This window comes from Pyxicephalus adspersus, chromosome Z (genome assembly GCF_032062135.1).
Source record: "Pyxicephalus adspersus chromosome Z, UCB_Pads_2.0, whole genome shotgun sequence".
NCBI lineage: Eukaryota > Metazoa > Chordata > Amphibia > Anura > Pyxicephalidae > Pyxicephalus > Pyxicephalus adspersus.
Window position 1 is genome coordinate 81,993,177 of NC_092871.1, and position 72,089 is coordinate 82,065,265.

Consider the following 72,089-nt stretch of genomic DNA (forward strand, 5'->3'; position numbering starts at 1 on the left):
TTTAATTTTCAAAGACAAAACTTCTCTTTTACTGATTAAAAACATATAAAATTGTATTATTTGTTCCAAATACAGTAACAAAAAACAATATACCTCAAAACACAATACAATCTCACATATTGCAACATTATGAATTCGTTTTAGGATGGTTCATATGCATAAAGAATCTTTTCATCATATTTAAATGGGTTACACATTTGGAGAAAAACTGCTTCCTCTGACCAATGGAAATACATACCGTATTTTTCGGACTATAAGACGCTCCGGCCTATAAGACGCACCCAATTTTAAAGGAGAAAAACCTAGAAAAAAAAGATTCTGAACAAAATACTAAAAAATCACTCTGTGTCAATGAGCCCACAGCATCGCGGGATCGGGTGAGTATGATTTTTTTTAATTACCGGTATATTTAACGTGTATTCGGTGTATAAGACGCACCCACTTTTCCCCCCCAGTTTTGGGGAAGAAAAAGTGCGTCTTATAGTCCGAAAAATACGGTAATCAGTGAGAGTTCAGAATACAAGTAGGTGTAACAAGTTGTAAGCTTCAAAAAGAAAGAAGCCATACACATTATTAACATAACTGCTGGGTGGTTATGCTAATCATGTATACAGAATCCTATACAAGCAGGCATCTATTGTTTAGGACCCCTGGGTGTGAACTTTCATTTACATACAATGCCTAGGACAATCTGAACCATCCTAAAATAACATTTTATTATTGCAAAATGTGCATTGTTTAATGTTTTAATATATATTGGTGTTTTTACTGTATTTGGAACAATGAATAAAAATATATATGTTTTTTAAACAGTACAGGTAGTCCCTGGGTTACATAGCAGATAGGGACTGTAGGTTTGTTGAATTTGTATGTCAGCGCAGGTACAATATTTTAATAAATGCAATTAGGACAGATGTTTGTCTCAACATATTTTTAGGCAGCATGGTGTCAGTTACTGTATAAAATCCTCACTTTGAGTTAATAACAAAAAAAGCAAAAAAAAAAATGTATGGAGACTAGATAGACATTCATTACCTTCTGGAGCAAGCTGTGCTTTGAAAAAGAAACAACTGCAGAGTTTGTCTTGGTCATTAAAGATTTACAAGGTTAAGAAAAGCAAAATACGTCTGCCAGTCATGCAAACCACCCATCCAACCCTTCCTCCTGCACAAGAAGGAGGAAGTAAGTCTTTTTGTATCCAGGAGTCATCCGTATGTCAGATGTCCTTAACTCAGGGACTATCTGTAAATAATTCCTGTTTAATATCATTATTAATAATAATTATTAATATTAATAAAATTGTTCCCAATACAGTAAAAAAAAGAAACTCCAATATACATAAAAACACCATACAATCTCACATACAGCAATATTAGGAATTTATTTTAGAATGGTTCATATGCATAAAGAATCCTTTCACCATATTTCAAATGGATGTTCCATTTTGTAGAAAAACTGCTTCCGCAGACCAATGGAAATACATACTCAATGACAGCTGAGAATACAAGTAGGTGTAACAAGTTGTAAGCTCTTGTCTTTAGTCCATTCAGATAAATTGTCCAGCATTATATGTAAATGAAAGCTCACACGTGCAACTGTCCTCAACATTAGCTGCTGGCCAGTTTCCCATTGTAGACATGAAAAGCTGCCCCAGACAAAAAACACCATTAATCTAACACATGTGGATCCTTCCAAAAAGAAAGGAGCCATACACCTTATTAACATAACTGGTCTGATGCTGGGTGGTTATGCTAATCATGTATACAGAGTCCTATACAGGCAGGCATTTATTGTTTAGGATCCCTGGGTGTGAGCTTTCATTTACATATAATGCCTGGGAACCATCTTAAAATAACATTTTAATATTGCAATATGTGGATTGTATAGTGTTTTAATATATATTGGTGTTTTTACTGTATTTGGAACAATGAATAAAAATATATATGTTTTTTAAACAGTACGGGTAGTCCCCGGGTTACATACCAGATAGGGACTGTACGTTTGAACTTGAATTTGTATGTCAGAACAGGTACAATATTTTAATAAATGCACGTAGGACAGATGTTTGTCTTAACATATTTTTGGGCAGCATGGTGTCAGTTACTGTATAAAATCCTCACTGTGAGTTAAGAACAAAAATAGCAAAAAAAAAATGTATGGAGACTAGACATTCAATAACTTCTGGAGCAAGCTGTGCTTTGGTTTGCAAAAAGAAACAACTGCAGAGTTTGTCTTGGTCATTAAAAAGTTACAAGGTTAAGAAAAGCAAAATACTTCTGCAAGTCATACAAACCACCCATCCAAACCTCCGTTCTGCACAGGAGGGAGCAAGAAAGCCTGTTTGTATCCAGGAGTCATCCGTATGTCAGATGTCCTTAACTCAGGGACTGTAAATAATTCCTGTTTATTATTATTATTACAATAATAATAATAAAAATTGTTCCCAATACATTAAAAAAACTGGAATATACATAAAACAAGGTACAATGGCACATATTGCAATATTAGGAATTTGTTTTAGGATGTTTAATATGCATAGAGAATCCTTTCACTATATTTAAATGGATGTTGCATTTCACAGAAAAGCTGCTTCCTCAGACCAGTGGAAATACATTTTCAATGAGAGCTGAGAATACAAGTAGGTGTAACAAGTTGTAAGCTTATGTCTTTAGTCTATTCAGACAAACTGTCCTAAGCATTATATGTAAATGAAAGCTCACACATGCTACTATCCTAAACATTGGGTGCTGGCCAGTTTCCCATTGTAGACATGAAAAGCTGTCCCAGGCAAAAAACAACAATAATCAAACACACGGAGGATCCTTCCAAAAAGATAGGAGCCATACACCTTATTAACATAACTGGTCTGATGCTGGGTGGTTATGCTAATCATGTATACAGAGTCCTATACAGAGCCATTGTTTGGGATCCCTGGATGTGAGCTTTCATTAACATATAATGCCTAGGACAATTTGTCTGAATAGACTAAAAACATAGGCTAGGTACACAGGTGAAATGGTTCTCGTATGAAAATCGGTTCAGGGCTGATATCGGACGAAAATCTTACATGTGTACAGCGCTCGTCGTCCATCGTTTGAATGACCGTCTTGGTGTATCCACGGACGACGAATGATCATAATGCAAGTGAAGGGGGAGAGAGCGCAGCAGGGTGCCGCTCCGTCATCTCCCCCTTCTCTCTTTATAGAGCAGAACCGTGCTGTATGTACAGAGCTCGTCCATGCATCGTGCAGGCGTTTGTGGTTGGAAAAGATCTTTTCCAATGATAATTATTGTGCGTGTGTACTTAGAAAATAGGCTTACCTAGACCTACTTGGATGAAAGATTGAGATGTGTATTCTCAGCTCTCATTAAGTATGCATTTCTATTGGTCTGAGGAAGCGTTCTTTCTGCGCAACACTTAACCAAATATGGTGAAAGGATACTCTATGAATATGAAATATCCTAAAACAAAATTTTTATATTGCCATATTGTGTGATTGTGTAGTGCTTTAATGTATATTGGTGTGGTTTTTTTTACTGTATTTGGAACAATTAATACCATTTGATATATTTTTTTAATCAATATAAGATAATTTTTGGTCTTTGAATATGAAATAATTGTCCCTAAACTACTGTCTGTTTTAGGAGCACATATATATATATATATATATATATATATATATTGTGTGTGTGTATATATATATATATATATATATATATATATATATATATATATATAGTTAAAAATTGCTAGTTTATTTTAAGTTGCATCATGGGGTGTATCTAAAAATTATGACCTCCAATGAAACAATGAGCCTACTCAGGGGCCACACATGCTGCAACTGACTGTAAGTGTGACCCCACTTGGCACACCTCAGGAATTTCCTGTCATAAAAACATAAGTTCTATGCTTGATAACCTCTGATCACTCATTGCTAGGCAACCAGTGCATGTTGCTGCACAACCCCTGAGGTAAATTTGGGAATGATAATTATGCATATTACATAACTTTTTTCAGTCTAATCTTTTGTTTGCTGGTGAGGCGATCCTGGAAGGGCCCTTACTTTCCCCGTTGGCTGCAGTCTCCACCATGACAGGAAGAATCTGTGCCGTCTCTCTTGTCATTTCTTTCTGCCAATCACATAAGCCAGCCATTTCTTTCAACCAATCACAATAGCTTGCTCATCTCTCTCCTATCTCATGTCCTAAGTCTGCTTACGCGATTGGCTGAACATAATGACAGGAAAGCAGATTTGGCTTCTGTGATTGGCTGATTGAAATAATAAAAGAGAAGACTCAGATTCTTTCTGTCACAATGAAGTCTGTGGCCCAGTTCGGTGGATCCCATGGCCCAGTACCTTGTCCCCAGCCTGGTGGTTGGGGCCCCTGCTATAAATTACCTTTTCTTTTTGAATATAAATAAAATCACCTGACTGCTCACAGGGCAGACCAACAAATTCCTTTTCCTAAACCACAATTAAATGACATTTTCCTCCCCTGGAAACACTTTGGTGGGGTTTTCCTGCTTTTTAAACCTTCCCTGACAGCTCCAACAAAATCCTGGTAACACCCATATGGAACACTAAAGATTCCAAGGTCCTTTCCTCTGTACAAATGCTACAAATAGGTGGGGTATTTATACCATTACAACGCCCCGTTTGCCCAGCTCACATTACCGAGGAGGAAGAACGTCACCCTAATTTTAGACGCATTCTGGAGAATCAGCTTTGGTGGTCGTTGGCTTCAGCTAAAAAAAAAAAAAAAACTAGAGAAAGAAAAACAGGCTGTTCACATGGCAATTATCTCCTTGCAAAGGCTGTTTCACTTGGATAAGTAAATGAGTCGAAGCTCTGCTTCACTTGACCATCCAATCACGTGCAAGGAAAAATTTTGGTTTTACATTTCCTTGCACATGATTGGGAATTCTTTGCAAAATGAATTTGCATGGCATTCACTAAGCTAAGTGAAGGATCCCTTGCAAGGAGATAATTCACAGATTCCCATTGAGATATTTTCTCTGGGCCCATCCAGAAGAACCCAGGTGGAGAATTTGGGTCAGGATTTAGGTGGTGTGGTCAGCGTTGTAGGTTTAGGTGCAGGCTGGTCCGGGCTGAGTCACATGAACACTCAACTAAGTAATCTCGCATCAATCTAACCTGGGCAATCCTCTCTGTATCAGAATTTGAATACTCATGACCCTATATATGTGTGGTAACCCTCCATTCCCTATCCAAGAAAAATCCCTGAAACACCGACGTTCTCCATACATCCACTAAAGAAGCCTATCGGCGAAACGCGTTAGGATACGAGACGTTCTTTCACTATTTCTTAAATAGGGATTTCTATTTCTAGCTAGCTAGTCGCATTTCCTATAAATGGGAAAGGCCAAAAAAGTTACCATTTATTGTACACACAAATTAATTGGTATTTGCTACAAGTATTTATCTACAATATTAAAAAAACAGCTCTCCCTTGGTCTTTGTATCATATTTAAATGTTTAGGAGCCCAATACCTAACCCTCCATCCTGATTGGTGGGAATCTTCTGCATGCTTTACAAATAACAACACTTATACTGTTTTTATCTTTCAGAGACATTTTTGGTCGTCGCAGGTCTTTCTCACCTTCTTTCTCCTTTGGCAGTGGATGGATCCTGAATGCTGCAGCATTTTACAGCCAGAAGGCGACTATATTTCTGGAGTTTGCAAATGCCGGAGCCAGCTGCAAAAGCTTAGCAGGGCTTTTCCTTTTTTTCACTTTTGTTTTGAACTCTCTTATGAAAGCATTTTGAAAACAAAACGTTGTGATCAAGCAGGTCCTTTAATGCACAAGAGACAGGCCATGTCACTTCTGCAATTTAATATTCTATACTGCCTGATTGCATTTTTTCAAAATACACTGTGTTCGCATTCCATCACGAGCGCCGCCATCTTTTTTCTTCTACCTTGTTATGACCTGCGCCATCTTGGTTGGCCAGGCCAAAACAAAGTAACTCCTGCAGGTACGTGGTAGTTCATTTGGGATTTCATTCATCCCTGGCAGCCCCCGGGAAAGCCGGGATGTGCCGGGTATTCCAACTTCCTACACATGTGCAGCTAAGCAGTTTTGACAGAAGACAGAAATCAGACAGGTATGTGTTATTGCAGGATATGCAACACCACCTTCTGCAATAAAGAACCTGTCTGATCACAATGTTTGAAAGTGGAAATTTAGCTTTAGCAAGCGGTACCAATTCAAGTCTACGAAGACAGCGGCGGTGGCAAACCAACGCAGGACATTACATGCAGCATCCAGGGGAATGCACAGCATTGCTGCAACAACCTGGATACTGAACTGACCTATCCGGTCGAATGTTAACCATTTTGTGCAAATAGTTTTGAGTGTATTCCTGGAGCCGTCAGGTTGTCTAGCAAGTCCCAATGCATATTGCAAGTGAATAGTAAATTAAATATAGTAAATATTTTTTGGAAGACTTCAGCTAGTGACAGGGCCTCTTTAATGGGCCTCTGCTCCACATCTGCTGTGTCCATGTGTATCCTGCAGGGCATGGCTCTCATCATCCACCTCTGCAAGCTTGTAAAGTGTGTGTACATACATGGAGAGCTGTGTCCCTGCCCCTGGGGGAGATGAGGAGGGAGGGAAGAGCTCTGTTTGTGTTTTCCCATGGAAGCCTTCAACAAGCTGCTTCTTGTCAGGCTCTGCTGTAGTCATGGCTGTGGGGAGTGGTGACACAGAGGGAGTCCCTTAATAGACTGAGCAATGCCATGCTCGCAGCGTTACACCCACCGCATTCCTCCAGCTAATGAGAAGTGACCACTGACCTTTCATCAATGACCTGCTAATTCTGGCAGGACCTCGTTACCCACCCTGTTACCCTCCGCATTACCCCTCCCAACCCCTTCCCAAATACCTGCAGCAATTTTATCTCCATTCCAACTTTTGGCCAATACGATAAAGTTTTAATGCGTTTGTAGAGCCTAAACTAAAAATGGAATATGTTGCAGCTTGGCAATTCTTCTTCCGCATAGCAAATCTTAGTAGAAAAGCCTGTCCTGTGCCAGCGAAGAACCCTTTTTCTCTGTATGGAAGCAGCGGTCTCTCTGCACATGTCTAGTCTCTTACTTTGGATACAATTTAGTGCAAACTAAGCAAAGGACACGTCCTGGCCTCACATTTTTGCTTTAGGGCTAAGGCATACTGATGCTGGTGTGTTATGTTGCATGCAATAACCTCAGCTGGCTTTCACTGCAACCCCAATATACCCCAGGCACAAGCGCCTGCCCCTGGAATAACCTGGGGTTAAGGTAATGCCAGCTTGGGCACATACTTGCTGTATAACACACTGGCACATGTGGCTGTGGATCTGACCAATCAGAGGTCCCGACCCTGCAGTTTCCATTTAACACTTTGGCAGTTGTCAAATGTCTTGTGCACCCTCACACACTGAGGTCCCATCCTCCAATCACCATGTCACTGTGAGACTCAGTGTACGCTTTATATTGTGTACTTTGTATAACACACTACTAATACACATTGTGTGTGATATACATTCTATAAAATGCTGTAGGACACTATGGTGCAATCTATTGTGGACACTAACTCACTCTATAGTACACATGACAGAATTCCATAGTATACATTGTACGGGACACATTGTACTTTGTATAGTACACATTTTGTTGTACACATTGTATAGCACACTTTTTATATGGCACACTGTGTATATAACACATTGTACATTATATGTAAGACACTTTCTATAGTATACAATTGTATAGCACACAGTACACATTGTGTAAGGTCCCTCCTATGGCATACGGTATATAGTGCACTGTGTACATTTTGTTAAATATGCTTTTCATAGCACACATTGTACACATTCTATAGTATACATTGTATAGTACACCTTGTATAGTGTGAATTATATAGTACATATTGTACAATATACATTGCATAGTACACCTTCAATAGTACACTGCGTATGGTACACTTTTTACACTTATAACACTGTATATTAGGCATTGTATAGTACTTCCCCTAATGTAGTACAAGTACAATTGTATATATTGTTCATTGTATAGCACATTTTACATAAACTTTGTATAGTACCCTTTCTGAGGTATATATTGTATATGGTGTGCATTGTATAGCACACTTTCTATATAACACCTTTATAGAACACTTTCTGAGGTACGCTTTGTATATTACACATCGTATAGTACAATCCCTATGGCACACTTTGTATACATTACACATTGTATATGATTTGCAGTGTATAGCACACTTTCTGTAATAAACTTTGTACACAATATACATTGTATAGCACCTTGTACATACACCTTCTATAATATACACCCCATGACACACTTTATATATTATACATTGTATACGGTGTGTATTGTATATTATTCTTTCCGAGACACATTTTGTATTGTGCACATTGTATAGCACATAAGAACTTTGTATAGTTCGTAGTATATGATGTGCACACTTTGTATAGTACCTTTTCTGAAATACACATTGTATGGCAGCCTGCACATACACTTTGTATATTATACATTGTATATGGTGTGCATTGTACAATAAACTTTCCAAAGTCACACTGTATACCAGGTAAGAACTTTACATAGTAAGCTTTGTGTTGAACACTGTATAAGGTGTGTATTTGCATATCACACTTTCTAAGGCACAATTTGTGTGGTGCACATTGTATAGCACATAAGAACTTTGTATAGTATGCACTTTGTATATTATGTATTGTGTAGCACACTTTGCACTTTGCATACTATACATTGTATATAGTGTGCATTGTATATCACATTTTCTGATGCACATTTTGTATAATGAACATTGTATACCAGGTAAGAACTTTGTACACAATTTGTGTATTATGCATTGTGTAGCACCCTCTAAATATAATTTGTATAGTACACACTTTGTGTATTATGCATTGAGTAGCACCCTCTATTTATATATTATCTATTTTTATATATCCTCCTTATATTTTATGTATTGTATATGGTGTTTGCATTGTGTAGCACACTTTCTGATGCACATTTAGTATGGTGCATATTGTATAGCAGGTAAGAAGTTTGTAAAGTACACACTTTGTTTATTAAACATTGTATATGGTGTTGCATTGTGTAGCACACTTTGTATATTATACATTGTATATGGTTATACATTGTATATGGTGTTTGCATTGTGTAGCACACTTTGTATATGTCATCCTCTGTATCTTGCACCCCCATACAAGTCTTCCCCTCCCCCATGTGGGCAGAGCTGTAGGTAGTTCCCTGTGTGTGAGGTAGGTGTCTCCCATGCCATGCTTGTCTATGTGAGGTGCAGTCAGTGCCGCCAGCCGTCCTCCCCTCTCCATACTCGGCATTCAGAGCTGCTGGGAGTCCTCCCGCCCGTCCACACCCCGCCCGCCCCCAGACAGCTCCCTCCGCGCTCCATCACCGGCACCGCCTGAGCCAGCAATGTCCGAACCGGGGAGCCAGCAAAGCGCCAGCTGCACCGAGCGAGTCAAAGCCTATGTGCGGACCAGGAAGGGGACAGTACTGGCAGTGGAAATTGTAAGCCTGGCAGTGCCCAGTCCTTGTGTAATCCACACTGCTGTGTGTCACTTTGTAATGGTTTCCATTATTATGGCCATATATGTGTTCCTGATTTGTGTTGTTTTGTACCACTTTTTGTTTTTACTGATGTCTGACTTCTGTGCTACTTTGCATTACTTTATTAGTGGTTTCCATTATTCTGTCCAAGCAGAAATCTTTGTGGTCCTGATTTATTTATGTTACTTTGTAATGGTTTTCATTATTGTGGCCAGGGTGAATACTGTATTCCCGACTTCTGTGTGCCGCTCTTTAGTTTTTTGTATCACTTTATCACTGGTTTCCATTATTCTGTCCATGGGGAGCTATGTATTCCTGACTTCTGTGTCCCCGCCTCTCCTGTTACTTTGTATCACTTTATTACTGGTTTCCATTATTCTGTCCAAAGAGAATATTGTCTTTTCCTGACTTCTGTCTGCTTTTCCCCTGTTACTTTGTACCATGGTTTCTAATATTCTGTCCAAATAGAACTCTGAGCTCTATTTATAAAACAGGGAATTTTCCAAATCCATGTGTTTTGATGGCAGCAAGGATTTGTCATATTCTCTGTTTTATAAATAGGGCCCTGGGTGTTCCTGACTTCTATGGGTTATTTTGTATCATTTTGTTGGGGGTTTCCATTAATCTGTCCAAAGTCTGTCTTTTAAACATTCCCCTATGGGAATATTCCAGGTCCATGTGTTTTAAAATAAGTAATTGATGCCCACTGGGGAATGATTGAGGGTTTGTCAGATTCCCTGTTTTAGAAGTAGAGCCCTGGGGGTTCCTGACCTCAATGGGTTATTTTGTATCACTTTGTTAGTGGTTTCCATTAATCTGTCCAATGTGAACACTGTATTCCTGACTTCTGCCTACCTCCTGTCTGTTACTTTGTATCACTTTGTGGTTTCTATTATTCTGACAGTTTTAGTGTACACAGGCTTTGCATAACCATTTCAAGTAACATTTTCTTGCCTGCAACAGGTTCACTTTTTGAATGGTTTCCATTATTCTGTCAACCTCCAGGGTTTGTGGTTTGTTATAATCAGTTCAAGGAAAAATGTTTTGCTTGTTGTAGACAAAGCAACCTGTTCTCTTTATGAAAGGTTTCCATTATTCTGACAGTCTTAGGGCCTCTAGCAGTGCTCTATCTGTTCTCTTACTTTTCAACCTTTTCTTGCTTGTGATAGGCAAAGCAACAGGTTCTCTTTATGGAAGGTTTCTATTATACTGGCAATGTATCACTTTCAACATTTTAGTGGTAGGCCAAGTGACAGGTTCTCTTTATGAATGTTTTCTGCTTTTCTGGCAACATATTACTTTATTAATGGTTTCCATTTTTCTGGCAATTTTTTTGTGTTGGTTTACACAGGCTTGTGATTTAATTTTCTTGGCTGTGGTAGACAAAGCAACAGGTTCTCTTTATGGAAGGTTTCTATTATTCTGGCAATGTATCACTTTCAACATTTTAGTGGTAGGCCAAGTGACAGGTTCTCTTTCTAATATTTTTGATTGTAATAATGGTTCCATGATTCAGTTTTATGGTTTATTGCATACAGGCTTGTAATAATCTTTTCCTGGCTGTAACAGGTTCTCTTTATGAATGGTTTCCATTATTTTGACAGTCTAAAGCTAGGATGTTTGCAACTGTCTCAGGGAAAAATCTAATATTTGTATATCAACAGCAATCTTAAAAAATGGGCACAGGGCTGTAGGGCATATTTTGGCTTTTTCGGTACAGCGATCGGCATCTGATTGGTCAGACCCGAACTCCAAATTGCGATTGCGCCAATATGTTTTTGGACTGGTCGCTCAGAAAAAGCCAGTCGATGTGCTCACCATGAGCACAATACAGGTCCTCTTTAACGTCCATTGTCCGATGCGTCTGCATTCCGGTGTCCTCAAATCAACCGCGCGCTTTTCTAAACTTTTTTTTTTATACTCTGAATTCTTTTTCCATCCTCCTCCCTCTCGGCCCTTTTATGACCGGTTGTTGGCTGTTGCATCATGTAGGCTGGGTGAAGGAAGGCGAAGGGGCAGCCTGTGAATGAACGCAAATAAATCGTACTCCAGGTGATAGGAGCCACGCCGAGCTGTGTGCTCAGACTGGGCCGGGCGGGCTTGTGGGAGAGATGAAACACGAGATAACCGGTGCAATTGTTAGCTGCTGCATGAAGATCAGGGTGTGTTTGTGACGTGTATCAAGAAAAGGAAATCGCCTTGCTGCTCCTCTTATCGCCTGACAGCCGCTTTATTGCGCGATTATGGGCTCTTGCTTTCCTGGTAAAACTAAATGCAAAAAATCCCCCAAAAGGTTACCAAGTTGTGGCAGTCATGCAAATTCCTCTTTGCCAAAAAAAAAACCTGTCTCTCGGTGGCTTTTTTTATTTTTTTGCTTACACTGCACAGCACGCGCCATGCAATATAGAGCCCAGATCCATGGTGTGGTACCACCGAGAATAGGCCTAGATGCCATGTGACATCATCAGTGGTCATCCAATGGCTGAAGAAGATGGCAGTGGACCCAGAAGAGGTGGAGGCAAAGATGGCGGCCAGGTTCCTGCATCATAATTTGGCACATTTAATTATGGCAAAAGCTCACCGCCCACCAATTACTTTCCTCTTTTGCATGACAAAGGATATTGGAAGGGGAAACACCTGATTGCTCCACCTAGATGTTTGGAATTGAAAGCACCTGATTGGCCCTTTCTAAATGTTTGAAATTTGAAACGCTTAATTGGCCCTGATTGGTCCTCCTAAATGCTTGGAAGGCGCAAAGCCTGATTGGTCCTCTAAATGCTTATGGGAGCGGTTCTCCAAAGGCGTGTCTGCTTGTTGTGTAAACACATACGTTCGGCTCATACTGTTCATCCTAGTCAGATCCTTAGTTATACCATAGAGACCCAGTGAACAACCTCAAAATATTGCAGGTAAATGTTCCTGACACGAGTTCCCCATTTGTGGTTCTATTTACATTGAGAAGCACCTGATGCATTTAGACAACACATAGGAGTGGTACTGCAGCAATTGCAATGCATAGTGGTGCTTTGATTTAGAAGAAAGGGTAATTTCGTAGCATATAAGGGGATTTTGGCATCCCATTTATTTGCAATGAATGCAATGCATAGATCTAAATGGGCCCATAATGTGCATTGTGGTCAGTCCACCCTGCAAGTAACTTACAACACTTTTTCAATACAATGCAACACAGGGCATTGGTGGTTGAGTTCTGTAGTGCACTATCACACATGAGCATTCTACTGGCTAGATGCATGCATAGCCTGGCAACTCACTGAACCTCTCCATGTGTTATTTTGCATTACAATCAAGCATGTGGATTACTGCAACCTGATGCTCAAATGATCCCTACATGCACTTAAAGCTGCAGGTGTGGTCACCACCGTCTCCATAAATACCGACACCCACAAAGATCTGTGACCTATAAGGTGCAATACATGCACACTGAACTCAGCATAAAGGTGCCTGCCATCTGTCCAAACAAATGCGTCCATAATTGCGCCCTATGACATAAATTATATAATTACCGTAGATTTAAGTGCCCTTCTCCTCCCATGTCAGTGTCTCTTTGGCAGCCGCTCAACTTATTATTCAGACATAACTAATAACATAATGCAAGGAATAATAGCGTGCAGTTATTCATAATTCATTGAATCAGAATTCATCCTACTTTCATTTAGGGTGTGGAGCCTTTTAGATGCGGCGGCTTAACCCTTCGACTGCCAAGGACGTAATGATAAGAAGAGGGCGTAATACATGGTGGCTTAAAGCTGAACCTTGAAAAACTGTGATGGATATTGGGCCACTAAATCTTTTTGCACACCTGGATATTACCTTGTAAAGGTGGCAGTGACATCATTAGCTGTGGGAGGGCCCCAACAAGCCCCACCTATAGGCTGCTTATAGAAAACTACAGGAGGGGGCAGAGACAAGATCAGTCACTCTGTGCAAGAAGAGACAGCGGCAGTGACTGGTCTTTATTACAGGAAGCTTCCCAATTGATGACTGCACAGATCTGAAAGAAACACACAAAGCACACCAAGTTTAAAGTGATAATGCGCGCTTGGCTCTCCTATTGAGCCAATATTTACTTATCCCGGAGTTAAGCTTTAACCTTGCATTTACTTTAGATTTTGTCTGTGGCCCGCTTGCAAAGCCTGGAAGTGGGCGAATACAGATTGCTTCCACATGTTGATTACTTACAATGTATTTGTTGACTTTGGGGGCAGAGGGTCAATTCCCAGCACAGGCCCTGCCCTCCAGGTATTATAAATGCGCCTTTTCTTATCGGAGGGTATGATTATGTCGTGTGTGCTGGCCTAGCTCCTCCACCCATCCCTTTAGCTCCCAGCAGAACCTGACAGAGGGGGAAAGAAGAGAATTAGTATAGAATGTCACTTAAATGATGGTTCTGGGGCTACTGACATCACATCCAAGATAGAGGCACCCTGCAGTAGTCTCGGGGGGTTTGGAGGTCTACAAAAGGCAATAAAAACCTGTGAAATGCATGGCCTGGTAAAGGGTTCTCTTTAAGCATTTCAATGCATCTCCTATATGTGCATTGCAGTTCCACTTATTGGGAATGGCACCTCCGGTGAATAATGAGCCAGGTGCATTTATTGGGGGCATAGCAAGCCTATTCATGATAAACAGGGCTGCCTAAAGCAATGCATGTCAAGGCATGCCTTAAAGCACATGCACCTCAATGCATTGCAGCAGTATAAATGGGTGTTGAAGGGGGTCACATGTGTCTCTGAAAGACTTTAAATAGCAGTTGAATTGAAAAAGAGTTTATCCAATTCAATAATTCTTCAATAGATTAAAAGTTTAGTAGTTGCACACATGCGTAGGAGTTACATCATCTCTAGGCACCCAATTGCCGAAGAGGAGTGCCATGCTTTTAGAAACCAATTGCAAAGATGGCAGCTTCTTGGCAATAACAGCATCCCGGAGTCATCATGCACAGGTCCTACATCTGTGCAGGGGCCATGCAGCGATCCAGCATCCACCAAAAAGTATAGTTCCACTTTAGCATGCATGGGGGGATTACAAATTAAGCAAAATAGAGTTCTGTGTAGAAAAACAGGTTTATAGAGATTTGCAGTGTTTAGGTAACAAGTTATTGTATCATAGCTAAAGATCCAATCCAGCAGCAATTTGATGCCTCATGCTCCCTGACTTTCCTTGTATGTCTAATGTAAATAAGAGCCATGAGAGGCGTCTTTATTCCTGCAGATTTTAGCAGCAAGAAGTGCGGCACTGGAATCCACACCAAACACAGCTCTATACTCATTGCTCAGGAAGGAATGACTAATACATATATATGGCAATGCCTTCCTGACACACCCAACCCTCATCTGCACCAAGGAAAAAAAAAATAGACAGCTCTGATTTTCCACGGATTGGACACCTAGGTGCTCACCACGCACTCTGTTTTCCTGCACGATGGTCGTACATTAAAATAAACAGCACTAAAATAGGTTGTGTATTCATGACCGATGTAAAAACACAGATTTACCTGCTTTGTACAATGCTGTCTGTTTAAAAGTCACCTTAAAATGAAGAAAGAGGCCCTGTCACTAGACCTTTAGTGTTTTATGCCTGTAAAAGCATCCCATATGCAAGGGGGCCCTGGGTAATTAGGACATGGGATCCCCTAATAAACCACATTTCAGCTTCTACAACCCTGTCATTGTGTCAAATGGGGCCCTGAAGATGGTGGATGGTTCTGGGGGAAAGGTTTCCTAAATGCACAGCTTTCTGCAGTCCTGCAATTCTAACTAAATGGGGCCCTGAAGATGGTGGGGTCCCTGAAGAAATAGGAAGTAGGTTCCTTAAATGCACAGCATTCCAGCTTTCTGCAGCCCTGGGCAAATAGAAAATGGAATCCCTGAATCCACAACATTCCAGCTTTCTGCAGCCCTGCTATTCTGTCAACTTGAGATGGTGGAGGGTCCTGGTGGAACATACATTGGGGCCCTTAATTGCATATTATTTTTGCAGCCCTACCATTCTGTCAAATGGGACCTTAGAAATGGGTGGGGTCCTAGAAAAATATAAAGTAGGGGTCCCAAAATGAACAGGATTCCAGCACAGAATGATGAAGGTGTTGGCCCAGTTTGCTCCGCTCTAAAACTGGCCCTGTTGTTTAGACATCTGAAAGCCCTGAGATTGCACCAGGGTGCCACCTATAGGCGAGAGGCATGAGAATGGAAGTGCTGGGCCAGCACAGAATATGTTTTATGACATGCATATTACATTCATAGAAGAGGAGTGTGCACTACTTCTCCCACTGTTCCCAATTAAGGGCAACTGTTCCTTCCACTACCATCAACAGGTAATTGCCCCCCTACCCACTTACTACAGGTGCTAGGTAATGTTCTTAATCCTACAGACCGTAATGTTTCTTCCTACTGATGCTGGGGCATTTTCTTACCCCAAGGGGTCCTAAAGTGGTAATAAAATCTGTATAACTTGACATACAAATCTTTCTCCCAACCCTGTAGTGTGTGTGTGTATACCATTGTTCAGGACCATAATCCCATTTTCTTTTATTTCTGCAGGCTTGCTGCCTCATTGTCCTGATCTGCTATGCAGCCTCTCGTACTCCTGGATACCTCGGTGTTGCCATTACTGAACTCATCTTCAGCACCGTCTTTTTTTTCCTGTTTGCACTTAGCTATGACCAACAAATCTCCTTCATCCACTGGGGCTGGACGGTGAGTTCTCATTATCAAAGCATATCACAGATATAGGATTATCATAAAGACTTTCATATTTCCCAGTAGCTACACGGCATATTTACAACAATTGTCTTTGCAAACCCAGATATTACCTTGTAAAAGTAGCACTGATGACATCAGCTGTGGGAGAGACCCAACAAGCCCCGCCCACTACAGACTGCTTGCAGAAAACTATAAGAGGGGGTGGAAACAGGATGGATTTAAATGTATGGCAATTTGCAACCTAAACCAAATCAATTTTACCCTCTTCTCATAAGCAGTGAGTAGAATAATGATTGATCAGAAAACTACAATTTGAAACCCACTGTAAATCCCAGGGAAAGGCTGATCAATTTGAAACCTACCGGCCCTTGCTACTATATAGATGTGTGAGACTCCACCTATGCCCCCATTACTCATCCCCTATGTGACACCAATACAGTTTAGTAAAAAAAAAATAAATAAATAAAAAAAAGTATAATAAAAATTCCAAAGCACACCCTCTTTTTTCTCCACACACACATGAATATAAATTAAGGTAAATGTAGTTTGTTACACACTTTACATGAGGACACAGTGCCATCTAGTGGTGTAACCCAAGAGTAAATGTTTTTTTTTTCCTTCCTCTCAACTATGTCTAAACAGTTTTTATCTGGGATATGTGGTTTAATTTGATGTTTTTAACCTGAATAACTATATTATATTTTCAAGGACATTTTTAGGTTAAAAAAAAATATTCTTGGTTTATACTTGAGTATATACAGTATATTGTCTTTATATGTAGTAATTTGTGTATTTATTTAAATACAAATATAGATTTAGAAAACATTAGCAAAAATACCACACAACGCTATTCTACATGTTCTGCTCCCAGGAAACATAAGTGTTGGGGGCGAGCTAATTTAGTAAATTGTAGGCCAAACATTAGGAAGATACTCAGGGAAGTGGTAAACCAAATTTCTATTAAGTTTACTACAAAATTCTTAGTAAGTAAAAACCACAATGAGTTGTTTTCTAAAGAAACTGCTATGATACAAGCTCTGATCCCAATATAGGGTTCATTTATAAAACGGTGAATCTGTCATTCACCTGCTGGGGAAACATCCAGGTCTATGTGTTTTTAATGACATTGATTGAATCTCAAACACAGAATGTTTGGTGAATGTCAGATTCACTGCTTTATAAATAGACCCCCATGGTATTTCCGCCTCTGACTTTACAGTATGATTTGGAAGGAAGCTGCATTCATTGTCTTACATTTGGAAGGAATGAGTCACTTATTATTCCCCACATCACCCAGACAGATCGTGTTCAGAATAGCTTAGCACTGGGGGGGGGTGAAATGGCAAGGTGATGCTTAGAGATTGTCACCTCGTGGTTGGAACTTCCCGGGCGGGGAGTCATCTCAAAATCGTTGCACAGTGACCTAAATGAAACCCATGGCAGTGAAAGTTTAAGTAATATCAATAAGTAATGGGAACTGACGAACAATCCGCCCGCTAAATGTCGGAGTGCAGTATTGCCTGTGGTGTCCCTGCATTCCCCATTGCTGCCTTTTCACGCATTGTTCTGTCCCAATATGGAGGCCGCCATCTATATTCATATACATTCATATATTATGAAGTGTTTGTTATATGTGTATATTTGTGCCTAAATTATTTGCAAAGTCCTCTATGGTGAGCCCATGCAGGGCACAGATCTGTGAGCAGAAGCCCCTGCAAGCCTAAAACCTGCAGCCAGTGACCTGTCCCTGTTATAGTTCAGTAACCTTTACAGGTCTTGTCCCTCCCCCAGCTAGTGACTGGACAGTGAGAGGAGAAGCAGCAGACTGATGAACTCACTGTGCTCTGTCTTTCTATTGGCATTTCTCCTGGAACAAAAACACAACAGATTGGCTCTATGTGCCGTCTGTTTTATACAGAGACTTCAAGAGGCTAATACCGGTTCATATTTAGCTACTCATACTGTTTGCATTTAAAAATATGCACTTATTAAATAAAAAAAAAATAATAAAAAAAAAAAAAATATATATATATATATATATATATATATATATATATATATATATATAACACAGCTTTTTATTTAATAAGTGCATATTTTTAAATGCAAACTGTATGAGCAGCTAAATATGAACCGGTATTAGCCTCTTGCAGTCTCTGTATAAAACAGACGGCACATAGAGCCAATCTCCTGTGTATTTTATATTATAAATATATTTGTGCCCAGGGTTCAGCATTCAGTGTATGCCATTTTTTTTTAATAGAGCAAGAAAGGGTTCAACTTCTGCTAAGTTGCTTTCTGGGTTCCTCCGAGGAAACTTCCATTTGCTTCCTGTACTAGAGACACAACAGGAAGTTGGCAGAAATTAGATGTCCCCAGGAATGTTGTGCCCTTTGGAAGGTTTCCTTAAACTTTTGCTAACATTTTCTCACTATCATACACCAGGTCTCAGTATTTGCATGTACACACCGATGCAGAACAAAGCATTGTTACCCCTCGACTTTCACCAATCCCACCCGTTTATATAAAATCTGGTTGCATTGGGTCAGGACAGGTTGTGCATCCCCAGTGTTATGCTGAATGTAAATAATGATATTACAAGGACGATACATTGTATTTAAGTATCATCTCCCCCAGTGTTTTGCCATTTTCATTCCTAAACCTTGTCTACCAACGATAACCAGGCCATGCAAACCTCGGGCACGGTGCCAGGGTCATGTGGTCTCTGTACCAGTGTAGATTGTGCTCCAGCGTGTTCTCTCTGTGGGCTGCACTTCCGTTGTATCATTGAATGATTTTCCACCCTTTGTGGTGTAGCACACGTTTCTTGCACTGACAGGTGAGGTCGATGTGCACTGGAGCGTTGGAAGACTCGCATTCCGGGCCAACATGCAAATCCCATATTGAGTTACATAAATCAATACCGAAAAGGTGACATGACTCACGTTTTTGGGCCCTTCAAGGGTTCATCAAAATATGTTGGGAAAAGTCACATGACCAAGATTGATTATTAGTTTTGAAAAGCTCGATGATTGAAGCAACTGAAATCCAATAGGAGAAAAGGGGCGGGCAGTCAATCTGCAGTGGGAGGGGCTAGATAATGCTGGAGCAGCGGGGGTTCCCAAAAAGTTCTTCAAAGCTTTCAAAGTTCCCCTCAAGGCCCTGAAAAATTGACCTAAGGCATCCCTGGTAGAGTTGGTCGAATATCTCACTATTCGATCGAATAGGGCGATATTATTTGGGTGATCGAACGTCAAATTTGAACACCATTAAAGTCAATGGGGGGAAATTTTTCGGGACTGTGTAGAACTGCAAGAGCAATCAGACAAGCTCCACTCTCCTGATTGCTCTGGTAGCCCTAGCGTAACTAACGGAAGGGGGTTCTTGGAGAGAGATTCTCTATCCAAGAACACAGGCGTCCCACGGGATCCCCGGGCACTAGAGGTTAAATGGGGACAAGTCTCCCCATTCATTCATCACTAGTGCTCTGTGATTGGCTGGGGAAAGGAAAATCCTGATGACGCTTGAGCTGTCATCAGGGTTTACCTTTCCTCAGCCAATCACAGAGCTCTAGAGGTGATGAATGGGGAGACTTGTCCTCATTTAACCTCCAGTGCTTAGGGATCCCACACTGACAGGAGGATTCATCCTGCATTGTGGGATAACCTGTAAAAAAATGAAAGTTACACATATCATACAAATTCAATAAATTAACATTAAAGCCTTTTTTTACACATTTTTTTTACACATTTGCAAAGTGGAATCCCGTGTTTTTTGGGTCGGGTCTATCGAATTCGAACAGACATGTTCGGGTCGAATTGAAGGACAATCGGAATTCAAACACCAACACTAATCCCTGGCATTGGAAACAAAGTATCTTTTTTTTTTTAATTGTATCAGCATTATTGTTCCCCTAGGCTCAAACTTTTATTTGCCAGTGCAATTTTTTTTTTTGCTTGCCATGGGCAAAACAGATAGTTTCATATGATTCGGTTGGACAAATTTTCCAGCATTCGGTGATGGAAATATATAAATATTAACGCTCCTTTATTTGTCTCCTGGAAACTATTCCTATGGTAACTGGAACACCGAATACCACAGACAGCCAGCAAATTAAACACTTATCAGAAAGCGAGCATTGGATTTAAGAGAGACCTGTGCTGAGAAACAAGCTGGCATGGAAATGCTGCTTGTCTGGCTGTTCCAGAAGCTTCTAAACTTGCAAGCAAACTTTTTTTCTGACTTACTTGTTCCAGGTTAGTGACTCGGTAGGGTGGAGATTCCAAGCAGCTAGCATGTTCAGAAGGAGGTCTGACATTTTCAACTTTTTTCTAAAGCTGCCCCTTGCAGTAATTTCTTTTCGCCACTAGAGGTGCTCAGTCTTCGGGGCTGAACGACAGCCAGTGTCCCTGGCTGACATTTACCTTGTCATGGACCTGTGATTACCTCATAATGCCTCCTTGCAACCACAGAATAATAATGCAAAGATTGATGCTGTAAAGTTTTCAAGTTGCTGGCTGTTGCTCAAACCAGAAGACTGAGGACATCTAGTGGTGAAAAGAAAGTCTTGCACATGGCAGCTCTGGAAACAAGGCAAGTATTTCAGCACTTTTTTTCTAGCTTCATGCAGATGTGAGATTTTTTTGATACCTGAGAAAATCTAGCATTTGCAGTGCACCACTTTGCTCAGTGATTCACCCTGAAGGAGTGACAGAACCGTTCCTGGCTCCTATAGGTAGGGGCCTCAGACTATCCCCCCCCCCCCCCCTCCACAGTGCTGTCTGTACAAGCTCATTTGTTCCTACTGCTGTTGGAAATGATGACCAATGATCGTTTATAGTGACCATTATTGCATGGGTGTACATTGCCTATCCCCCACCAGGGGGCGAAATACCTATGAGCCTATGAGAGGGGCAGCAATAAGACTGAACTGAGACCAGCATATATGGCTAGTCATGCCATTAGGCCAGATTCAGATCTGCTTTGGGATGGAGCGATTCCCTGCGGTGGCACCCTGACTTACAGGTTCACTTTGAGTAGTAATCTCTAAAATGTAATTTGTTATAATTCAGAATCACAACTTTGTTTATTTTCTCTTTGCATATCATAGGATTTCCTACGTGCAGCTCTTGGTGCGGGTTTCTTCATCATTCTCTGCATTATCTGTCTAATCCGCGGTGGTGACGGGGCTGGTATAGCCGGATCGGTGAGTAGCAGCCATGGAGGTCTTTGTTCAGTTACTTCCTGTCGTAGGGTGACAACGCCAAGTCTGTCTTCCAGTTGTGTTGTCACAGGGGCTTCCTGTGAGTACAAGTGGACATGTTTTCACACCCTATTAGGGCATGGTCTACTTTGGCAACCATTAGGAAACCCGTCCTGATAGGGTTTAGCTGGAGTGCACATAGACAGGAAGCAGCTGCAAGTGATGCAACAAAGAAGTAATTTAGTGAACTGAAAAATTCGTACAGCTGCACTGCATATGTACCATCTGTTCATAAGATGTAACATGCCAGGAGATTTTGTTTAAATTGAACTTTCAGTTTAAATCAGCTCAATACATTGGAGGTGCATCAAAAAAAGCTTTGCACAGTCTTCAATTCAAGAAAGCAGCCACAGCTGGAATAGAAAAGCCTTTTCCCTTGCCACCATACTGCAGAGTAGGTCCCTTGCTCTCTGCATGGAAACAGTGGTCTCTTTGCAAAGGTCTTACACATCATCTGCTGTGTCAAAGCTATAAGTTTGCAATTATCAAAGCTCCCTGCTGATCGGAAAGCTCCAGTTCTGATTTAGCAAAAGGCTTTTCGGACTTCTGCAGAGAGACCACTGCTTCCCCACCCCTCTCTGCAGCAAGCTGGCACCTGGAATGTATTAGGCTGATATAAATGGTCATTTGGGCCATAGGTTACTGATAGGTAACTCCGTAGGTACCTAGTCAGGCTCCTACTACTTTAAACTAATGAATGGGTTGCTGGGAGTAAATGGTGGAACAGCAGTGCTGACTCTTTCTGACCCTTTCTCTTGTTGCTCTCAGGTGATTGGTCTGCTGACTGGTATCCTGTTTGCTTATGATGCTTTCATCACGTTTCCTAAATTGAGGAGGACACACGCCCCAGCGGCAACCGGTGAGTTGGGGGCTTCATATATACCAGCAGTGTGGAAAAATGTATTTACTTAAAGCGAGCATTTTTTTAAAATTCTCCATTGTTCCACAGTCCAGATCTTTGTTCCTATGCCTATGGCAGAACGTTCACTTTCAGGGGCGTCATGTGGTCCCTGATGGGCACTGGGCTGCTACCCACCATTTCCTAATACTACGTGAACATGCTACTTCATTGTTCCCCGAGATTGTGCTCACCTGCATACAGCAGTCCCCCTATTTCCATCAAACATTCTTTCACCCTGCATTGCCCTGTAGCAGCTTTCTGAAGCTTTGTGACCACAGAGGTTTGTTTATAAACAGATTCATGGCATCACTATGTCATGTGATCACATGGTCAGAAACAACACTGATATGTATATTTTGGGACCTGTCACCTGACACCAGGTATTGAGACCTGGGATTGTGCACAGGTGTGCATTCCTAGATCTTATCTGAAATTGTCATTAAGGTTGTCATGACATGACCTGAAAAGCTTAGGGGATTATTCAGAGTTGCAATTTTGATGCATTAATGTATGTTTTTTCTTTTTGCACATACATTTTGTTAATGCAGATCACCATGCATTGTCTTGCTTTGCAGCATTGAAGCTTTAAAAAATCAATATCACTGCCTCTCTCTAATGCTCCACAACAGCCAGACCTCTAATGAAGAAAGTTTGGTGACTCCTATCACCTCTAGCACAAGATTTGGCAGAAATGCAGATCATCCTATACTTACTATAGGCTTAGCACCACCTAGTGGCGAAAGTTAAGATTCACAGCTCTATGGAAGCGAGGGGAGCCAGGTTTGAGCTCTTATTCAATGACTCAGAGTTGCCTGGAATAAGATTTACAACCGTAGAGGAACTAACACAGACAGGCCAAGACTTTCAGACTCTTAAAAAAAAAATTACATTACTCATTACAGAAGGGGGGGGGGGAATATTTCCCAAAAACTGCGGTTGGATTTTATTACGCAAATGCTTGCATAGACGTAAAGGCCAAGTTATATATATTTTTTAAACTATAGTGCAGACATGGGGGAAAGGAACATACGCATGTGCTGGATGTAAAGCGGCTGCTAACAGCCACGGGTGCAGCAAAGGTAGATGAGCAGACACACTTCAAGCTGTGTGATCTTTAATGTTTGCTACTGTGGGAGCCTCCATTGCTAAACCGTCCAACTGCAAATTATAGTCATGTTAATTCAGGGTCTTAATGCATGCAGATGCAACTAGAAAACTGCATCAAGCAAAGGTGTGATGGCAGCTGCAGTCATTATGGACACTGGGATCCAAGTCAAGCAACATTAAAGCCCCCGTGCCTTCAGTAGCATAAAATCCTTCCCTGTTGTACTTCCGGGTATGGAAGAGCATGTGACTCCCTTTGTTTCCTCCCAAGTGACAACAGTGCTTATGCTTGGCAATGGCAACTCAGGCACTCGGCACTGTTACATAAGCATAAGAAGAGGCCCATGCAAGCTTAGAACATATGCATGTAGACTTTATCATATAAAACTCATAAGAGCTTCATATCATATCATATATATCATATAAGCCTTCCCCTCCCCTATTGAAAGTGGATTTAGAAATTATTTTGGCCTTACAGTTCTACCTTCAGGCAATGATTTACAAGGCACACGGTGAGTCCTGATCATCTTGCTGTATATTAACCTCTACCTATTTTTTTTTCTAGAATCCCCAGATAACATATAACTCCACATTCGACAAGCGGGAGTGATCCCAATGTCTCACACAAGCTACATGCCAACAACCTGTCTTTGCCTACCCTGTGCAGCCACCCCCGGAGAAGAGGAAACAGGCGGGCGTAGGGGGGCGTTGCGCCACAGTGGACGACGTCTGCGTGTACATGTGTCTTCTATAAGTAGAACAGGTGAAGGTCTTCATGTCTATAGGATGGATGGCAAGTTTTGTGTATGCTAGTTTGTCTATAATTTACCATGTGTCCACCATGGGGTGATGTTTTAAAAAAAAAGCTTTTTTAATACAGTTATAATAATATGATAATAAACATACTGAAAATTTATAAGTTGTGAAATCTGAATGCAAATTTTTTAATAGCGCCACTGACATCACACCATCCAAGCACATCGGTAATGACATCCTATGACTTCCTAATAAAGAGGAACTGAAACTCCAAAAAGAAAAATGCTAATTGGTATGTTTAGAAGAGTCATGCAGAGTCTTTTCTCTCTCTTTTACTTAGCAATGTTTTAATTCCCTACAGTGAACACCCCTGACTTATTACTCATGTCATACAGGAGTTACATCAACAGCAAAATGACTGAGAAAATGGTTGTATTGGGGGGACCTACCAATGACTGACCAGTGGCTCCCCTCACTTTCTGTTTTTTCCCAAAGTGCAGTCAGGGGGTGCCACGCTTAATTGGTATGGGCAATTTAAAGCATTTGGCCAATGTTTCTCTAAAGGTTGCTAGGGGTTCTTTGACCAATGGGTATTCTGGTCCTTAGGTCAGTTTAAGTGACACCAATGATGTTTTCGGCTGTCTATAAGGGTGGCATTCTTCCCACCAGCCAGCACACTAACGTACTGTAATCTGTGGAATTAGTAATTATAGAAGAGGTTCCCTGAAGACCTGAACGTTATTCCCCTCATGTTGGAACGGTCTAGAATGGCTAAGGTAAAGCAATGTGTCTCTACACCAATGACCCAAAGTGACCTGTGACCTCATGTATTCCTGTTTACCTTCACTGGTTTTTGACTCCTGCCTGTTTCTTACAACAACAGCCTACAGCCCATCCTCAGTTTTGGTGCCTCTGGTACCTTATGGGTGCCTGCTCTGGTGTGTCTGAGGGCAGCAACTTAGGAGTCACCTGCAATGAGTCCACCACTTCTTGTTGGGTTCTCTGTTCAACACTTCAGCTCAAGCTACAATACAAAAGACCAGAATTCTGGATAAGCCTGCTTATAGCATATTCCGACCCTGCGATGTGACACAAGGTGCAAAGTATTTATTTTCTCATACAGGAATTCCTGGAGGAAAGGCAGTGTTAGTACATTGCATGTCTGAATAAAATCCAGCCTTGGCACAAGTGACTTGAGGACCAATGTTCTGTATTGGAATTCACTGCAAATGGACCTTCATAGGACATTGGGGTCACTTAGTAAATGATATTGCACTTGATTGAGTGAATCATTATTATGATGACTAAAGATGAGTGATAAAGGAAGTATAAGAGATACAAGCAAATAAAAAACAATTGATTGTTTTTTTGTACAAATTCAATTTTTTAATAAACCATAGTAAATGTATTAATATCACACATTAGTCATAGTGCAAAATGGAACAGGTTCAGCATTACACAGATGAAATGGTAAACATAAACTATTAGGCTTTAAAGACAATAAGGACTTGGTAATTTATTCCATTTTATTCCAAGATCAATCTATGGCTGATATTTCAATATCAGGAAAATAAGGCCACACTGCAGCACAATGCTGGTCATGTACATTCCTCTGAGGTTCAAGCATACATTTCTCATTGCTCCTGGCTTGGTCCTGTCTAAAGTAATGTTGGCCGAGTATGTTAGGCCTAGTAAACCCAAGCTGATCTTTTGCTGGAGCTGTCTGAACAATTTTTCAATCAGCAATAATGGTATTGCTCCTCGCTATTATAATAACATGGCTCTGCCTGTTGGCATTGTAAACAGTAGGGAGGGTCCTGATTGTCTGCTCCTCATTCACTTACATTACCCCATCAGCAAGTGGCAGTTGAGTGAGGTCCAATCAGGCTGGTCAATGGGTGCATGGTAGTTATACTACCATGTAATGGAAACAGACAAAGACAGAAATGAATATCCACATTGATAAAATAGAAGAATAAGTTGAGATATGAAGGAACCGACTCTGCTTGTCTTAATTAGTGGCGCTCCATTGGACAGGTTGATAGGTGCACCTATTGTTACCAGGGAGATATCAATCATTTATCGGGTTGTTAATCATCATTCAATGTATGGCCAGCATATTTTTCCCCTATCCTGGGGTAGGGTCCTTCTCCTCTTGTGTTACTGTCTGTATCTCTTTCATTTTCAACCCCTATTTAATGTACAACACTGTGTAATTTGTTGGTGCTATATCTTATTTATTATTATTAATAATAATATTATTATTATTATTAATAATATTAATTTTATATCTAAACAAGAAAATGGCATTTTTGGTTCTAGTTATATTTTAAAATCAGCCATCTTCACATTCTATAATTAGCTGCTGGTGCTTCAGATTCAGTGAATTATCCTAATGGAGAAATTCCGATGGCCAGAATATTATTACAGAGATGTAAACAAGAAGCAGAAATGTTACTTGTGCTAGTCAGGATTCTCAGTAAGGTTTTAAAAAAAATGAGGCATTCCCAAATTATTATTTTTTTTTTTTGTTTCAAAAATGATAAAGTGGCTGGACAAAGAAAGGGTAGCAAAGCGGCTTTATCTGTATAATCGGAGGGGTTCTGCTGTCACATTGACAGCCAACCTTTGTGCTTAATAAATCAAGGTTTGGATTCTAACACCAAGTGGGTGGCTGTCACTGACAACATAGCTCAGCTGTTCACACAGGGAGAGCTGCTCCGCCAGTGCAATATCCAGGACTGAGCTGTCGATATGACCGCTCGATCTTGCATGATGCAGAGGACAACCATGAGACACAGAGAAGAGTAAAAGCTGCACCTCCCCAGCACGGTGTCCAAGGTGAGTGCCTCTACCCAGCCTGTCCCTGCTAACAGCTTTTGGAAGCCCCACCTTTAGAAACTCCTGTAATACCAGTAAATTGACAACAAGAGTGGACCCCTAATGAACCAGTTTAAAATCAATAACTTTTGAGTGTAAACAATGTTCTGGGGTCCATCACATCAAGAAGCATAGCACCATGAAGATCCTCATTTTATCACAGTCTTAGTACAAAGAGCTGCTGATATTTCACATTGTCATCCAGTTTAAAGCTGAACTCCAGACCTACAGATAAATATACATATATATTACCAACACTATATGGGAGCTGATGTACTTGCCAAAGGATTTGTGATTTTGTATATCCAGTCCTGAGATTTACAGAGCTCTGCCGCACAGCACAAAGAGGCTTCTGATGTAATTAAGTAACTCATTAATCTTGTCCTTCTTGTGACCAAACAGTGAAAAGAAAACTGATGATTTCTTTTTGCTTCCTCTGCTATCAATATGTTCCTTGTTAGCACTTAAGCACCACAGCACACATCATTGACTCCTGCAGCTTTTTTGTCTCCCTATCCCAGCTCAGTTGCACATGTGAGTGCAAGAAGATGATATTAGGGCAAATTCGGGTACTTAAATGGCTTGCCTTGAAAAAATCACTTTATGACGTAGTAAATAATATAAAGTTGCATTAGGTTTCCACTGATTCTTGGTTGTATTGGCAGCATCACTTTACATGCTTCTGAAATCATTGGCAGGTGCATTTGACCTCATTCTGACTTGCATTTGACCTGCTTCTTTTCCTATTGACGTATAGAAAAATTTGGAGATCAGCTTAAAGGTTTTGGATTCCAAGGAGCTTGTAGGATAATAATGATTGCAACATTGCCCTTGCATATACCAAGTGAGATAGAGGAGATCTTTGTCTTTTTGTGTCAGGACAGGCTGCAATTCTTGTCTTTCCTTTTTGGTGATCGAACGGGAGCTGGAGGTAAGGGGTGACCTGGAGGCCTCATAAAAGCAGGTAATGGGATGGGTTCCCCTAAAAAGTACCCATCCTCTTCATCTTCTGAGGAGGAGGATGAGGATGAGGAAGTGAACGATGGGTAGGTAAACCTTATAGGTTCTTTGAGTTCAGTACTAAGGGGTATACTGAAAGTGACCCGAGGACCTGTCCTAGTTTGATTTCTCAGGTCAGGCAGAGATCGTCTTTGGGACGATTCACGGGTAAACTGAGGCGGCGGCCCCCTCAGACTGGAGTGTATGGATCTCGCAGGTGGCACATGAGCATGACATGACTGTGGGGTCCTAGACTGATCAATCATGGACATGGATCTCCTTCCTCCTCCCATTCTTCTCTCACCAAAGCTGTCACCTTCTGGGTCCGTGTTTGTAGAAGTGCCAATATCTCTCGTCTCTTTACGTGGAGACACCTCTGACTGTGTTGGGCTGATGGAGCGTTCGCTGCTTGCACGTGCCAAGCTGCAGGCCCGGGAGCAGTAAATCTGGCCATGGCGTGGTAAGAAGGGCTTACCAAGAAGAGAATTTCCACACCGTCCGCAGCAAAAACAGCGATCGGACGCATGCCAGTGCTGCGCTCCGTGTGAGAGCTGACCTTCATCTACACCTAAAGGCAAGGACAGGTATAGAACTATTACTAAACAGTCACTTAATAAACAATGTAAATAACATACAACCAATTGAAATAGAATGAAAACTGTACAAATATTATTAAGATGTGAAGAAGCCTTTCCTTACCAATGCTTTCCCCGCAGCTGTCACAGTACTGTGCAAACAACTTCTCATAACACGTGCCGCAATAAGGCCTTTTCTCTTTCATAATATAGCGTTGTCCAACCAGGGCGCATTCACACTCGAAGCAGCAAAAGTGTCTTGTGTGCCAGTGGGAGCCCTCAGCCTCGGTGCACTCCACTGAGAAGATCACCTGCATGAGGAAAAAGGTTCAATATTATCATTACAATTGCTAAATGTTCATTTAAACATATTCCTCAGTAGCCACAAAGGATATAAATCAACTATGTGCGCTGAATGCCTTTGTAAGCCCAAAAAAACAAATCCGAGACATCTTTACTGTGCTGTACATTGCCTGTGCAGACAGAAGAGATGTGGGAGGAGTCAATCAGGCCATGCCCATTGCAGGCCAAATGAAGAAAACTACAGGAGAGGGCGGATACAAGACCATCACCCTGCACAAGTGGAGAGAGCAGCAGTGTCTGGTCTTTAATTCACTCTGGGATCCTGCACAAATGTAGAAGAAACATACAAAGCACTCCAAGTTTTGAAAAAGAATATGCATGACTTTGAATTTGGATAGTATTTGTTTCTCTGGAATTTCAGCTTTACAAACCCAGCAACACAACCTACCCTCATACAAAACCCAGGTTGGCAATCTGCATTACATTGGGCAGCATGGTGGCTCAGCAGTCACCAGCATGTTAAATCTTGGACAGGATAATATCTACAAGGAGTCTGGATGTTCTCCTTGTGTTTGCATAGATGTTCACTCACTTCGTCAAAACCGTATTGGTGGGTTACTTGGCTTCCACCAAAAATTTGCTATAAGTTGTATTGATGATGTATGACTATGGTAGTGAATATTAGACAGCCCAGGGCCAATTTGAGACAGGTCTATGTAATATTACCAATGCAATGACAGAAAGTCCCAAGCTCTATTCAAAGTAAAAAATAAATATTGGCTAAAGATACACAAGGAAGTACTCACTTGCTGCTGCAAAAGAGCTCACACTAACCTCATCACAAGCTAAGCAGCGCGGGCGCTGAAGTTCAGCATGATGGCGGCCGCAGTACACTTGTCCATCCTGGTAGAAGTAAATGAGGTCACACAAGAGCTCTGAGCAGCGGGCACATGTAAAACATTGAGGATGCCAGCAAGCGCCCAGGCCCGCCCTGGAAGCAAATACAGCCACATCACCACCGCTGATCTGATGGCCACACTGCAGAAGGAAAATAGAGGGTTCTGTTACCACTAATTTTATATCATTAAAAATGCAAACTGTGATAGTATCATGTATCTGCAGAGTACATCTGACTGGATATTGGAACACATTTAAAGGAATGACTATACCCAAAAGTTTTATTTTAACTTTGGATGGATGCTGGTCGAGCACCACATTTACCTAAACTCTTTGCAGTAGTTTAAGTGTCCCCTTCATCAAGGCCATAGTTAAAGGGTTATTTCAGCTACGTCCCCAAATTTTTATGATATGACTATGAACTTTGTAAAGCTCTGCATAATATGTTGGCGCTATATAAATTGCTGGCTAATAATAATGCAAATATTCCAGTTTATGAAGAGTTTATATTAGGGGGAGGAGGGCAGCATTTGACTGCAGTTGGTGGAATTCTGGAAATTTGGATTGGGAGTTTCTCATCAACATCATTCCTACAAAACACAAGCTTGACTACACTGGATTTTCTCAACACAACATCTAAAAAATTGCTATAAATGTGCAAAAAAGAAAAATTAACGAAAACCTAAATTTTTGCCACAGTGCCATCTTGTGACATGATACTAGTACTGTATCGCCTGTAGTGCTGCCTAACTCTGCTTCTGCTATCTTTCTAAGTAATAATGTGATGAAAAAATATGGGGGAACCATTGCTCTACTCATTTGTAAGATGTTTTTTTTTTTTTGGGTTGTTATGTGAACTTAACCTTGGACTTACACTTACCATGTATAAGTAAATAGTTCCACACTTACCATGTATAAGTAAATAGTTCCACACTTACCATGTATAAGTAAATAGTTCAGGAGAGTCAGAAGGACCCTTGTTCTCTGTGAGAATAAGCAATGGTCTCTATACAGAGGTCTAAAACATTTCTGCTGAATCTAGAGCTCTCTAAGCAGCAGGCAGTACAAACCTTGCTGTTTTCAGAATATGAAATTATCATATTATCTTATCAGGAAATGTGTGAATCTCTGCAGAGAACCACTGCTTATGCACAGAGAACCAGGGTCCTTATTTGAGCATGCTGACGGTGGACAGGTTTTGCTATGCTGTGGCATCCTGTGCACAATTTTAATACACTAAGGGCTATTTACAAGGGGAATTAAATATAACTGTGCAGTACATTTTGCACATTGCATTTCACAGCAATTCATAAAATGACAGCTGCAAATAATTTCTCTCAATAACATTTTATTATATGGGAGTTTATGCATTGCTGACCTTGTTGCATACTGTCCCATTGGTGCTTCTTGATACCGAACGTACAGTGCCACGGCCCAGGTTCTCTAGCTTCCGTTTTTGGCTGAATAGTGTCAGCAGTTCCTCCTCTTCTACTCCCTGCAAAGAGCAGCAGTACCGAGCCTAGGACAGGACCATCATACAATTACCAGCAGAACTGGGACAAGCATGAGACAAACAGCAGCACTGGGTCTGCCACAGAACCATTCATTCATCAACCTTTCACCAAAAAGCAACATGGAAAATGGAAACTAAAGGAAATGATGGTATGTTCCAGATAAACTGAATGGAATAAAAACAGTAATCTCCAATAGTTTAACTGGATTGATACTCATGATGGTGAATAACAATCTGATGCACAAAATACTGATCACTATTAGAATCGGAACCTTTGCTAATGTTTTTTTTTTACATCAGAACTGTTTCTCTTCCTGTACAGGTCTGGAAAGGGGAAAGCAGCTGAAGTGGATCAATGTCCCTACAAAGAATTCTAATGTTGAGTTCACCATATTTTGCTGTATTCCCACAAATTGCATGTCATTCTGTATTGTGTAAAGGCAGCACTGCAATACACATCAATTGACAATGTGTGTTTAGATGTCAATAAGAATAAATAGCATAACATGGCATTAATGTGCATATTTTCATGTTTTGCAGTAATGTGTGCTGTAACAAGTGTGCTGATGTGTGATTTCAACATGAATAATACAAAAGCACTTCAATCTGATGTCAAAAGCCTTCTGGGCTAGGGCAATTTCTAAGGCACATGAGTTGCAATAAGACAGCACACATGGGAACATACTATTGTGCGCTGCGGTGCTCCTCATTGGAAAAAAGGACTTAATGAGAGGGGCTCTGTCTCAGTGCTTCTTTTAAGTGCCCTGATACAAGCAGTGGGCTAGGTCTTAGGAAAAGTTTAGCAAATACTATTTAAAAATGACTTGATGAGTGGGTGTCAGGAGTGGGCTGTTTTTGAACCCAGGCTGCCCTAGGTAACACCCACATTTGATGTGTAGCCGCCATTATTAAAAGACTCATATTTAATAAATTAAATTGCTGGTCCAGGGACAGTCAGGATGGGGAGGACTAGAATAATTTGTTTATGTATGAAGAATACTACAATACAAAATGAGAAAAATAGTTTGTTTTGGCTCTGTTATCCTAAAAATAAATACAAAAATTGTGCAATACAATTGATCTGTTGAAATTGTACAGTCATATATTAAACCACTTATAGGAGCCTTCCTCCAACTGTATTAAATTCATACAGTGAGGAGGGTTTTTTTTTCTTCAATGGTGACATGAAGACAATGGTGTCTGTTAATGCTGTTGAGTACATACAGTATGGTATTGTTTTTTGTCTCTTAATTACCAACGTGTTTTGCCCTGCTGGGCTTCATTAGAGGACTGGGAAACCTTGGAAACTACAGTAATAATAATTTGAAATATAAAAATGAAATATAAGATATAACTGGAACTTACTGGAACATAGATTTGCTGTTTAGGACATTCGTTGAACCTTATTGTGACTCTTGTGAGATCTATAATGTATTGTAATAAAATGTTTAAAAATTTGTAATTGTTTAACAATTTATTACAATACATTACAGATAGAGATTCATAATAGTATATACAGAATCGATATGACAATAGAAATTAGAGTAATGTCAATTGGACATTCTTTTAATTTGCTTTACAGTGTATAAGATGTTATGTGAAGTATATGGTATATATAACTACAATATTTTATAATGTGTTTTGATTATTTAATACATTATTATTATTGTCATTATTGTCATTTCCAAGGTTTCCCAGTTCCCTGAAGAAGCCCAGCATGGCGAAATGTGTTGGTAATTAAGGGACAAAAAACAACAACATACTGTATGTACTCAACAGCATTAGACACTATTGTCTAGCTTTAAAGAAAAAAGACCCCTCCTCACCGTATGAATTTTTTATACAGTTGGTGGAGGGGTCCCACAAGTGGTTTAATATAAGACTGTACAATTTCAAAAGATCAATTGTATTGCACAATTTGTTTGATTTATTTTTAATATAATAGAGCCAAAAAAACATCTTTTCCTCTTCTTGTTGTATTCTTCAAACATAAACAAATTAATATATGTATTATGTATGTTAATCACCAACTACACAACTACCGGTAATTTTCAAAAAAAGATGGCGGAGGACTAGATTATACTGATTGTTCTCCAGCCAGGAAATTATGCACTATCTGACTTGTTGCAGCTTCTAATGCACATTGTAAGCAATTTCTGTACAGAAGAGGACCCTGGGAGGAAGGCTGGAAGACAGATATAAAAGGACAGTTAGGTTGGTACTATCAAGACCCAAAGAACAAAGCAGGTCTGGAGGAACAGGAATCCTAGACCATGCCTCATGCCTTGACTTGGCTTTTCTTCTCACCTCACTGTCATGTGGGGGCAGTTGGTGGAGGAGTTGCCTCAGTCTGTATTTCTCTCCTGCACTCTGAACATAGGGAATCTTGTCTTCTGGTAGACATCTGAAATACTGGTGTACCTGGTACAGGAAACACAATTAAACTATCGACCGAGAAAACCATCCCCGGTTGAAATGATCACAGTGGTTGAAGAAAGCGGTACCTGCTCTGGTGTCAGCCCAGGTGGTACCCATTCATATTTTTCTGCAGCTGTATCCGAGCTGCTTTCACCTGAGGATAACCGATGTGCACCAACCAGCCGGCACAGGGAACGCTCCAAGTCCTGCAGAGGTGCTGCACTGCCGTGTTCCTGCCAGGGGCACTGACAGTGCTGGCAAATCTTCCTGAAAGAGATAAAAAAAAACAACGTATGACCATCAACAGCGAAGAAAGAATTTAAGGGGTATTGATAAAAATTTTCACCCATTTTCAAATTGAATACAAAAAAATGGGTGAAAGTTGAGTGAACCTTAGCTTGGCAATCTCTAAAACTAGACATACGCTCCTAATAATTGTTATAGACAATCCCGGGGGTGTAGATTGGTATTTTCAGCTCTTTTTAAGATTCTGAAGACTTATGATAAGAGACAGCCAGTTTTTCTGATTATGAAGTATGACAGTCCCCATACCTATTGAGTGCAGGTCACTTTATTAATGGTGGTACTCCATGGAAGCAAACACACATTTGTTGGCCTTGAAGGGGAGGGGGGGAGTGAAAAAAAAAAACAATGCATTGGTAAAGTCCCCTTAAGGTAGGGTTTTTGCATCAATAAGCAATGTGTCTTCATGGTAATATATGCTGAGCTCTGTAAAAGTCAGCAAGCTGCCAGTTATTTTAGGATCTCTGTGGAATGTCAAACTCAAAATAACACAGCAAGATGTGAGATTAACCTATCTGCGTCACTAGGAATGAAACAGAAAGTTCCCCCTTTATAGATAGCAGCTTAGCTCCATGTACTAGTATCAAGGACAGAGGCCGCACCCGGTGCAGTGTTCCCCCCCATTAAAAGGAAGCGATTATTATTTTGGGTCAATTTTATTTTTTTGGTGTATTTAAATAGTGAAAATTATATTTTTTATCCTCTATATTTTTCTGTATTTTCCACAATTGATATCAAATCATTATTTTGCATTTAAAACTTTTATAGGCTACTTCCAGACTCGCCCCCACCTCCCACTTGTCCCCTATGAACCCCTTGTGAACCCCCAGCAGTATTTTTATACTTTAGGTCTATATATCTACCTTTTCCAGTTGTCATCAGACTGGTCAGGTGACATGCAAGGTCCGCTTCCCGGTTAGACCTTTCTCCAGTGGTGCCACTCTATAAATTGTTACACAGTAATTGCAAGGTGCCATCAGGAATGGGGTTATTGATACCCTGGACTCACAGTGTGCTTTCAGTTTGCACTGATACCCACAAAATGTATGGTGGTGCCCCTCATGGGATGGATTATTGATCCTGTACATTTACAACATGTCCTCAGTCTGCACTGATACCTTACACTCACAGTGTGATGCCCAGGACATATGAGGATCCAAAGCTCTGCTTCTATCAAGATGGCGGGCTCCATATAAAGTCCAGAACAAGGCATGGTAAGTCAGTAATAGGATATAGGTTGGTCAGACCACAGACAATAATGGTGAATACTCCTTTGTCCTCTGCCTGTCTTCCAAAGTTCAGTTCCTCTTTAATAACAATCTCTTAAGGACCCTCCTAAAAGTACAACCACATTTATCAAATGCATCCTCAGAATCTGCATCCCACTTTGCAGTGTTGCACCATGATTATGCTTTACTGCTCCTTTTCACAATACAATTCTATGAACCGGCCCACTTACTAAAACAATGCATTGCATGTGTGGCTGCAACCTGATTTCAACACCTGTGGATTCTGCCATGCCACTGAAGGCGCCCTCTAGTGCCTAATCTACAAATCTCTATATCTATATGTCACAATGGGTGAGTGGAAGCTGCCAATTCCCAAATGATCCCAGTCGGGTTACCTACCTCCATCTGTGTGCGAGAAAGCCTGGACAGCGATCCTTGCAGGAGTAACATGGCTGACCTTGACCCGTGACATTGATCTCTGCACCCTGTTATGGAAATATAAAATTATTAAGATATATATATATATATTAGCTGATTACTCAGCGTTGCCGGGGTATTTATTTGTTGCAATCTTATATTATACAATAAAAGGAATCAAATAAAGCTATAGTGATTTTCTTGTCTATAGTGTTGTTTCATTTTTTTTGCCTTTGAATGCATTCAGCCAATTGCCTTAAGTTTTCTTGAAGGCACATTGTCCCTGAGCAATACATAAACACATACATACATACATACATGCAAATACGGTATACCTCTGACATATACCACAGCACTGTACAAAGATCAGCGGTGCACTCACATGAGTGTGAGTCATATGTCTAGCAAGTTTGGTTGAAATGTCTCCATGCGCTTGCTAGTGATCACCAAATATAGCTCTGACATATAGCACAGCGCTGTACAAAGATGACTGGTGCACTCACGAGTCTCAGTCATATGTATAGCAAGTTTGGTTGAAATGTCTCCATGTGTTTTTAAATGATGGTGGAACATACATACACACATTCATACATCCAATTTTATATATATAGATATATAAAATAGAAATTTTTTCCAAGTGCTAACCTGCAGTGATGTTTATACAAATGATCTTTAATTCATTTACTATTTTGACTACCCCAGAAAGAGTCCAAAACCTAGCACAACACCCTCCCTCCTAGGCCCTTTACTCCTTGGGGAGCGTCTAATCTCTGTCTGTGCTGGTCCATCTCCTTCACTCATCCCTGTAAAATTTTTATGTAGCTGCTGGGGTATGCGCAAATGGGAACATATAGGAAGTCTCTGATTTTGAGAATGGAGGCCTAGCAGCGGCATCCTTGATAGACTGCAGAGATATGGGTCTGGTGAAATACCACGTAAAAGGATGTTGCCGCAGTCCAGGTGAGATATATTATGATTGTTTTTCAGAAGTTTGGAACTTCTTTATAAATAGGTCTCAAAAAGACAAGGGGCCCTAATAATCAGGTGGTTGTTATGTGTCCACCAAACAGAGTAAGGGTTGCTATGGCAACAGGCTTCAGTTTCTGCTGCAGGCCTCAAATTGTGAGAGGTTTTCTTTCTTACAAAGAGATTGTGTGTCTACAAACAAAGTGGATAATTATTATTACCTATTTACCTTGACATTTCATTTTTTTTTTCTTCCTGTTTTGAAAAGCCCAGACCCTATCAAAACAATTAACCACACCATAGGTTATCTGTGGTGGTGCTGTTGTTGTAAGGTTGACCCTATTCATTATAGTGAATAGGGCAACGCATGCAACAGGCAAAAATGTGTGTGGCAGTGTGTTTTAGCAATGTACTCAAATTCAACACATATAGTGAGAACATCAGACCCTGCTTTCTATGCAATGTTCAATGTTTATGAATATTGGACACTAGATGAGGTGCAGTGTGCCACCCTGCACAACGTATTGGGCCTTATTTATCAAAACCTTCCAAAACTGGAATATGATTTCTTAAAAATCATTTGCTATGAGACTATTAGACTTTGACCAGATCCATTTAAGGTTTGCTGGATCACCAACATTCTCCCATGATAGTGTATCTTCTTCAGAACTTTAATAAATCAGGCCCATTGTGTATACAAGCATACCCTGAGAAAAACCTGAACCCTTCCCCACTAAAAAAAAAAAAGAAAAACATCAATGTAATGGCATTAATCAGATTTGTGTGGGAAAGCCACGGGCGCTATTGGAATGCACAGACAAGCATAAACATTAGGAGTAATCTGCCTGAAGATTGTGTAGGAGGAGTTGGATGGGAAAAACAATCAATGCATCGTACCACAAAAAATTTACACTGTGTCTTGCTTAACAAAGGCCTCAGAAAAACAGAAGCCTCCACATCTGCGCCATTGCCTGTGGCGTATCCTATGGTTTTATGAACAAACACAGAGATAGTCAAAAGTGAATATATGGGCAAAGAAAAAAAGGATTGCATGGCCCATTGGTTTGAATTGATTATAATGCAGCATTTCATCATAGGTCTTACAAATTCCTGGGCCACACTCCCTTTTTGGGCGTCTGTTTATATTGTAAAGTGGATATCGCAATCTATTCTTCGTTACATTCTGATACACTATTTCCTAGGATATTTCCTCCATATGGTAGGTCAGTGACACCCTCTTCATGCCATGATTCCTTAGAAATTAGGCTTGATGACCAACATCTTCTCTGATTGTGAGCTCTTCAGGGCAGGGTCCTCTCCTCCTCGTGTGTCACTGTCTGTTTTTGCTATTTATTAATAAAAATAACAATAGTACTGTAACCCTTACAGATAGCCAAAAAGATAATTGGTACCACCTAAACTGACCTGAGAGGTGTAAATTGCTCATTGCTCAAGGAACCCCCAGCAACCTCTGGAGGAAACCCCGGATTCCACAGAACCCTGGTTGAAAAACACCAGGTGAGGGTGTTTTTGCATCCTATTAATTTTGAATGGGCTGTTATAACACACCACATAATGGGTACCAATGCATAGTTAAAAATAAATAGGCTCTTACAGTTTTACCCCATTTGGAAGCACAAATACTTCTTGGGTATCCACTGAGAATGGTCCATTACTGTGGCAAACCTAGAAGGCATGATGTTTGGTGAAAAATGTTCTATAAAAAACGGTTGCTTCCTTTCTTAGGTGGTACTGTAGACATGGTAGAACGTAGGGAGCCATTGTAGTTGCATGGAATTTCTTTTAGAACTCAATGGAACAGTCTATAGGAGCATCAGTATGTGGGATAATGAGGGGGTGAGGAGGAACTAAGGTGATTCTACAGAACAGCTTTGACAAGCTGAGGTGTTGGGCCACTGTGACTGCTGCCAAGGTAGCAAGCATTCTCTGTTGGAACATATATAGTGAGAGGGGTCCTGAAATTTGTACTAAAGACAATAAACTACACAATCTTGTAATGGTAGAAATATTCATAGGAATCATGTGGTCATGGCCCCCCTATACTAGTGTAAGACCAGAGGGTCACATCACAAATCTCTTGACCATTTCAGGTACACCTATAACCACCAGCTCCCCTGTTCCTATACTGAGGTTTCCATGTATAGGTGACAGGTTCACTTATTTACAGGACTAGAAGAACAGAATGCAATTATCTCTGCTGACACAAGGCTTCCCAAAAATTCCAGAGACAAAACATTATTGACGGGATGTACTGAACTTCTCTAAACCCTGATCATTAGTCCAAACACCAATTTGTATGACTGTAATGTTTGTGCAATTAGAGGGAGTCACATGCAGAAATCAGGAAGGGGAAAAAGGAGGGACGAAGGTGAAGCAGCTAGAGAATCTCTGATCATAAGGGAGATAGTTGGTAATTGCAGAGTAAACCCTTTAAACTTTTTGAAGGTTTATTTGCCCTCGGATACGTTAAAAAGCAGCCAAATGAGGGCTTCGGGGGGGGGGGGGGTGATGTAGTAAAAATGTGCATGTCCTAGACCAGATGTGTACTTCAAAGACTCATGTGGAATTTATAGTCTCAGGGTTGGTGGAAAACATATATACATATGTATATATATATATATATATATATTTTTTTTTTTTTTTAGAAAGCTATTATGGGGGAACAAAAGCACTCCACACTTTTCTTTCTAGGAAATCATCTGCAGGATGAGAAGTTACACTTCATGGGCAGCATGCTGCATTTTTATATTAAAATTCATAAGGAGTTGTTTCTTTACCAGGTGGGTCCAGAGGGGTTCCCTTTCCTGGATGAGTTCTAAGGAGATTCCCCTTTCTGGTTAGGTTCTGAGGGATTCTCTTTACTGGATGGGTCCAGAGGGGTCCTCTTTTCCGGATAGCTATTGAGAAGACCCCCGATTTGTGATGGGTTCTGAGGAGGCCCCCCTTCCTGGATAGGTTTTAAGGGGCCCTCTAAACTGGATAGGTCCAGAGTGGTTTCCTTTTCTGGATGGGTCCAGAGGGGTCCTCTTTCCTGGATGTGATCTGAGGGGCCCTCTTTTCAGGAGGGGATCTAAGGAGCCTTCTTTTCTGGATGGGTCCAGAGGGGGTCTCCTTTTCTGGATGAAAACAAGTGTACTCAAACCCAAACAGGATAAAAGTTGAACGTGAACCCAATCCAATGATAGCCAAATCACCTTCACACCTCTGCACACCATAACACATGTATGTATGTCCTGTAGACATAACAGGAAGTAAAAGGGAATCACTCACATTCACTCTTGATGATCATGACAAACAGACAAATCTCTTTAAAGGGGACCCTGTCATATTTTCCCCATCTTCACTCCTTCTACACTTAAAGGGTAAAAAAAATACACATAAAGAGAAAAAAAGTTTATTATACTTTACCCTTGTCTCCTACAATATTGGACATCATACCACTGTCCTTCCAGGTAGACTGCTCTGCGTTCCTGCAGAACACAGATTCAACAATGGTATGTGCCCCAAAAATTAGGTCAGCTGACCTCCAAAATATAGTAAATGACCAGGTTTTCCCATCAATTGATTTTGCCAAGATTTATTGGGCTCAAATTTTGAAACCATTGCAGGCACCATTGTCACACATAAATTGGCCACCACAGAGCCCAGACCTAAACCCCATGGAGAATCTTTGGTATGGGTTGGGGAAGACTTTAAACAGCTCCGACTCATCATCAATACAAGGTCTTGGGGAAAAAATTAATTGCTGAAAAAAAATCGTTGTGACATTGCATTAGTTTATTAAATCGATATCGATAGGAAAATGTGTGCAGTAACAAAAACAACTGACATAGGTGGTCCTTTGAAATTTTAGAGTGCGTGTCCTTTTTTCTTTTTTTTTTTTGAGCCCTTGTCTTTTCTGTAATCCCAGAGGCCATAAACACTTGATTTGCCCATAACACACCAGTATGACTGGTCCTGTGTATACCCTGAGGGCACCTTCCCTGCTATCAGATTTCTCATGGAGATCAAAGCTACCCTGAACCAGGGACTATGTGAGCTGCATTTTCTGCCTTGCTGCATACCTTCCCTAGCATATAGGAGCTGCATCTGGGAGGGTGCAGTGTTTAACATCAGTTTAAAAGCACCGAGCCGTAGCAAACCCTGAATACAAAAGTAAAAGCACTTAATAGTTAACTTCGACTTTTGTAATAATTCACTGGCTGTTAGGCTTTATTTGCCATAAATGAAAGCCGACAGCTAGTCATGGTGGGAAAAAATATAAACCATAGAAAAGAATCTTACTGTCCAACCAATCAGATTTTCCTATCATTATTATCATTATTATTATTATGTGTTGTATAGTGGCAACATATTACGCAGTATTGTACAGGGTTTATAGTTGTGCGACTAACTGTCCTTCAGAGGAGCTCACAATCTAATCCCTATCAATGCCCAACTAACCCCAGCTATACACCCAATATGATGGATTCAATGGCTAATCAGCGTGGAGCGCTCCCTATAAATCAGCAGCCAATGGGATCACTTCTTCTGTTCACAGTAACAACACAGCTTTTATTGTAGAGAGCTTGGAGCATTTCCATTGGTTATTGGATGTTAAAAGCACTGCCCACTGATTTGCATAAACCTGCTGGAGTGGGCAAGGGCAGGGGTCAAGTAGCTCTTAATTGGACTGGTTGATGGGTGCATGGCAGTCCTGCCAGGTAGACAATCGATATCAAGGAGATATTATTTCCATAGTCATGCACCTATCGACCAGTGAACGACCAGCTAAAGTCTGGGTTCACACTTCCATGTTGCACTAATGAAAGTAACATGACCCCCCTCCATCACCACCACTATAAATCAGAACTGCAATTCCCAACATCAACTGAGCATGTACAACAGCTTACCTATCTAGGTGCTGGTGTGTTGCCATTTTAGCTAAATGCATTAGTGTCAATTGGAGTAAGGTCTATTTCAGGCAAGGTCAACATGCAATTAGGACTTAATTTAGTACAGTTTATTCAGTCTGAACTCAACCCAAACAAAAAGCTAAATAAACTCATGAGAGCAGCCTAAACTGTCAAAGGATTTGTATTGCTATCTGTATAGTTCTGTGATCAATACAACCCTGTCCAGCAGAGTACAAGAACTCATCTTTTATACTGCAGTTTCATTTACAGGCCTGCCATCATATTTCTGGACAGTAAAAAGAGAAGCAAAATGCTGCTTCGCTCATCTCTCTGTTTCTTTCTCTTTCTATTAGTAAGCTGTTTGCATTGCAAATCACCCGATAGGTACCCGACTGTGCTGCTTTTGGATTACTCAGAAGCATGGTGACATCACCCTCACCTAGGCCAATACTCAGCCTTCCTCATAGGAATAGTGATGCCATCTTCACCAAGGTCAATTCTCAGTATCAGGTCATACTCAGGATCTCTCCACCCAAAAAAAGACAAAGAAAAGCACAGCTACAGGGAGAGCACAGGCAATCATGGTGACTACTCCTTTGCCCATGGCCTGTCCTTTTCAAAGGCATAGCTTTCAACGGTTAGATCTGCTTTAAACGTCTTTTGATTTTGTCTGTGCATTTCTCCCAAGGATGTATGTCCCTAAGTTATGCTGCTTCATACCTGCTAATAACCCTTGGAAATGTGAAGTTGTACAGTCTAGGTGTTACCTGGTGAAGTGGATATAGCCATGAAAAGATAGGACTAGTTCCTCATGTTTTGAACCCCATGGAATGCTAGAAAAAGCTGTAAGTTCTACAACTCAAGGAATCTCGGTCCTGCCCCTATGCTACACAGGTCAATATACATTCATTCAGCACGGTTAAAAAGCCGTAGATTCCAGGTCACTGAAGTTCCATTCCACCTGAACACCACTGTCTACAACTAGTGTTTACTTATGTGAATGTGTATTCACATGGATGTATAGTAGTGGAAGACACAGTCACAAAACAGAAACTTGCAAACACACCTGAAGTTGTTACATGGTGGCACCTTTCATCTGCACCTCCAATGGAGCTGGCCACCGAAATGGGCAGACCCCTACAAGCCATGCTGGTTAGGTAGATCCACGCTCATATCAGTGGAAGACTCCATGTGGTCCTGCACTACAGAAATTGTAGAGATCCCCTAATCTCAAGCCATGTCCAAAATTGGGCACTTCTCCTGATCTTACAGATCCGAGGCGTTAATCTGGATCTCTAAATTTTGAGACTTGGTCCTCTGATGACCATAAAAACTTTACGTGCTTGCTCATTTTACCTCCTTATGCCTCGCCGTAGAAGGACAAGTCTTGACCACCAACCCGACCTCCGGTCCTTCTGCACACACAGGCAAGAAAAAGATGTGGGGTGATATAGGATGGCAGCGAATGAAGTCTGTATGTAAGAATATATGCTGGGACCGTAAAAAAATGATTGGGAGGGGACATTTTGGGTTACAGTGCATAACCTTTAGAAACTATAGGTCAATCTTCTGTACAGTGATTAAGGATGAAAATGTGGAGGTGTTAGGTATGTGTAGAGGGGCTGTAGTCTACCAAAGGTCCTCAGGCACCCCTCAGGCCCCAGAGCTTTACAGTTTTTCGATATAATAGAAGCAAACAAATGTAGCTCATTATTATACATTAATAATTTATTACAGTTTAATACATAGAGCACAGAGAGAGATAGGAATCACATGCAGCCAACTAGGAGAGCCCCTGAGCATGATGCTACAAGGAGAAATGAGAACGATGACTTCATCATTGTGCCTTTTCTCCATTCACTGTCCAATCACAAGGCAGTGGCGAAACCTGAATGCAATACTGCAACACAGTTCAGGTTCCCCGCCCCCCCGCCAGATAGTGCCGTGCCATGCAACAGTGATGTGTAGATTTCAGGACAGAACCACAGTAAATGGACAGAAATGCAAATGCAGGTAAACAGCTCATACATATGTATTACATCTGTGTATCCAGCTGTTTCCCCAGGGCTGGCATAGATAGGTGACTCGCAGCCATAGTTGGGCACAGATCTGACTCAGTGCTGTGTGCTCATCGCATCTCATCAGGATAACCAGAGAAGCACATGTATGGAGCATATTTCAGTCGGCCATGTGATACTTGTTTAATACATCACAATTGGTACTAATAAATGGATTTGAGAAAAGTAGCAAAAAAATAGATGGTGTTCTCTACAGTTTTTAGTGACCACCCCAAGTGTCCAAAAACTTCCTCCATACATAGAGAACTACTGCTGTCCAAATTTCCCATCCCACCCACCTCTCTCCCATCTCCCCACCTTTATTTCCAAGAAACAATGATGATTTGGATGCCCCTTCGGACTCGATTTTACAAAAATTTTGATTTTTTTTTCCACCATAAACGCCGAATAATCATATAAATGTCACTGCACTTTTTTCTTCAGCCAAGGATGAAGAATTCTTGGTGATGTGTGCTGAAAGCAGAGACATCCGCACACGCCAGCAATCGTGAGATTGTCCCAGACAAAGACAAATACAACAGAGGACGTGAGATAGAACAAGAGACAAAAGACCCAGCAGGGGCCAAGCGCCTTACCTGAGACCGGCGCCTCCTGGAACCGCGAAACATCCCGAGCACTGTGGATGCTTCCTGCTGACTGTTCAGGGAACTCGTTCCTGGTATGCAGTTCCGTTCACCTGAAACCAAAACCCACCCCCTACACACAGGGCTGCACCTCCCCAGGGGCGAGACAGCCCTACCTGGAAAGAGGAGACATTCATGGACTTAGAGACACACCACCCTCCCTTACACACATGCTCATTATAAGATCAGAGGGGGGGATATATACAGGTAGAGAGCAGCTTTATAATTCTGCCCCCAGATACCTGATATGAACCTGATTTCTGTGTCTATACTGATCTTTAGCTGGACCTCTGATCCTGCAGACCTCAAATGGAGAAAACTCCAGAGATGGTCAACCAGAAGGTCTGCGGAGTCAAACATATTGGACTACAGTAACCTAATATGTCTGGAGGAAGGAAGGTAAAGGATGGACAAAACTGAACATTTAAATACATGAAGGGTGTGTATGAGGTTCAGGAGGGCAGAATATATAATATAAAGCTTGGATCAAAAACACAGGGCATGACCCCATGTGGAAAGTTCAAAAAGTTTTTTTGTTTTTTTTTACTGAAAGAGTAGTCGGGCTTGGAACAGACTTCAGGAAGAGACAGTAGTTAGAAATGTACTGTTGCTAAGGTACCAGGTTCAAATCCCAGCCAGGACACTATCTGCATGGAGTTTGTATGTTCTCCCTCTGTTCTTGTAGTAATTCTGTTTCTTCCTACATGTCAAAAACATACTAGGTTAACTCAGTGGTTAGCACTCGGCCAGGACTCTACCTGCATGGAGTTTGTGTGGGTTCGGTCGGGGCCAGTCAGAAATTGGCTTCCCCCCAAAAATTGACCTTGTGGTAATGATGTGACTAGGGGCATTAGATTGTGAGCTCCTTTGAGGGACAGCTAGTGACATGACTATGGACTTTGTACAGCGCTGTGTAATATGTTGGCACATGTAAATACTGTGTAATAATAGGTTATTTGGCTTTACCCCAAAAATTAACTATATACTGTGATAAAGACATGGCAGGGATTTTAGATTGTGAGCTCCTATTAGGGACTTGGCTATGTACAGCGCTGAGGAATATGTTGGCGCCATACAAACACATGATAACAGTAAAACCCTATTGAGTCAGCCAACAATGGGTGGGTGCCTGGGACCAACATACTCGGGAACAAAAAGATTAAAACAGGACTAAACCCTGCTATATTTTCTTCTCCCCGTTCCGTTGCAGGACGCCGCCAGCTTTTTCCTTCTTCTCTTCCTAGATAGATTTGCATTGGCCAGGCCGTGATGATGTATCACCTTTGCAGGCACATGGGAGTTCAATAAGTTCTGGCAAAAAAAAAACAAAAACACAACAATAACAAAAAGATTTGCAAAAAAAAATTCCTGAACATTGTGATGATTGTATGACACTTCCTGGAGTGTCGGTCTCCATGGTCCTCATTAGTTCCTCCCTCTGACCTCCATTGACCCAATACGGATACAGAAGGGACATGGGGGTCATGGAGTCCAATGAGCCCTATTGGTTCTTTTCTTGAACTACAGAATGTTGTGAAGATCATAAAGTGGAACAACTGGGCAGTCCTTATAAATGCCCGTATAATCGGCCCTTAACAGAAATAAAACACGGTCACATTCACATGTTTTGCAGAGATGCCATGTTACGGGTGAGGGATTTGCTTTGGCATACACTGAGCAGACCAGTAATGGATGCCAGGATGGTAGTGTGGCATCTGCCGGTATACGCTGGTCTAATATGACTTTCTGTTTGGCCACAATGAATGTTGTCTCCCGTATACACAAAGGAGTTTTGCTTACACACCAACAAACTGGTTGCCCTTCACAGCAGCCAAGTGTAAGAGCTTGTAACACCTAAATTACCCAAAATGTGTGAAAGCCACCACTTAATCAAAAGTACACAGCAAACACATTAGAGGTGAAACCAATCAAACTGGAGTTGAATTGCCTATGGTTACCTTCACAGCGACAGGTCCTTTTCAGCAATCAGCATTATTGTGGAAAAAGAGGGCAATGATAAACCTAAATTCAATCAAACTTGGCCACACCCCCTCCTGTCTGATTGGTTCAGGATGCACTAAACTTTATTCACCTATAAAAAAATAATATAACTTTTATATATATATATAAGTGACCCTGATTGGATGTGATGACATCACAGGTTCTCCTTGTCATCTTCTTCCCCATGCAGTGGGCGGGTCATTATTGTAGAGACCCCGGCAGGTCCCCAAGCAGTGCTGTTGATTGGAGCAGCTTCCTTTGTGTGAGAGGAGCTGTCCGGCTCTCTAGTGTGCTGGGTAATTTATCCCTTGAAAAATACCCAAAAAGTAGAGTGGCATTTTTGGTAATAACCCAGGGCCCCCTTTCTCAGGGGCCCCATTTGATAAATGAAAGAGGTGCATTTTTGGGCCCTGGCTTAATTTGTGCACTCTATTGTCTAAAACAGCCCCTGACTTCGAGGCTCCTCAGGTTGACCTCCCCATGTCACTACAGAACTTAGTACCTATATAGAGGTCAGAATCAATAATTGCTGTGGGGGGACACAGGAGATTGACACCTCTGTGTCAGGAAACTTCAGCCGGGGATCTCACCGGTGGTCAGTGGAGTGGGCAGAGGGAGAAGTAAGTAGCCACTCTACAGCTACCTCCTATTGACCAATATTGCAATGCCACTCCACCTAGGTGCCAACCTCACCCCAACTCCCTCCAAAGCAGTTTCAGGCCTCCATCCAGTCCAGGGGTATTTTTTGACCCTCAGTCCTGGATTACTGTGAGCCTAGTCCAATGACACGAACCCTGGGGGAGTGTAAACGTGGGCACATAGGAAGTGGACCAAAAAAGACCACCAGCCCTGGATCGAAGAGGTGGTCAGGGACAACACCAGAGTGAAGACAGCTATATATCTTTTTACCACAAGGGGAGCTATATGCAAAAAATTCCACTTTAGGAATAAAGAGCTGGGTTGACCCGATGCGTTTCACACCACTTGGCATGTAGGATTCTATATTGTGTGATGCCAGTACAGACGTAGTCACCAAATCTTTTTCCCTTGATGGTGGGAACTGGATTGGCAGGCTGGGTGGGAGATTGTAAAGGAAGGGCGGAGACCCTGAACAAGTGACTACACGGCCGGTGGCAACACACGAGTGGGGGCAGGTCAGCCACACACAGCGGCTGCGCAATGGCATGCCACAGTGCCCTTCTACATGACCAGAAAGACTTAAAGGAACAGTCCCGGTAACTTTTCTCTTTCCATGTTGTCACTACACCATCCTTACTAATTCTTCCTTATTCAGGTGCTTCCTGTAAAGGGTGACAACGGTCTGTCCTTTCCTGCGTTGGAAAAGGATGAATATAGACAGGAAGTGGCTGCAAGGAGGCTGCAGGATATCTGCACTACACGGATATGAAAAAAAAGAAACAAACAGCCCTGGTTTCTGTGTACAGATTGTACCGATATCTACATAAGGGAGGACACTATGTGCAGTCTAAAATGATGTCAAACACTCCGGCTACATGAGGGAGCCTGATTGATTGGATAAAAATTGAAGGGCTCAATTAGGTTGGTCTTCCTAATTTTAATAAGACTGTATAGATATTGTACAATCGGATTGTTTTTCTTTTCCTTTTAACGTACTTCCTGTCCCAGGGTGACAACGCTTGCTTGCCATACTACATGCATAGTACAGTTGTCACCCAAAAGTCCAAGTGAAAGGAACTTCTGTGACAACTGATGAATGAAATCAATCCTTATAAACCTCATGCACCATCCTCACGTTTGATATCCCATCAGCCTGACAAGCGCTTACACCTTTATATCCAAGATATCCATCATCATGCTGGTAAAAGCTGCGAACCAATCAAACGAGAGAGCCGAAACACAGCTGTGTTCCCTAACAACCACCAGCCAATAGGAACACACCTTGATGTTTACACTGTCAACAAGCACAGTATTGATGTTAAATGTAAACTACAGGGAGTGTTCCCATTGGCTGGCGGTTGTCACAAAGCACTTCCTGCATTATGAGCAGCAAACAAAAGTCAGGCATTGCCAATCAAACGTCTGATCAATCTATCGCTCAATTATTAGATTCCACATTTTTGTCTAATCGATAAAAATATTTTGTAGAATAGTGCTGCCTTTATTGTATTGGTGACATGTCATGACGGGGTGGCCAGCACTGCGGCATCAGGGGCCATCTGCCATAACACAGAATGAGAAGTGGCACAGGATTGGCTGGGTGAGGTAAGTACATCCACGGAACACCTAACTGGATCAGTAAGTGCAAGGAATACTTTAATAGCCGTTAATGACAAAAAAAAATTGTTACACGTTTTTATGAATATTGGGTAAAATTTGGGAACATAAAAATGTCATTTTATTCCCAGCAGAAACCAAACCCTCTTTATATTCCAGACAATAATGAGTCAATCCTCAACCCCCACCCACAACAATTCACAATTATCTCATCCCTCCGTGTGAATGCGTTCTATTGTCAGGGGAATCACAATTTCTGCACCTTTTATTACCAGCGGGAACCTTAAGAAAAAAAAATCCCATCTCTGGGTCTCCTCCTCGCCTGAAGAGCTGCGCTGGGCTTGTTCACACAGCCACTGCCTGCACCCAACCCCCGCCATTCCCCCCTCCTTCCAAATCTAAAGCAGATCAGCATTTAGAAAGCAGCTTAAGAGGAGAAAAGCCTGCGCTCTGCCTGCATCCCGGAAAGAATGTACCTTGTTCCATGATTAGAAGCAGAGGTATCTCTGCTGAGGTACGACTAACCCCTTGCTGAGTCAGAGCTAAAGTCCTCCAATCAGAGAAGCTTATGCTCACTGCTGTTTGGAGAGCTTAAGCTTTGACTCATAAGGTGTGTTAGGCTTCTGTAGAGAGACCACTGCTTCCAACAGAAAGCAAGGGTCCTTATTTGCAGGAAGAATGCCCGTTACATAAGTGGCCAGTGGGAGGCAGATTTGCATAGGGGGTCAGTAGGAGAATGTCTTATTACCCTGGTGTAAGAAGTAGAGCAACCCGGTACATCAGTGGCGTGTGGTTGGTCTGCAGCAGGAAAGATTACCATAAACATATGGCAGGCAGGAAGAGCGCCCCCATACATTGGTGGTCATGGACACAACAAATGCCCCTTTACCTCTCTGGTGGTGGCAGCCACACAGACAACTGACCCCAAACATGAGTTGTCGATGGCAGGAATACCTCCCCATGCACTGGTGGTCAATGTAAAAAAATCCCCTTTACTTCCGGCTCTGCCCTTGACATAACTATACCCATAGCAATCCACATGATTACCATAGGGACAGTTTGGAAGCAGTGGTCTCTCTGCTGAGGTCCGACTAAACATCCTTGAGTCAGAGCTAGAGTCTTCCACTCAGTGAAGCTCATGCTCATTGTTGATTGGACAGCTGTGACTCACCAAGAAGGGTCAAGGGGTAGGAAGAGACTCCATTAAGGGGTTATTGAGGCATATGTAGCAATTCAGTCTGCATGTGAGGATAATAGCTATGGATTTTTTTATTCGGAGTTGTTGTTGCCAAACCAGATGTCTTCAGTACCCTTCCTGGTCAAATACCCCCCCCCCCCACTTGCCACAGGTTACGTGTTGTCACAGTTAACACTGGAGGTCTCAATTTTGGTCTGTAGGTATGTGGCCCCAGTGTGATAAATGGATAAAAGACAAAGCAAGGACCACAGGGTTAGTCCAAGGTCATCCTGCAAGCAGGGGCTTCTGTGTCCTGGGGCTATGCTAATACACAACCCTTGATGCAGACTGAGAGGCCAATATGGAAACTGAGCAAATACCCATCACTGCCATCTAGTGGCAGAATAGAAGTACAGCTGGATTTGTTAAGGTGTATGGAAAAATTCTATTTGCTAAATACATTGTAAAATTAATTTGCTTGGACACAATGAAATCAGGACTCCAACTATCCCTTCAGTTGTACCGACTTCTCTCCTGGTCTGAAACTGCACACTCTGATTTCACTGCACCCAGTGAGCTTCTCACAATGCTTTAGAAGCTGCAGCAAGTCAAGATAGAGCCCACGTCATTTCCTAACTGGAGGACGTCCAGCATTATCTAGTCCCTCCCTTCCCAGTCTGATTTGCCCCGGCCCTTTCACTTATCATAAAGCTCTTTTGTCCCGGGGGAACTAATTAAACCCCCTGGGATAACACAGGCAGTGTGCACAGGACAGCTTGAAATCTCCAACAAGGTATTTGTATATACAGAAGATCAATAAAATAAACGACAAAAATCAATGCCGGGGCCACAAATCAACAAAACACAATATCACAGCCTAATACATTCAATGCATCAAATATACACCAAAAGAATTCTACATCAACATTTATTGTAAAAAATTAGACCAAATCACATTATTTCTCTGTGAAAACAATAAAATTCCCAGGGTGCTTTAATCAATCCAACAATAATCATTAAATCCAAATCAGCCGTTGGGTATAAAAAGTGAGGTAGGTAGATCAAAGTTCATATATTGTTCCTGCTAAAAAAGAAGGGGTGATATCGGCTGAATGTGATTGGTTTAGAGTGACAACGAATATGGAACCTAAAACCCCATCCCCGGTATAACACCGGCCAATGAACTGCAAGAAAACGCAGCGCCCATTTGCTTTTTTTGTGCCGTGGTAACATTGTGGCGCCTGAAAATTAAATGTAAATGTATTAAGAAGATGCAGCTGTGTTGTACTACATTACAGCATATGGCAGTGTCATATGTAATAAAAAAAAGATTCATGTCCACAGTAATTTTTTGGGCAAGGTGGGAGTGGTGTACCCTGGGCCTCTGCTTCAGTCACCATTGACGGAGGACAACAGCCATTTATCAGACCGCCCAAGAAACAACCGTATTACCAACCGTGTGAACGTATCCTGTTTGGCGTAGTTGTATGGACACCAAGCTCGTAAGCTTAAAGTTGGCCATACACAGCAGGATTTAGGGAGAGGGGAAGTCACATGACATCCAAAGGACGTCATGTGAGCACTCAGCTCCAATCAAGCCCTGAACTAAAGGAGATTGAATGATGGCCAGATTAAAGAGGAATCTTTATTGACTCGCAATGTGCCTCTGCACGTGATGAGTAATGGACGCTCCAGGAGGAGTCTATTCCCTAGCATAGCCCCCTCTCTCCTTCCACATCATAGCCTGCTCTTCTGTCTGAGCTGATCCAGCTCCTTTGTCCCTTGCCAAAGTGAACGATAGCCGGGAGTTTGATGGTGGCACCACACGATGTCCACACGAGGGAGCCGTTAACAGCGAACCATCCACACATGGGAAGATTTGGGTTGAAGAAGGGACATTTAGATAGTCACATGGTACAATCTAACAGCATGGCTGCCGGATATTTCTCACCATCTAAGCTTACAATCAGTGACCGAAGCCGGGGTACCATTCACCTTCCACTGCACCAGAAGAAGTCCCAGGCCCGGAGTGGGGATACAAGACCCAAAAAGATTCTGGAGTAACATCTAGCGCTACATTCCAGCTGTCCTGGGTACTATTAGCAATGCCGGGGGGGGCGGGGGTTCGTCCCATTCTCATTGTACACAGGCACATTGCAAGGAAATAAAAATACATTTAAAGAAAAAGGAAAATGTTGCAATACTTGATTTTGCAGACAGGTTCGCTTTAAACTATGATCTCTATTAAGGAATGTCTATTAGCGCACGCCTGTGCACTCCCTTTGATTAAAGTCACATGACCGTAGGGTCCATCATGGCCACCTATTGGCTCCGCTTGGAGAGGATCTCCTGGCAGCTCCGATAAATCTCCACCAAGCATTCCAGGCGGGGCTGGGAGCCCTGGAAGACCGGGATGACCTGGGAGGGCCCCTGGGGGTCAGCGGGGTCCCTGAGCAGGATGCAGAGGTTGTAGTGCACCCTGGACATGGAAATGGCCTCATTGATGATGACATCCTGCACCCGGCACATCTCCAGGAACACCGTGCTCTCCCGACCCGAGGCGAATGTCAGGCTTTTCTGGAGGCCCAGGGAGCCCAGCAGCAGCAGGGACTCCTGATCGATCTTCACCAGGTGCAGGTAGAGGAGTAGGCCCAGGATGGTGCAGAGGATAGCGGCGGACAGGACGGCGCTGTGTTGGGTGTAATAGAAGACGCCATAGGCGGCCAGCCACACCGCGCACGTACAGCCGGTGAGGGAGCGAAAGGAGATCTTAGGGCGGATGACAGTGAACTCCTGGCACGTATCGCTGTACGAGTGCTGCTGAAGACGGATCTCCTCCCCGTGAATGTCCGAATACACCTTGCCCTCCATGACTACCGGCTCCTGTCAGACGTCTGTGCCCTGCTTCCGGGAGAACAAGGGCGGGGCTATAGATTCTGCCCTTCTTCCGGGAGAACAGGGGCGGGGCTACAGACTCTGCCCTACTAGGAGAACAAGGGAGGAGCTACAGACTCTGCCCTTCTAGTAGGAGAACAAGGGCGGGGCTACTAACTATACCCTGTTTCCAGGATCCTGTGAGATAATCCCACTTTAGAAATGCGTACTACCAGCTGATTGAGCATGTACAATGAATGACTCACAAACGGCTGTTCCTGCTCTTTCTATTTATAATAGCAAAGTTCATCCTCTGCAATTAGCTTCTATCAATTATTTTCTATGTAGCCCCGCCTCTGATCTCCCAGAAGCAGGGTGTCCTATGAGATAATCCTACTTTAGGAATGCGTACTACCAGCTGATTGGCCGTGTACAATGACGTCATAATCAGCTGTTTCTGCTCTGTCTGCGCGCGCATTTCCTATCTTTTTCAATGGGGTTCTGTTTCACTGTGAGCTCCCCAAGAGTGGGCGTGTCCTATAGACCTCGGAAATCAGCTGCTCCCCGCCCACTTTGTATTGTGAGATAACCCCGCCCCTCTGTTACCAGCAGTTTGAGGTCTGTGTCCATGCTGCTGCCATTACCCCCGATGTATAACCCTTCATATCTCCCACACCCATTGTTGTACAAATGTGGCATTTTCAGGGTACACAGGGGACCCTGAGAGCTGATAATAAACCTAATGTCAGCCATGACAAGTTGCCAGATACGTGGTCTCAAACAGAAAATCCTAATAACAGTCCAGGATCTTTTCTCATTAAAGTGGAACTAAAGTAATATTAAAATAAATTTACTTGCACAGATCTGTGACCTATGCCTCTGTATTTGTAAAAAATAAATAAATAAAGAAATGATATCACTGCGCATGTGTGAAATCGCCATCTTTCTTCTTTCACTGACAGAAAAGTCCGTCTTGTGCATGCCTGGTCTCGGACCTCCTGGGGCCTCCTCATGGCCTGTGTACACCCAGGGGCCACTTCCATGGCATTGAGCATTAGGGTACTGCCAATAGTCTGTGCGCTGTGGTGCCTCTAATATAACTTTCCCCGCTCACTAAACTTTATTGCTGCGTTCAGGCGGTGAGGTGGCGCTGCGGTTACCTCTTCCTCATGCCATGGAGCCCTGGCTCAGGGGGAACGCTCAGTACCGCTCACTGCCGCCTGGGGTCAAATCTGCAGACGCTGCGAGGGACTGAGTGCCTGTTACACATAGCTGGACACTTACCTTCTCTGTGGGAGCCAATAGCCCCCCCCCCATATAAAATGTTATACCCATCATATCATGCCACCCCCTTACTCTCCATGAACCCCAATTTTTCTGTAACATCTTGCTATAGATGGAGCTTTCATTGACACGTGTGGGAACAATCTAATGTGACTATTGTTCTAAATGTTATATGTGCTGCATCAGTTTGTAACAGTAAAATGACTAACAGAATTACATAGAAACAACCCAGGGACTATAAAGTTTGTTGTACAAACGTGAAAATTTGACCCCGTATCTGGCAACTTGTTATGTTCAGGGGGCTGAAATTAGGTTTAGTAGCAGTTCTCGGGGTCCCCTGTGTACCCTGAAAATTTCATGTTTGTACAACAATCAGTGTGGGAGATATTTTGTGCAGTTATCCTTTTTTCTAGGAACCTATTATGATAAATAATCTCCTATGTAAGGCTTTTGTCAAGTCTTAGGAAACAATTGTCACTATCATGAGTTTTTCATTATAAAAAAGATTTATGATATCTGATTGAACAATGGTCTGTTGGTCACAAGCCTAAAGCTACATACACACTTCCAATTATTATCGTTGGAAAACGAACGACGAACGTTCCTGCACGATATATATGAACGATCGTATAGCACCGATCCTGCACATAGAGGTAACGACACGATCGTTCATAGATATTGTACACACAATAGATACGATCGTTTAAGCGATAGAGGAACTATGTGCACGACAGGAAAGTGAACGGACGTTCGTTCATCACGCATGCTCTGAACATGGACGATCAACGAACGACCGTACACACGAACGATGTTCAACGATCGTCGTCCAATCCGATCCGCCGGTCCGGTCGTTCGTTTCCAGCGACTTTCTTCGTTCGTCGGCGTCGTTGGTTACTTTTTTACGAACGATTTTTTGCCCAATCGATCGTTCGTCGTTCGATTGGAACGATAAAAATTGGAAGTGTGTACGCACCTTATTGTTTAATTTGTAAGGTAGAAAGTCCCTGAGTTGTTCAATAAAAGCTCCATCTATAGAGAGATGTTACAGAGAAATTGGGGTTCATAGAGAGTAAGGGGTGGCATGATATGATGAGTACAACATTTTATATAGGGGGATGTGGACAAAAAATGTTTCCCATTGGCTCCCACAGAGAAGGTAAGTGTCCAGCTTTGTGTCCAGGTGGCAGTGAGCGGTACTGAGCGTTCCCCTGAGCCAGGGCTCCATGGCAGGAGGAAGGGGTAACTGCAGCGCCACCTCACCACCTGAACGCAGCAATAAAGTTTAGTGAGCGGGGAAATTTATATTTGAGGCACCACAGCACACAGACTATTGGCAGTACCCTAATGCTCAATGCCATGGAAGTAGCCCCTAATATGCACACTCCATTCGGGGACCCTGGTTCTAAAAAAGCCAATCAGCACAATTTTTACTTTATATAGAGTAATAAATAACCCCTTGTTTTTTCATTTTTTTTTTTAAACACAAAAAGGCAAAGCCCCTGCACTTCTGTCATTAGTGCCGCGGCGGTAACAATTGAATGTGAGCGCAGAGCCTCATGGAATACGCACGCCATGAATCCCAGGAGATTCAGAGAACAGGCATCTGCAGGAGGAACTTTTCTGTCAGTGAAAGAAGAAAGATGGCGATCTCACACATGCACAGTAATATCAGCATTTTTTTTTGACAAATGCAATGGCATACGTAACAGATAATAAAGGTCTCATCCCTTTATTTTTACTTTAGTTCCACTTTAGGTATAAAAAAGAAGGGCACAGAAAGCAGTGGTGTTTTGGCAATTCAAATTGGTGTATTTTACGTAGGTTATATTCAATTCATATAACAAACAGTATAAACATAGCAAACTTCTGTAAAAAAACAAACAATTTTGTCCCGAACCTTCCCACAAACTGTGTGGCAAGATAGACAAGGGACTAATTATCTAGACAATGTTGATCCTTTAGCATTGGTGCTTGAACAATCATGATATGGTGTGATGTCCCGACGCGTTTCACCCGTGCTGGCTTCTTCAGGGGACTTAAGAACTCACAGTCATGGACAGTTACTGCATATAAAGACGATATTAGTACCTATAAGCTAATCAGTATTTGCATCTTTCACGAAGTGCTAATAAAAATATATGAACACACATATACAAACAATGTAAATAAGGTAATTACTGCAATATGTTCATGACCAGAATATATTGATAAGTACACGTATTTCTGTAGTAATAGGGAGATAAAGGGTTGGTAACTGTTAAAGTTATGAGTTACTTTTTAAAAAAGCATATTTTGGACATAGGTAGTAGAACTAGGGTCAGAGCCGCAGTGGGGCTTCCTTTTATGTTAAGATAGAGGCTACATATGAGATTAATGTTGAAAATATACATAGAAACATGTGAGTGTGATTCTCAAGGTAGAAAATGGTAGTTGCATAATAAAGCACTATTCATACACAAGTTTGTGCATTAAGGTGAAGTACATGAATAGTGAACAGTGAATAACATAATACAGTATGCATATTAAATAATAAATAAAAAGCTATAAATGTAATTATTTTAGATAGGAACTAGTATAATTTAATCCCAGAATAATGTATATTTATATAAAGTTAATGGTATGTATATAAGGTATGGCAATAATACAAGGCTAATACATAGTAACATAGTACTATGTAACATAGTACATAGTAAAACATAGTAATGCACATATATTAGTAAGTACTCACAGTTCAGCAAGCACTCATCAGGATTTATGGTTGAAGGAAGAGAGGAGGATTAAAAGAAACTTTGCTAAAAAGCTGAAAAGTGAGAGAGTAAGATAAAGTGGATATTGAGTAAAATAATATATCCAAGAACCTGGAGGTGGATATATAAATGGATGGTGGAAATGAGTTTACCATGTATGAGTGTGGAGAACGGGTGCAAGATGGTGGTTCTGTCTAGGAAATAGGGCAGCTGGATTGGGGCTGACAAGTATGGTGCTTGTGTGGCATCACGCAAAAGAATGCGCGATACTGAATTTGGTTATGCCTATGAGGTATGGCCAGAGTAGAATATGAAGTAAATATACATAAGGAGAAAGAGGTAGAGAGAGTCTGATAAGGGCATACTGAGCATTGGTGTACCCAGACACACACATGCATTTAGACAGATGGCATTGCAAAAAAAAAAGAGGTATGCATTCAATAAATACATAATCTAAATAAATGGGCAGCATGGTGGCTTGGGGGTTAGCACTCTGGCCTTTGCAGCGCTAGGTCCCAGGTTCGAATCCCACCCAGGACACTATCTGCATGGAGTTTGCAGGTTCTCCCTGTGTCTGCGTGGGTTTCCTCTGGGTACTCCAGTTTCCTCCCACATCCCAAAAACATGCAGTTAGGTTAATTGTCGTCCCCCTAAATTGACCTTAGACTATATTAATGACATATGACTATAGTAGGGACATTAGATTGTGAGCCCCTTTGAGGGACAGTTAGTAACATGACTATGGACTTTGTACAGTGCTGCGTAATATGATGGCGCTATATAAATACTGTGTAATAATAATAATAAAAGGTATACATAAAGTAGGAGGAGTGAAATATAAAAAAAAGTGAAACAATACCAAACTGAAGAATCCAATTTCAAGATAATCCTGATGATTTAGGCAATAGGATTAACAAACATGTGTTAATAGTCAGGATACTGGTATTTTAATTCTATACTGCAAAATATGTATTTAAAGCTTATAATGTAAAGAAAAAATGATCAATAAACAAAAGTTTTTTTTTGTTTAGGAGAAGTGTAAAAAGGGTTTGAAGCATGACAACATGTCATTAAGGCTTGGGACTTTAGTGGCTTGAAGGTTAGTGATCCACTTGCACTCTGTTTGCAGTATTTTTGTGATCGTGATTGCCACCTCTAGGGTTACTGGGGACAGGGGGTCCAATTTATGTTGGGTGCCCACATGATAGATTGGGGGCATCGTGATTCTTCCAGATGTGATTGAATAGATATGCTCATAGATCCACTTTCCCACATAAAAAGCCCGACATTTACAGGAGATAAGGTATATGACTCCTTGTGTGGTACAGTCGATGTGGTAATTGGGTCTGTGAGTGGTGCCATTGGGGAGTATCTTGCAAAGAGACTCTTGAATCGAGATTTGAATTGAGACAAATTGAGATTCATCCTCCATGTATGGTCGGTACATCCTGCTCTACAAAGAATACAGAAAAAGAGATTAATTCTCAATAAACCACCCTTACAGAAGATAAAATGGGGGATTGAGAGGGACCTCGCCCCATATCAAGGATTGGAAGAGATTCATCCTCTTTGTACTGTGTACCCTGCTCTATATAGAGGATGGAATGGGGAGATTAGGAGAGAATAAACCTTCCATGCAGAGTGCACTTTGTTCTATGTAGGGGATGAAAAAGAGGGATTGGAATAGATTCATCCTCCATGTATGGTGCATCTGGCTTTATATAGAGGATAGAAGGGAATGGGGGTTGGGAGAGATTCATTTTTTCATGAACAATGCACCCTGCTAAAGGTGGAAGGGAGGGCGGGGAGTGATGTTAGGAGAGATTCAATCCACAATTACAGTACAATATAAAATGGGAAAGATTTATCCTCCTTTGTATGGTGCACTCTGATCTAGAGAGGATCAAATGAGAGATTGAAAGAGATTCATCCTCCATAAACAGTACACCCTGCTCTATAGAGAAGATGGAATGGGGGATTTATTTCCATAAACATTACGCCATCATCTTTAAAGATGATGAAATGGTGGAGTGAGAGAGACTCTTCCACCATGTACAGTACATGCTGCTCAATATAGAGGATGGTATGGGGAGATTGGAAAATATTTATTCTCCATGTACAGCCTACCCTGCTGTTATCGAAGATGCAATAAAGGGATTGGAAGAGATTTTTTAACTTGGAGAGATTAATTTTTCAATGAATGCTGCACCCTGCTCAATGCTGAAAATGGTAGGGGATTAGGGTGAGATTCATTCTACAATTACAGCACAACCAACCCTATATAGAAAAAAAGAACAAGAGAAATTCATCCTCCATGTATGGTGCACCTGGCTCTAGATAGGGGATGGAATGGGAGGACGGGTACAGATTCATCCTCCATGTATGGTGCACCTGGCTCGGGATTGGTACAGATTCATCCTCCATGTATGGTGCACCTGGCTCTATATAGGAAATGGAATGGTAGATCGGTACAGATTCATCCTCTATGTATGGTGCACATGGCTCTGTATATAGGATGGAATGGGGGATTGGTACAGATTTATCCTCCATGTATGGTGCACCTGGCTATTTATAGATGGAATGGGGGATTGGTTCAGATTCATCCTCCATGTATGGTGCACCTGGCTCTATATAGGAAATGGAATGGTAGATCGGTACAGATTCATCCTCTATATATGGTGCACATGGCTCTGTATATAGGGTTTTAATGGGGGATTGGTTCAGATTCATCCTCCATGTATGGTGCACCTGGCTCTATATAAGGGATGGAATGGGGGGATTGGTACAGATTCATTATCCATGTATGGTGCACCTGGCTATATATAGATGGAATGGGGGATTGGTTGGAATGGGGGATTGGTACAGATTCATCCTCCATGTATGGTGCACCTGGCTCTATATAGGAAATGGAATGGTAGATCGGTACAGATTCATCCTCCTTGTATGGGGCACCTGGCTCTATATAGGGGATGGAATAGGGAGATTGGTAAGAATTCATCTTCCATGTATGGTGCACCTTGCTCCATGAAGGAGATGGAATGGGGGATTGGTACAGATTCATCCTCCATGTATAGTGCACATGGCTCTATATAGGAGATGGAATAGAGGGACTGGTACAGATTCATCCTCCATGTATGGTGCACCTGGCTCTATATAGAAGATGAAATAGGGGGATCGTTACAGATTCTTCCTCCATGTATGGTGCACCTGGTCCCATATAGGTGGAATGGGGGATTGGTACAGAATTATCCTCCATGTATGGTGCACCTGGCTCTATATAAGGGATGGAATGGGAGGACTGGTACAGATTCATCCTCCTTGTATGGTGCACATGGCTCTGTATATAGGATGGAATGGGGGATTGGTACAGATATATCCTCCATGTATTGCGCACCTGGCTTTATATAAGGAATGGAATTGAGGGATTGGCACAGATTCATCCTCCATGTATGGTGCACCTGGCTCTATATAGGAAATGGAATGGTAGATCGGTACAGATTCATCCTCCATGTATGGTGCACCTGGCTCTATATAGGAAATGGAATGGTAGATTGGTACAAATTCATCCTCCATGTATCGTGCACCTGGCTTTATGTAAGTGATGGAATGGGGGGATTGGTACAGATTCATCCTCCATGTATGGTGCACCTGGCTCTATATAGGGGATGGAATGGGGGATTGGTACAGTTTCATCCTTCATGTATGGTGCACCTGGCTCTATATAGGGGATGAAATTGGGATTGGTACAGATTCATCCTCCATGTATGGTGCACCTGGCTCTATATAGATGGAATGGGGGATTGACACTGATTCATCCTCCATATATGGTGCATCTGGCTCTATATAACGGATGGAATGGGGGGATTGGTTCAGATTCATCCTCCATGTATGGTGCACCTTGCTCCATGTAGGAGATGGAATGGGGGATTGGTACAGATTCATCCTCCATGTATGGTGCACCTGGCTCTATATAGAAGATGGAATAGAGGGACTGGTACAGATTCATCCTCCATGTATGATGCACCTGGCTCTATATAGAAGATGGAATAGGGGGACTGGTACAGATTCATCCTCCATGTATGATGCACCTGGCTCTATATAGGAGATGGAATGAGGGATTGGTATAGATTCATCCTCCATGTATGGTGCACATGGCTCTGTATAGGAGATGGAAAAGGGGAATAGGTACAGAATTATGCTCCATGTATGGTGCACCTGTCTCTCTCTCTCTCTCTATCTATAGGATAGAATGGGGGGATTGGTAAAGATTCATCCTCCATGTATGGTGCACCTGGGTCTATATAGGAGATTGAATGAGGGGGGGGGGGGTTGTTAGAGATTCATCCTCCAAGAATAGTGCACAATAGTGCAATAGTGGGGGGGGGGAGCTCAGAGTTAAAATCTTTGAAAAGTTTGTTTATAGAATGGAATACCTTGTTCCCTTTGCTGTAATTTGTCCTGAACAATACCCATCACGATTCTGTGAGAGGCCCCTATAGCTGAATTTTTACCTTCTATATACATTAGCAAGGACTTATTATAATGTACAAAGCATACATATTTGCTAGGCAAGATTTGAACGGGCATTTTATAGCTAACCACTACCTCTTAGGCCTGTGATCAAAATGGCTGGCGGAGGGCAATCTTCAAGCACCAAGAAGTCATGTGACCACACGGCGAGAACCACAAAAGAAACCTATGATGGAAGATGTAAAAATGGTGTGCTATATAAAAACACATTCTGTAAGAAACCCCCACTTTTCAGTAGGTTCAGTCATCAATGCAGCCCTATGCTATAAAGGACACATGCTTTGTACATACAGATGAAGCCTTTGGTAAGGGAAGAAGTGTGAAAAGTACAGCCACCAAAACCCTTATTAGGCTTTCACAGCATTGTGTTGCCTTATACCAAGGATCCGTAAACTCCGCCCTTTAGGCCAGATACGGCCTAGCCAGTAGTTTGTTTCGGCCTAATTCTGGCTCAGCCTGTTTACCGCTGCAAACATAGGGAACACTCCCTGAAGGTAAATCCCTCTCCAGAAATGCATGCAATGCATACGGAGAAGAGGGATTTACCTTCAGGGGGCATTCCTGTGGGGGCCGAAGCCATTAAGGCGGGACTCAGAGTCCGGCCTAGTGTGCTCCTCCCACCCCATAAATGGCCTAGTGGCAATAAAAGTTTGCCTACCCCTACTTTATACAAAAGATTAAGATGAGAAAAGGCACAACACACCACATTTCAAATATTCTTCTCAGGATGAGGGCATCAATTGTGATGCTTGTGCCGATACGGTATTGTGCTGACTTTACCTGGTAGTAGCTGGTCACCCACCAATTCCTGTAATGGTAAACATGCATTGCTGATTATCCATGTGGCTTCCTTGGTTCTAATCAGTTTTAGGAATATGCCCCGGTGTTATGAGACACAGCAAGAAATGAGATACACAATCTGTTCCAGTCTGTCTTTATTTCCATTCAGGATTACAACACGCAACTTTAGTGTCACAAACACAATATACAGCACAAAAGGGGTACCAGGCATGGGTAACTCGGAAGGGATGTACATGAGAAGCGGGCAGTAATGACGTTGGTTGTGGGCATAGAGGTATCTTTAGTACCCAGAGTGCACAGGGAAGGGATTACCCTCATCTTAGCAATATTATCAATAATCCTGTCCCTTGTCCAATCTTCACCAGAGATGGCCTAATTGTTAACGGCCCGTCCTGATTCATCCACGGGGCAGTCTGGCATTCTTTTAAAGATAAAACCCTGCATCATCAATCCCTTTTATTGTGCGAGGGGGGGGAGGGGGGGGGGGTCAGGGCATACAAATGCATCGCAATGTGCAAACGTCACAGATTGCTAAAAGGAAATCTAAAACTAACCAGAAGCTTAAAAATTGTGCCTTTTACTTAATGATCTGTGAAAATCAATTTCCCTGCCAGAAGAGTTTGAGGAATCAATGTTTAGTTCTGTAATATCCCAATACTGAGGTTTTGCTGGCAGAGGGGGTGGCATTATATAGTACTGCAGCCCTACAAATCTGCCAGGGAAAGAGATTGACATCAGTGTTCTACAGGACTGGCAGGAAACGGCTCAAACAGCGATGCTCTGAAGGGCTCTGGAAAGGAGAAGTAAGGGGGTACACAGCAATGCTCTGAAGGGTTCTGGAATAAAGGAAGGGGGTACACAGCAATGCTCTGCAGGAAGACAGTCTCTGGTAGAATGAGATGGAATTTTCCTGTGTTTTGGTACAGATAGATATCATTAAATATATATATATTATATTATATATTATATAAACATCACGGACACAACATTCTCCCATTTATATTCACTCTGGCAGACGGGCTGCAGCACTGCACATCGGAACATCACAACCTGAAGCTTGACCTCAATGATAAATCGTGAAGAAGCCTATGGGCAAAATAGGGCCAGGAAGGTGGCATGGCCGAGGGTAAATAAAAAAAATAAAGGGTAATAATAATGAAGCAATGAGAAGAGAGATGGATAAGGTAGGGAAAGATCAGCGACAGCATTGAAGTGATTCAAAATGTTAGTGATGGATAATGAAGATGAATGGTGGAAATAAGGGAACAATTTAGGAAGGATGGAATGAGTGAAGAATAACAATTCAGAAGCAATGGAGGACAGGGTGACCAACAAATAGAATGTTATGCAGAGCAGGAGTTGATTAGGTGTAGTATGCAAGAGAGATGTGTTGTAGTGGAGGGCGATCACCAAGTTTGCATATTGAGTGCAAAGGAAGAGGAGGGTAGAATGGGATTCAGAGAGAAGAAGCAAAGAAACAGGTAAGAACGGAACAGATGCAAGAAGTAACCCAATGGGTGTAGAGGGGAAAAGACATATACATGGCAAAGACACATCAAGCCAATATGCAAGCAGAATGAGCAATGCAAAGAGCAGATAGGTAGAGAGACACAGAAAAAGAAACAATGGTACATTTTGGGTGAAGGAAGGTAGAAAAGGGTGGACATATATGTCCAAACAGATGCAGATGAGCAAACAGTTTAGGTGGGTGGTAGGCAGATACACATATAGGTGGAGGGTCATTTGAATAGGAAAGTGTGGATGGGTGCAGGAAAGCACATCAGTGGACAATTTGGGTGGAGATAGAAAAGAGATGAAAAGACATAGGTGTAGGTAAGCAAATAAGTAAATGGATTTGGGTTAGTTGGAGGCAGACAAAAAAGGTGGGGATATAAGTTTTTTAACAGAGCACAGGGTGGGCAAATCAGAGGACAGTTTGGGTTGACATGGTAGGAAACATTTATGAAGGAGGAGATGCAGATGAGACATCAGCAAACAATTGGACACCAAGTATTTAATTGGGGCAATTAGAGAAGGACGGGTAAGTAAAGAAAGGAAGATGGGAAAAATTAAAAGAATGGGTATCAGGTGACAATGCATGTAATAGAAATAATATAGCAAAAAGGTGAGGGAGAAGGAAAATAGGGAAGAGAAAGAAGAGAGAGGTAAGAAAGTATTGCACGCAGTTTGCAAAAGAATTACATGAAAGTTTTTAAAAAACAAGATGCTTGCATTAGGTGTAAGAAAACTGCCCATGTAAAAACCTCATCGAAAAAGACCAGGTTTCCCATGTGCCCACTCTAATTGGTGTAACTGCAGAGATCCAGCTGTCATTTTGACAACCAAAGTGAATGATTGCTGACAACAGCTTGAATGTTACTATATAGAGCAACTAGGGTTCCTCTAGAGCAAAGGTGTTAAACTCCGGCCCGCAACATCGTTTCTTTTGGCCCCCAAAGGAACCCTAAATATGAATTGCAGCTGGCCCGCCACAATGCAGTGATATCTGCATTGAAATAGCGCTGTTACTACAATTCCCAGCATCACTCGCGTCTATAGACCAGCGGCCTCTCTGCCTATGCGTGGCGCCGCATTGGACTGTTGTATAGGGAACTGTAGTAGCGTTGCTATTTCAGTGAGGAGGGAGTTGCAGCCACTCATAACATTAGGCCCCGCATTGGACTGTTTTATAGACGCAGGTAATTGTAGTAGCGGTGTTATTTCAGTTTCAAGTTTGGCCCGCGACTTTGTTTAAGTTTTTAATTTTGGCCCACAGTGTATTCGAGTTTGACACCCCTGCTCTAGAGGCTGTTAGAGGTTCGTTAACAATTATTCAATTTCTAAGTCTCAAATAAGTAATTACTGCTATAAGTAATTTTGCAAGCTATGAACACTTGGAACATTCTTACCAATGACCATCAATGTAATGAGAATTTTTACCAATGACCACCAATGTAAGAGTCCCCTTCTTACCAACCAACAATGTATCTGAACCTTTCTCTCCTTGACTTTCCCAATAATTACCAATATAGGCTGATCATTTCTACTGTTCCAAGGAATGCCCTTCTCCACTCACCACCAATGTATCTGAACCTTTCTCTCACTGACTTTCCCAATAGCCACCAATATAAGAGATGATTTTCCCACTGTTCTCACTGACTGCCAATGTAGGTGACACTATACTGGTCACTAATGTATAAGAGCAGTTCACTGATCACCAATATAAGGCGGGTACTCCCTATTGCCCCATATTGTACTCTTGGATTGTAAGCTCTTCGGAGCAGGGTCCTCTCCTCCTTCTGTGTCATTGTTTGTATCTGTCTGTCACTTGCTACTCCTAATAAATGTACAACGCTGCGTAATATGTTGGCGATATATAAACACTGTTTAAAAATAATAAGCAGGCATTTCTCCAATGACCTCCAAATTTTCAAATATTTATTTTATGAACATTATTATTCAATAACTTTGTTGTGCAGAGGGCAGTCAGTGGTAAAAATGCAAACCTTGCAGTAGTGACCAAAATGCTACCCCTAAAGACAGTTTTATAACTGTGTCATGCCCCTAATTATGCCATGTGACATAAGACCTGGAACACATAGAACAATGCAGGTGCCATCAGATGGATGTCAATTCGCTGCAAATTGAGGGTCCCCTAACAATCTCTGGATGGTGTTGTACCTGAAGCACATAGATCTATGCACCTGGAACTATGCAGGTTCCAGCCAATAGAGGTCAACTAGCTACAGCTCAAGGAACCCCTGACAACCTCTGGAGAATAGCTATTCTAGAGCTACACTTGTGTAACAAGGTCAGTTTAGTCTCCATGAACCATTTATATTCATGTTGTCCTTCAAACTGCAGATCATTATTGTAGCTGTAGGTAAATAAGACCTTCTTGCCATGCAGGCTTGGCTACAAGCAATAGACAATGCATAGTGTAGGCCAGTGTATGGATAGCTTACCCTGCAGACACTCACCAGCTCACATCTGATTGGAGAAAGAGGTTGGGACACCTTGCTGGCTATACCCGCCTTGGCTGTACCCCTGTTGGTTGTATTCAGGCTGCTGGCCATAGTAATCAGGTTGGTAACCTCCTTGTTGTGGGTATGAGTCCTGCTGACCATAGCCTTGGCCTTGCCCATAGGAATCAGGAGCTGGATGCTTCTCCTGGGCTGGTGGTGGGTACTTCATGAATGGAGCTGTCCATCCTGTTTCTTTAAATACAAACCAGATGTTTCCCAGCCAGATTATGCAGTTCAGAAAGCCAAAGGCCTGCGTGAAAGTACATAGAGTTAGTATTATTACAAACTACTGAGCTGAACTGAACTTGGCATAAAAAATCTGAAATCACACCAAACATCTCTCTATTGCCACTAATCAAAAAAACATGGCTGTCTTTCTTCCTATAGGTCAGCTATGGCACTGTAATACACAACAGTCACAAGATGGCCCCACAAATTCATACAGCACTAGATATAGCAACATGGAGGGTGCAGTAGTATCTGGGGCCACTTACCTGCATACCTACCACCACCATAAAAGTTATTGACTTTGCATTAACCCCTTCACTGCTAGACCTACTTTTTATTTTTCTGATCACATGCTAAAATGCACATTAAAAAAAAATAGAAATACACTTACAGAATAAAATATATTCAGTTGCAATTTTTTGTACCGGTTTTAAAATACATCTAAACCCAAGCACAACTTTTCTATATTGCAGCTCACGTGATGGCTTAACTAATATTCTTTATGTCAGCCTGGGATACATATCCTATCTAAAAGTGACAACATTTACTGTCCCGTGTTTATGGGCGAACTGTGTTGTCCCCCCAGGACAGAAGATTATAAGCACCGCCCAGTAACACACTTCCTGTTTTTGGGTGACAATGCTCACTCACTGTCCTGTGTCTATGGAAGAGCAGTGTTGTCACCCAAGGAGCAGAAATGTGTTAAAACATTATCAGACAGTTCCTGTCACAGGGTGACAATGCCCACTGACAGTCCTGTGGAGGAGCAGTGTTGTCACCCTGAAACAGGAAGCATGTTGGAACTGCAGAACACCTCCCCTTCCTCTCATCTCTATACCATTGGGTTGGAGGATGTGCTTATAAGTGGGTCAGCAGTAAAGTTCTGGTAGGATCAATGATTATTTTTGAACTTTTTAGACAGATATAGCAAAACACTTTCTATGATACCTTTAACAGACGAAGGGGGAGCAAATAAGTTTATTGTTGGGTTGTACATGCATGAAGCACCAACTCACCACGGAGGTGTTCAGCCCGGACATAACGGGGTCCCGCTCCTCCTGACACTTGTTATCAGGGTTTTCACAAGCCGGGATTTGCTCTATGATCAGCTCAGGGTCGGTTGCCATCTTAATGTCAGACAAACCCTTGGCCCATGCGCTGGAACTGACCAGCCACATGAAAGTAAAGACAGCTGTCACAATGCAGTCCTGCAGGGGAAGAACATTTATTTTGGTCAGATACGGCTAAATAAAACGATTTAATAAAACAAAAGTGCAAAGGTCAGCCAATCAGAAACCACCTTTTAGTGTTCTCAATAGGGGTGTAGGGACTGTCATTGACTGGACATTTCTTTTTTTGTGGAGAACCAATCATCTAAGCTAAGGCTATTCAGCTTCAGCCCTTGAAGGCCTGGATTCGGCCCTTGAGAACTTGATCTGGACAGATCTGTTGTAGGTGCCTATATAGAACCCATCATCATAGTACCTATTGCTCCGTGTACTCTGGTGGCCCCCTGTCCCTCTTTGTGCCTGGGATTTGTGCTGACATTTCCTGGCTGTGTATACCAAAGTCACCTTGGGGGCCTGTGCCAACGTATTTTGGGTTTGTGTTGATGGCAACAGCTTGAGAATCTTCTGAGATCATTCAGGATTCATTAACAGGTTCATATAACCTTCAGTTGACCTCTATGCATCTTTAAATGAGTTTTGCATTCCTATTGACTCAATGCATTTAGCTTCTAAAGCTGGGTATACAGTAGAACCCCAGAAAACTGGAAAACTCAGATAATTGGCACCTGGCAGCTCCACTTTCTTGATTGATCCTGCAGCCCTAGCGGAGCTGTGGCATGTGTTCTGAATCCAAAAATACATACTACAGCTCGGACAGGTTTGCCGAAGCAATCAGGAGATTGGAGCTGTCAGGAGAGAAGAGCTCAACGATTGGCTGATAAAAGGGAAACCCTGATAATGCTGGAGCCGTTTTATCAGCCAATCGCGGAGCCAACCATTTTTCTCAGCCATTCAGCACTAGAGGTGAATGGGGACAAGACTAGTGCTGAATGGCTGAGAAACTTCAGTTTCAGAGTAACCTCGGTTAACTGGAAACTACATTTTCCTGGAATTGGCCATTCCCTGTGGGTGCTGGATAACCGAGGTTCTACTGTACATTGGTAAGACATTTGCATGGTCATGTATGGTATCAAACTCCCAGATAATAATCATTTACCTGGAATACGGCCGTGCAGCATTCCGTATTGATCAAATTTCAGCAGAAATCCCCTCAACACAGGTGTTAATTCTGGTTCTGTGGCCATACGCTATTCAATGTCATTTAAAGGATATATATAGGAATTGAATATCAAATTTAACTTAATCTATTAAAAACGTTCTTGATTAATATTTGATTAAAATATTGACTAAACATTGATCAGGAGAACCAATAGGAGTATGCAGGCAAGTGCAACGGGTGATCAGAATCTGCATAGCTTTGTATTGCACTGGGTGGTAAAAAGCTAGCAGTAACTGCTTTTTTTATAAATATTCAATCGGGTTTCTGCCTAAATCTGATCAGTACTAAGTGGCACCCAGTCAAGATAAACAATTAGTATCAGGGAGATTTTAATTTTTTTTAGCTGATCTTGCAAACAACTAACAGTGAATAGAAAGCTTAAAGAACTAATTTCAGTGATCACCTATGGCTTGAGTTTTAGGAAGAACTCCTCAATGATCTCAGCAGGAGAGAGAGGGGTACAAATGGTAACTGAGCTCAGTTATACACAATGGGGTTAATAGATGACAGGTTCTCTTCATAATAAACTTGTACATTGCTTTTTATGCAAAAGACCAATGACACATTTTTCCTAGCTGCTGGTTTTTACATTCTCCAGGTTTTTCAGTTAACTCATTACCCTATTTACCCTCTGAGGAGTTCAAGCCTTATGTAAGATCCAAATCCTTGGCAGAGTTTACGCAGCGCTAAGGCTTCCCACCAGATGGTACTACATTCTGCAAGGCGGGAAAAAAGTTTCTTGCCCCCTCATACCCATTGAAGATACGGGCTCAGGGGGAGCATGGAGAACATAGATATCAGCAGCATAAAAAGAAGCAATCTATTAAGTGAAGTGGTTACTTTGCCCTGAAATTGCAATGTGCAAGTTTAGTTTTTGTTCCCCAACTGGGAACTTTATCCTACACCCAGCAAGTGGAGATTTGTGGAGCAGATACATAGTATAAAGAGTTAGTCACTGCTACCAGGCCCATAATTTATTCAAAATCCCAAAAACTCAATTTATTGCTCCTCTCTGGTATTGCGCCAGTGCCAGTGGGGTCTGTTTTTCCTGACTTCGAGACAAACAACTGTCAAATTGCCTTCCACTGTTTAGTCCTCATTCATGCCAGGCAGAACATTTTGCATTTTTGTGCAACACATTCCAATGCATTATAGTGCATTAAAATGTGTGGTGTTGCATAAAAATTAAAGGTTGGCCTTCCTGCCACTTTTTGATTTTTTATGATTCTTTTTTAAAGGTGGCAGAAGGCTGACAGAGTGCAAACCTTCCATTTGGAGATTATTGGTGTCACTTAAACTGATCTGACAGACACAATGAAATTGCTCATTGTTCAAGGAACTCCCAGCAACCTCTGGAGGAACCATAAAGTTTCACAGAACCTTGGTTGAGAAATTCTGCATTACTATGCTATATATGCATTTCCATATACCGGTGCTGCTCAGATTGACTTTCTTCCAGGTTCTATGTTGGTCCTAGGTTGGCCTAACTTGGACATTCATGTAAAGCTCAGAACCCCTAACCTCCTACCATTGTCTGTGTTTGCTGGACCTTCATGGAGTTGCCCTAGATATTCACAAAAGCAAGACTTACAATCATGGGGCCTTTGTTGTTTTCACGGTATTTGTTCTGTAGGAATATGTAGGTGATGAGAGCTCCCAATGAGTATAGGAAAGCGAACACTGCGATTGTGACGAAAAACTCTGCAGAAGACGAGTAATCCCCAACCAAGAAGATTTTGTTGGTGCCACCATTTCGGCATGTTGGAGCATCGAAATACTCCTGGTGCAGCCTGTGGAATAGAAGAGAAATGGGATTAGACGACAGAGTACCTGTAACACAATGCTGAAAGAATGATAAAATAATGCAAATACGCATTGCAATTCATATTTACAGGGACAATTCTTTCTTGCTTTCTCTTCATAAGGCTACTATGTCCTTTAGCCACCAGCCAGGTAAAATATAGATTATTGTATACAAGCAATTGATTAATACTCAACCAATCTGCAAATAGCTTTTGCTTTTAGTTAAATTGTCTCGGAAAACATGGAGCTCACATCTTGGCAATGACCTCCATGCTCTAAATGAATAGGCCTCCTTTCCTTTTATTTCATGACCGATTGCTCCCTAACACACAATTATAGAGAAGCTAATGTAATTTGTTACATAACGGAGATGGATATCAAGGGACAACTTGCATTTTCCTGAAACAACCATGCTGGGTGCATGGGAGAGAACCACGGTAATGTTATGCTGCAAATTGAATCAGCTGCAATAAAGAATTGGCAAAGACACAAATGCAGGAGGAAAGTCGGTGAGATATTAGAAATCCTATAGATAGCATGGAGTTCCTATCTTTTTTAAACTCCTACCATTGAGCTATTTTTGTAATCAATTAGAAAAGGAAATCTTTTTTTATAACTGTATGTAATAATTTTATGCCATCGTTTGAATGCATTACTAAATTCTAATTTTCAAGAATGTCTCTAAACCCAATTTAAACTTCATTGTAAATGTTAGTGCAAAATATTTCATGTTCTTACAAAAGAAGCCACAGCCTCAGTGGAAAGCCTGTGCCCTGCCAGCATGCTGGAGAGGAGGATCCTTGATTTATGCATGTAAACTGCGGACTCTCTGGAGAGTATCATGCCACCTTACAAAAGGATATTGGACTGAAATCTCACAAAGATCCTTCTCTGCAAAAGGTGGGCACGGGACAGGCATGTCTAGGTTGCACTGCATTGCTCTGCCCTACTGTAAAAGATGACTGAACAACCCCTGCATGAACAGACACAGCACAAAGCATGATGATTCAGAGCCAAGAGGCTGCAGGCAGAATCACTGGAAACAGAACTTCCTTTCATTAACATATCATGCTGGTATTTTTTTCCAGAGACTGCTGTGACAAGTCCACTGAGTGTGCAATTAACCAATCAGTGTACAGCCTGGACTTTTAACACTATATTTGCTAATATAGTGCCAATATTTACTATATTGGGTAGCATGGTTCCTCAAAGATGAATCAGATTTTAAAAATGTTCCATGGCTTGTTGCCATGCAGAAAAACATGCATTAAGGCAACACAAATTAATGAACAAGATATGCATTAGTGCACTGGGGTGCTATTCATTCTTAAGGACACCCCAAATGAGCCTTGCAACTAATCACAACATGTGGCAACTCATTACTGTACATTCATTTGCTTTTTAAAGAAAGCAAAGTTGTGGTGCACTGGGATGCTCATTGAAATGCAAGACATAGCCATGGTGGGGATAGGTTTTTATTCTGAAACCTATCATTCATGTATACTTACATACAGATCATAATTAGCTTTAAGTTGAATGGAATTCCACTTGCTGCTGGAAGATTGAGTAGCAGTATTACTAAAGAGCACCTACCT

At 41.7% G+C, this 72,089-nt stretch overlaps 4 protein-coding genes across 6 annotated transcripts in view; 1 reads left to right on the plus strand and 3 right to left on the minus strand.

Annotated features, from left to right (window-relative positions):
- The first annotated feature begins 9,366 nt into the window (after positions 1–9,366).
- Positions 9,367–24,519, plus strand: PLP2 (proteolipid protein 2). The gene is made up of 5 exons (XM_072431844.1): positions 9,367–9,577; positions 16,177–16,332; positions 21,449–21,544; positions 22,370–22,460; positions 24,172–24,519. The coding sequence occupies exons 1-5, from the start codon at positions 9,482–9,484 to the stop codon at positions 24,189–24,191; spliced, it is 459 nt and encodes a 152-aa protein (XP_072287945.1). The 5' UTR covers positions 9,367–9,481; the 3' UTR covers positions 24,192–24,519.
- A 1,214-nt stretch (positions 24,520–25,733) lies between these two features.
- On the minus strand, positions 25,734–44,883 carry PRICKLE3 (prickle planar cell polarity protein 3). 2 transcript variants are annotated; one of them, XM_072431846.1, is made up of 8 exons: positions 44,432–44,883; positions 35,879–35,964; positions 34,034–34,214; positions 33,837–33,950; positions 31,395–31,535; positions 29,954–30,157; positions 28,941–29,127; positions 25,734–28,809 (listed from the first exon to the last, which is right to left on the minus strand). In XM_072431846.1, the coding sequence occupies exons 1-8, from the start codon at positions 44,462–44,464 to the stop codon at positions 28,118–28,120; spliced, it is 1,638 nt and encodes a 545-aa protein (XP_072287947.1). In that variant the 5' UTR covers positions 44,465–44,883; the 3' UTR covers positions 25,734–28,117. The 2 variants fall into 2 exon arrangements, with proteins under 2 accessions (XP_072287947.1, XP_072287946.1); XM_072431845.1 differs by lacking the exons at positions 35,879–35,964; positions 44,432–44,883 and having other exon boundaries at positions 34,034–34,958.
- A 5,941-nt stretch (positions 44,884–50,824) lies between these two features.
- Positions 50,825–53,065, minus strand: PIGH (phosphatidylinositol glycan anchor biosynthesis class H). The gene has a single exon (XM_072430290.1). It carries the CDS (start codon positions 52,782–52,784, stop codon positions 52,236–52,238), a length of 549 nt encoding a protein of 182 aa, XP_072286391.1. The 5' UTR covers positions 52,785–53,065; the 3' UTR covers positions 50,825–52,235.
- A 9,201-nt stretch (positions 53,066–62,266) lies between these two features.
- Positions 62,267–72,089, minus strand: part of SYP (synaptophysin) — a 25,273-nt gene continuing 15,450 nt past the window's right edge. The window contains exons 4-7 of one of the 2 annotated variants that reach the window (XM_072429536.1): positions 70,283–70,481; positions 67,419–67,610; positions 66,115–66,424; positions 62,267–63,235 (exon numbers count right to left, since the gene is read on the minus strand). In XM_072429536.1, coding sequence (XP_072285637.1) covers positions 66,134–66,424; positions 67,419–67,610; positions 70,283–70,481 — 682 coding nt within the window. In that variant the 3' untranslated portion in view covers positions 62,267–63,235; positions 66,115–66,133. The remainder of the gene's footprint in view (positions 63,236–66,114; positions 66,425–67,418; positions 67,611–70,282; positions 70,482–72,089) is intronic. The other variant, XM_072429535.1, reaches the window with a different exon arrangement.

Excerpts from the sequence above, each read along its gene's own strand:
- PIGH (XM_072430290.1), bottom strand. The coding sequence starts at position 52,784 with ATGGAGGGCAAGGTGTATTCGGACATTCACGGGGAGGAGATCCGTCTT.
- PRICKLE3 (XM_072431845.1), bottom strand. The coding sequence starts at position 34,369 with ATGTCTAGTTTTAGAGATTGCCAAGCTAAGGTTCACTCAACTTTCACC. Across the intron at positions 29,128-29,953 it reads GCTGCTTAGCTTGTGATGAG|GTGATCTTCTCAGTGGAGTG; the intron begins GTTAGTGTGAGC and ends TTCCTCATGCAG. Across the intron at positions 28,810-28,940 it reads CAGCTGCGGGGAAAGCATTG|GTGTAGATGAAGGTCAGCTC; the intron begins GTAAGGAAAGGC and ends CCTTGCCTTTAG.
- PLP2 (XM_072431844.1), top strand. The coding sequence starts at position 9,482 with ATGTCCGAACCGGGGAGCCAGCAAAGCGCCAGCTGCACCGAGCGAGTC. Across the intron at positions 9,578-16,176 it reads CAGTACTGGCAGTGGAAATT|GCTTGCTGCCTCATTGTCCT; the intron begins GTAAGCCTGGCA and ends TTATTTCTGCAG. Across the intron at positions 16,333-21,448 it reads TCATCCACTGGGGCTGGACG|GATTTCCTACGTGCAGCTCT; the intron begins GTGAGTTCTCAT and ends TGCATATCATAG.